Consider the following 72,089-nt stretch of genomic DNA (forward strand, 5'->3'; position numbering starts at 1 on the left):
GGTCCGTCGGGAAGTCGAGCCTCAGATTGAGGAGGAGCAGTGTGGTTTTCGTCCCGGCCGTGGAACAGTGGACCAGCTCTACACCCTTAGCAGGGTCCTTGAGGGTATGTGGGAATTCGCCCAACCAGTCTACATGTGTTTTGTGGACTTGGAGAAGGCGTTTGACCGTGTCCCTCGGGGAGTTCTGTGGGGGGTGCTTCGTGGGTATAGGGTACCAAACCCCCTGATACGGGCTGTTCGGTCACTGTACCACCGATGTCAGAGTTTGGTTCGCATTGCCGGCAGTAAGTCGGAATCGTTTCCAGTGGGGGTAGGACTCCGCCAAGGCTGCCCTTTGTCGCCGATTCTGTTCATAACCTTTATGGACAGAATTTCTAGGCACGGCCGAAGCGTTGAGGGGGTCCGTTTTGGGGGCCTCAGTATTACATCCCTGCTTTTTGCAGATGATGTGGTGCTGTTGGCTCCTTCAAACGGGGCTCTCCAACTCTCACTGGAGCGTTTCGCAGCCGAGTGTGAAGCGGTTGGGATGAAAATCAGCACCTCCAAATCTGAAACCATGGTCCTCAGTCGGAAAAGGGTGGAGTGCCCCCTCCGGGTCGGGGAGGAGATCTTGCCCCAAGTGGTGGAGTTTAAGTATCTTGGGGTCTTGTTCACGAGTGAGGGCAGGAGGGAGCGAGAGATTGACAGGCGGATCGGTGCAGCGTCTGCTGTGATTCGTTGTATCGGTCTGTCGTGGTGAAGAAGGAGCTGAGCCAAAGGGCGAAGCTCTCAATTTACCGGTCGATCTACGTCCCAACCCTCATCTATCTGTCACGAGCTATGGGTCGTGACCGAAAGAACGAGATCCCGGATACAAGCGGCTGAAATGAGTTTTCTCCGCAGGGTGTCCGGGCTCTCCCTTAGAGATAAGGTGAGAAGCTCAGTCATCCGGGAGGGGCTCAGAGTCGAGCCGCTTCTCCTCCACATCGAGAGGAGCCAGATGAGGTGGCTTGGGCATCTGATTCGGATGCCTCCTGAGCGCCTCCCCGGTGAGGTGTTCCGGTCATGTCCCACCGGGAGGAGACCCCGAGGAAGACCCAGGACACGCTGGAGAGACTATGTCACCCAGCTTGCCTGGGAACGACTCGGGATCCCCCGGGGAGAGATGGAAGAAGTAGCTAGGGAGAGGGAAGTCTGGGCTTCCCTGCTAAAGCTGTTGCCCCCGCGACCCGGCCCCGGATAAGCGGTAGATGATGGATGGATGGATGGATGGATGTTCATCCAGGAAATAGTCAGAGTTTGTTACCTCTTTTTTTTTGTTGAAGAAGTTATTGTCTGGGTCCAAATTGTTCTCGGGATCGAATGGCTTACAGTCAATATCTTCAAAGAGTTGGAAGTTCATGTTTTTGGGATGTGAATTTCCCGCTCCCACACGGTCGTCGATGGCTCCCTCACGGCCGTCGTTGGTTTCCTCGCTGTCGTCGCTCGCTCTCTCGCCGTCATCACTGGGTCCCTCGTGGTCACTGGCTCCCTTGCGGTCGTCGCCGACTCCCTCACGCTCGCCGGCTGGCTGCCTCCCGGCTCTCTCCCGCGCGCTGGCTGGTTGTCTCCCGGCTGCCTCAGGCTCGCCGTCTCCCGGCTCCCTCGCGGTCACTGGCTCCCCTGCAGTCGTCGCTGGTTTCCTCTCGGTCGTCTCTGGCTCCCTTGCGGTCGTCGTTGGCTCCCTCACGGTGGTCGCAGGCTGGTTATCTCTAGGCTTCCTCACGGTCGCTGGCTTCCCTGCAGTCGTCGCTGGCTTCCTCACGGTCATCACTGGCTCCCTCACGGTCGGTCGTCGCTGGCTGCCTCGCGGTCGGTCGGTCTTGAAAAAGTTATTGTCCGGGTCCAAGTTGTTCTCAGGGTCAAACGTCTTGTGGTCAGTAGGGTTGGAGGTCATCAAAGGGTTGGAAGGGTCATCAAAGGATTCGAAGTCCATGTTTTTTGGTATGTGAATTTCCTGCTTCAGAAGGGTCAGAGTTTTGATTGTCGGGTGGTGAAAAATTCTCAGTCTGCTGCTTGATGGTGTTGAACTCGAGCCTGTTGTGTTGGAGTACTGGTGCGGGGGTGGACAATAAGTTTGTTATGTCTTAAGTAGGCAGTTTCCCCTCTGTCACGTGCAGCTTTTAATTTTGGGAGGATACAAACCAAAAGTTGTGAAAATATCACGGTTAAGGGTAAAGTATGAGCCTTAATGGAGACTTCTTCTTACTTTTTCTTTTCTGATTGATATAAAAATGATTTAGTAGATATAAACAAATAACGGGGTAGGACTAGATAAGTTTTTTTTACTTCATCCTACTCCCTTGAACATAATAACTGTGTTGAATGAAGACTGATTTCTTTCTTTTACTTTTTTATCTACCTTATTTTCTGTCAAATTATTAATGTATATGTTTTATGTTCAATAAACAAACAAACCAACCAACCAACCAACCATATAAAAATGATTTATTAGATATAAACACATAACGGGGTAGGACTAGATACGTTTTTTACTTCTTCCTACTTCCTTGAACATAATAACTGTGTTGAATGAAGATTGATTTCTTTGTTTTTACTATTTTATCTACCTTATTTTCTGTCAAATTGTTACTGTATATGTTTTATGTTCAATAAACAAACAAACAAACAAACATACTTGCAGTGTTGTGTCCAAGGACCGGCAACCCGAGGCCAAGGACTTGACTACGAGGCCAAGGCCAAGGCCAGGGACTTGGAAAATTTTCCGGGGCAAGGCCAAGGCCAAGGACTAAGGACTTGCCTCCGAGGCCAAGGCCAAGGAGCAAGAACTGATTTTGAAACTGAGGCCTAGCCGAGGACATGTATAAAACAATGCTAGCATACCACTTGGCAGGTCTTCATGATTTGCAACACCCCTCCATTATAACCCTTTGTACTCCCTAATGCTTGAATGAAGTGTTTTTATTCAAAGAGTAGAACAGTCAGGGTACGTGTTATTTATGCTGAGAAAAAAAAATAAAATCATATGGTATACATTTATGAATTAATGTTTTAGTGCAGTAGTTTTTTAATATGCAGTAAGTCAATACTCAACAGGCATGACATGCCACAGAACACAAGTTGAGAAATGACTTTAAGATATCCTTTATATCCTTTATTTGTCCCGCAATGGGGAAATTACAATCAGAGTTCAGAAAGGAAAAACGCTGGGTAGGGAGAGGGAAAAAAAAACACGCTCGAACTATCCTCTTTCGAGGATAATTTAAATCCAGGATAAAAAAAAGACCCTAGCACATGAATAAGCATATGACAGTTACAAACAAGTCACAAGACCTAACATGTATAAGGGGGAAGATGAATGAGAAGGGAGAGGGGGGTAAGGAGGGGGGTGACCGCGATGCGGCCGCCTGACCAGCTGCACGGCCAGGTCAAGCCACGTCACGGGGGAAAAAGAACCGGAGCGATGAAGACGGTGATAACAAGGATGTGTATGCGCGTGTGCTTGTCCATTCGTGTATGTGTATGCATGTACAGGTCACAGCTGCTTCGTCGAGGTCTACTCATCATGAAGCCAGTCCGGGCTTATCAGTCCATGGCCGAGAAGGAGGGATGGTGGTGGTGGGGCCCTAGACTCCATGCGTATTTCCATCCAGGGGAAAGGCCTGATAGCGTTGTTTGTTTTGGAAAGACGGCCGCCAACAATTCCAGACAGCCTTGAGTCGTTGGTCTGTATCTCTCACTGGCGCCAATCATTCAGATCCGAAAAATTCTTTCGCAGCGTGAATTCCAACGTCTCCATGTTGTTTTCAATCGCGCGGATCGCTCCAAAAATGACAGAAATGACTTTGCATAGAAGTCAATCACTGACTGCAGAAAAAGCGGTAATCTTTCAGTGATAATTTTACAGTTTACCTGATCAGAAAAGTATGAGTGCCATTTTGGACGATTCATACGAAAAATCAGACAAGCATTTCCATTTTTTAAATATCATAATTAGTAGACCTTGGTGAGTTTTTTTCGCCGCCATCTCAAACGTTCATCCGCTTGATTCCTCAGTTTGCGGACTAAAATAACAACCCCCATCGCACATAACGTCATCTGTTGTGTCCCCCGCACCCAGCACTGAAAACAACAAAACAAAAGTAAATTAGAAGAAACAACTTGCACACCACATCACATCACAAACACACATACAGGCGCAGTGAAATCGCGTGGATCACACAGTCAATTCAAGTGCGGTGACTTTTATAATTAGTCTTTTTTTCGGTTCCGTGAAAATTACGTCACGGAAACGACACGCTACCGGTAACGATTGTTACGGTGAAATCCTCAGGCTTGCCGTAGTTTTTTTGTTTGTTTGTTTGTTTGTTTGTTTTGCCTGAGAAATTTCCTTGCGTCCCAAAAACGCACATTGCTTGGAACTGTGCGTCCCGTGGGAAAATTATGCGTCTAGAACGCGGAGCACAGAGGTAACGAGATGGCTGAATCTCTAACCATTCTCTGAGTACTTATTACCACTACCACTAACACTACATTAATTAATACCTTTAACGTCACAATAATAATAATAAATAAATAAATCAACCATGATTTTAAACTATGTATTATCAATATTCATTATTCCAAACACGAGAAAGCATTCAGCAAACATAACTGGAATCGAGCAAAAGGACTCCAAATCCCAACGGCCAAACCCGAAAGTGAAGTGCAGACATTATTGACTCTAGTGTCGCAAAGCTGAACGCAAGTGGAAAAAAGACAAATTTCATGTCTCTTATTAAATATGGAAAGACTGCTGGCGTAACTACCAGCTCACAGTAAAAGAGGCCTCCTTGCTGCCCATCTTTAAAGCCCTCCTCAAAACCCACTTGTATTCTTTGGCGTTCGACTCAGCATGATTTTACTGCTTGGTGCTTTCTACCGCCTTTATTACCATTTCGTCTTACTGTTTACTGTGTATGTTAAATCGCTCCATGTACAGCACTTTGTATGCAGCGATGGCTGTTTGAAAGTGCTCTATAAATACTGTTGACTTGACTTGACTTGACTTGACTAGCTGTAACGCAAATTACTTGGTTCAAACAAACATTCTAGTGCGACCGCACAAACGTGACGATTGTACAAAAATAACTCAATAAAAGACACCACTGTTACAGAAAGGCTTTACACGCTATTTAAACTGCCGATCGCGAACGCAACAAACCGTGATTGAAACTAACTGTGATGCTGCTCTTTACACGTAGCGCTAATTGTTACCTGTCAGTGGCAGACCCGCCCCTCTGAAAGCGACGGAGTTAATCCATCAATATGGGTTTCCTTCAATGGAATTTATTAGATTTCTTCGGGATTTTTGCGGTCCTTATGCAAAGGGATTCGAGGCTCTTCGAGGAGAGCATTGCCGTAATCAAGGTGGGATGTGACAAGACTGTGGACAAGAATAGCAGTGGTGCGGGGGATGAGGGAAGGGCGAAGTCTGGTAATATTGCGGAGGTGGAAATAAGCAGTGCGGGTGATGGTGTTGATTAGGGATGTGAATCTCAGCACTGAGGACGATTCGATACACATCACGATCCACTGCCAGCGATGCGATACTTAAACGATACATGGAATTTTCTGGCGATACGATGCGATACGTTTCACCGTCGTCACGATGCGATACGATTCGATACACATTAAGTTCAAATCAATGCGATCCGATACGGTACAATGCAATTTGTTGCAATATTGTGCAATTAAACATGATGCAAATAAGCAAAGAAAAAAAGCTTTTAAAAAGATGGAATTCAGTATGGTATTACAAAAAGGATACCACTTTATTCCTTATAAAGAGTAGAACTTGTAAAACAACTTATTTAAGCCCTTTCACAATTGGGTTTTGTGCAAAGAAAATGTAAACAATTTGGCACCTGAGACTCACAGCTGTTGCTATAGTGTAAACACAAACAGACTATTCTCACTGAGTGTCTTATATGAAATATAATTATATATATATATATATATATATATATATATATATATATGTATATGAATCTCTAGCGCAAGATGTCCACCCATCCACTGTAAGTGCAACTCTTTGCGCACTGTTCAGCGACACAGTAATCTCACTTCTCACTTTGTTGTACACATCGGGAATATGTTTGTAAGTGAACACAGACCTGTCTGGTATTTTATACATGGGTTCCAAAACGTGCACGAGCTGTCTGAAACCCTCGTTGTCCACCACGCTAAGGCTGGAGGTCTTTGCATATGAAATAAGCAGTGGCCTTAGTTATAGCCATTGCGCGGTCACAGTGAGTTGCAAGGGGACTCCCAAAATAAGAGGCGATTTTTTTCTGATCCTGACCTGGTTTACCAAGAGTTTCTCCGGTGTCCGACGAGGAACTGGGCGGGGAAGCGGAAGGGAAACTTGTCGGTGATCTGGTGCCATCGGTTTAAGTGGGTCTGCATATTTGTGGTGCTGCCGTTGTATGGCTTCTTAGTGCGACATTCCTTGCAAATTACGGAGGTTTTATCAAGCTTTCGTCTTTCTTTTCGAAGCCGTAGTATTTCCAAACATAAGATTTGAATGTTGCGGCTGCATTAAATATAGTAGTTTCCTTGCTGCTGCGTGCGCTAACTTCCATAATGTTTCGCTCGTTGTGTACTGGACTGTATGTGACGCACGGCTACCGTCCGTATTCAACACAAAACGCAAAGCAATGATGGTGCATTCATTGCGCCTAGGAAAGGGCAGATATGTGACGTTTAACATGAATAAAACGGCTATTGAATCGGATTTTACCGATACCCATCAATGCATCGTGATGAATCGCGATTTCACCGATACCCATCAATGCATCGTGATGAATCGCGATTTCACCCGTCAATCGCGTCGTACCCAGTGAATGAGCCGATGCACTCGGATCGCGGACGTGCGCATCGATGTATCGATTAATATCGATTATTTTCCACACCCTTAGTGTTGATATGTGAGTGGAAGGTGAGCATGCTATCCAGGATGACACCCAGACTCTTGGCCTGGGGGCAGGGGTACACTAAGGAGCTGTCAATGTTGAAGGAAAAACTGTTTACTTTAGATAAAGTGGATTTGGTGCCAAGAAGGAGGACTTCAGTTTTATTAGCATTTAATTTAAGAAAGTTTGTTGTGAACCATGTTTTGAGTTTGGAGAGGCAAGAGGTGAGGGAGGGGGGTGGGAGTATGGAGTTTGGCTTGCAGGAGAGGTAGAGCTGGGTGTCATCAGCAAAGTAGTGAAAGTGGATATGTCATGTTCCTGTCCTTGGCCTGGCCAGCAGGTGGCAGACTGAGCAGACTTTCTGGCTGTACCCCTGCTGCCAATCTTTCAATTAAGGAACTGTGTATTTAAGGACCAACAATCTGTCTGCTGGTTGTCGGAGTATTGTTTATGCCTTGATGCCTCCTTGCCCATAGACTATTATTGCTATAGATCTCGTCGTGTTTCGCTTTTGAACTCTCCATACCAATGGTTTTGGAAGTATTGGATTTTATTTTGTGAATTGGCTTTCTCTTGCGTGTATTTTGATACATTGTTTGTGTTTGTCTTCGCGATCCTTATTTTCCTCCCTTGCCTTTTGTGCAAGCGCTTTTTGTTGTTCTTTTTTTGTGCCCTCTGGTCCTTGTTTTGACCAGCGCTTTATGTTACTACTTTGTCGGTGCGAATTTTGTACAATAAATATTTCTTGCTTCGGAGACCTTGTCTGGCGTCTACACTTTTGGGTTCCAACACTTGATTCGGTTAGACCGAACCATGACAGGATATTAAATTTGCGGAGGATATGGCCAAGAGGCAGGAGGTAGATGATGAAGAGAAGGGGACCTAGGACAGATCCCTGTGGTACACCTGTGGTGACTGGGGAGGGCTTTGAGGTGAAGGATTTGAGCTGGACAAACTGAGTGCGGCCGGTGAGGTAGGAGTGGAACCAACTGAGAGGAATGTGGGACAGACCAATGGAGGAGAGTCTATTGAGGAGGATAGGGTGAGAGATTGTGTCAAAGGGGGCGCGCTCAAGTCTAAGAGGATGAGGATGGAGACTAAACCGGAATCAGATGCTATGAGGAGATCATTTACAAGACGGATTAGGGCAGTCTCTGTGCTGTGGTGGGGGCGAAAACTGGACTGAAAGGGTTCATAGAGAGAGTGAAAGGACAGGTGGGAGTGGAGTTGAGCAGCAACAGTTTTTTCTAGGATTTTCTGGATAAATGGAAGGTTGGAGATGGGGCGGAGGTTATCGAAGTTGTTAGGGTCGGAGCCATGTTTTTTCAGTGTGGGGGTGATAGCAGCAGTTTTGAAGAGTGATGGGACAATACCAGAAGAGAGTTAGGAGTGGATTATAGCAGATATGAGAGGAAGCAGGGAAGGAAGGCAGGATTTAACAAGGGATGAAGATCGAGCTGGCAAGTGGTGGGCTTGGATTTGAGTATGAGGTTGGATAATTCAGCAGTCTTGGGTGGAACAAAACTGGAGAAGGAATGACAAGGAGAGGAAGGTTCAGATGAGGGGGTGGGCAGGCAGGTTTTGATGGAGGTGGTGATGGATCTTGAGGATTTTCTGATTGAAGTGCTCCATTATGGAGTTGCAGGTTGCTGTGGAGTACAGGTGGAGGGGGAGAGAATTTGGTGGACGGAGGATTTTGTTCATGACGGAGAAGAGAGTTCTTTAATTTCCTTCTTTGGAGAGGATGAGGCCGGAGTAGTAGCTGGATTTGGTTTGTGCAATTTGGTCCTTGTATTTAGTGATATGGGTAGTGTACATGTCCTTATGGATGGTGAGACTGGTTTTCTTATAGAGTCGCTCAAGTTGGCGTTTTTTTTATTTCAATAACCTAAGAGCGGGTGTAAACCAGGTGGCAGTCCAGAGAATGAGGCAGTCCTGATCTTCAGGGGGGCAAGAGAATTTAGAATATTTGTGAGGCACGCATTGTAGTGAGCGGTGAGGTCATTGAAAGGGCGTCTGGGGGCGGGAAACTGTCATGTCCCGTGTTTGCCAGCAGGGGGCAGGCTTCCTGCTTGCCGCCTGCACACCTGCCACCCATTTGTGATTAATTACACATGCTTTATTTGGGCGCTCTGGCAGTCGACTCACTGCCGGAGTATTCCACGCCGTGCCAATACTCTCGCCCATTCCTTCTCGATTCATTCATTGCCTTAAAGCCTAGTAGTGGCTGTTAGTGCGTGCCTTTACATCCTCTTATGGGAGATTATAGCGTTCACCTTAATATTCTCCGAGCTAGTTTTTCCGCAAGCGTTTTCTGTTTGTCTACTTATTTATTTTTCCTGGTCCTTATTTTGACCAGCGTCTCCTGTTGTTCACTTTGACAGGTATTTTGTGTTTATATTAAATCACTTTTTTTTCTCTGACAAACATTTTTTCTGTGTCTGCTATTTCGGGGATCCACCTCCAGTTATTGTTGTGCACGAAGCGATCCTTCTGTCGCTTTGGGTGCAACGTGACAGAAACGGTTGATATTTTTGGTAGTACGAAAAGAAATGAGGCGGGAGGTTTTGATTGTAGAGAGACATGGTGTACGGTGTTAAAAGTGAGGAGGAAATTATCGCTTTCAGGAAAAACATCGGCAGTGGGTTTGGAGGGGGAGAGGCCAGAGCAACAAACCAAGTCCAATGTGTGGCCTTTGATGTGGGTGGGCAAGTCAATTAATCAGTGTATCGCGAGGCTCTCCAGGTAGGATGTAAAGTCTCTTGTGAGTGGCAGGTCGGGGTTGTCCATGTGGATATTGAAATCTCCCAGCAAAATTAAATTTGGCGAGAGAGTGGATAAGTATGTGATTAAGCTCGAAAATTCATTGACAAAATCGCTATGTGGCTTCGGGGGGCGATAAACTGTGGCAATGATGGTTGGCGAGGGTCCAGGGAGTTTAAACACAAGGCATTCAAAAGCGCTTGATGCAGGGACAGAGACAGGCAAGACTTTCCACTTCTCACGGTGGATTACCGCGAGGCATCATCCACGGCCGTTGCCACGGGGACGGCAGATGTAAACAAAGGAGGAGTGGAGTCATTCAGAGCAGCGAAGTCGTTTGTTTGTTGCCAGGTTTCTGTTAAAACGAGGAAGTCAAGTTTGCGTTCGGCGAGGACGTCTTGAATGAGGTGTCCCTTGTTCGTGAGTGAGCGGATGTTCAGCAGTCCAAAGTTGACGGTGGCAGTGCTGTTAGCCGACCTAGCCAGGCGGGCTACTGCATGGTAGTTGGTGTTGCGGCCGGGGTTTCTGGGAGGACGTCGAGAAGTGGACCAGGTCGAGTTGATTGAGCCAGGGTTTTTATGGTCAAGATGTCTACGCGACCCGCGGTGAATGTAGCGACGTCGAGGCAGGCGAGCGATGTCAGGATGATGGTGCAGCTCCTGCGGTGGAGGCTCCGGTGCAATCCTCCGGATTCGGAGAAGAGCCGAGACAGAATAGTGGAGCAGTCCTGTCACTGGATGATGGCAGAACGTCAGAAGTATCAGAAATAACCCAAAGGCGGCGAAGTTGTGGCGCCCCATGATGAGGGAGAAAGGCCAGTGCGGTGACAGCCGGTAAGTTTAAGCTACCGGCGTTAGCCCGTGGACTAAGTTATGAATTGGGGTTTGATTGGTCGGGTGAAGCTATGATTTGTTACATCAATCACAGTCCAAACAGTCCAAAACAGAAGGGTAAAAGAAAAATCAGAAGGAATATCTGAGCTTTGAAAAGTTTGGAGTGAGAAGCGGCGGCATACACGCCAGCGTCCTCTCACCCGGGAAGTGATGTGATATCCTGTGCAAATTTTTAGCATCATGTCTCTGATCCACTGGTCAAAGGACACTATTATTCTCTCCTCTTTCATCTCCAACTGCCTCAAACAAGAAGGCATCTGCTCGAATATGGTTATGATTGCATGACTATCCATGTCTTATCTTATTTGTTTTGTCATTTTACTGTATTCTGACATTTTTTGTCAACTGTTTTGGACAGCACTTTGTTACAGCTGCAGCTGTTGTGAAAGCGATATATCCATCCATCCATCTTCTACCGCTTATCCGGGGCCGGGTCGCGGGGGCAACAGCTTTAGCAGGGAAGCCCAGACTTCCCTCTCCCTAGCTACTTCTTCCAGCTCTCCCCGGGGGATCCCGAGGCGTTCCCAGGCCAGCTGGGTGACATAGTCTCTCCAGCGTGTCCTGGGTCTTCCTCGGGGTCTCCTCCCGGTGGGACATGCCCGGAACACCTCACCAGGGAGGCGTTCAGGAGGCATCCGAATCAGATGCCCAAGCCACCTCATCTGGCTCCTCTCGATGTGGAGGAGAAGCGGCTCGACTCGGAGCCCCTCCCGGATGACCGAGCTTCTCACCTTATCTCTAAGGGAGTGCCCGGACACCCTGCGGAGAAAACTCATTTCGGCCGCTTGTATCCGGGATCTCGTTCTTTCGGTCACGACCCATAGCTCGTGACCATAGATGAGGGTTGGAACGTAGATCGACCGGTAAATTGAGACCTTCGCCCTTTGGCTCAGCTCCTTCTTCACCACGACAGACCGATACAACGTCCGCATCACAGCAGACGCTGCACCGATCCGCCTGTCGATCTCTCGCTCCCTCCTGCCCTCACTCGTGAACAAGACCCCAAGATACTTAAACTCCTCCACTTGGGGCAAGATCTCCCCCCTGACCCGGAGGGGGCACTCCACCCTTTTCCGACTGAGGACCATGGTTTCAGATTTGGAGGTGCTGATTTTCATCCCAACCGCTTCACACTCGGCTGCGAAACGCTCCAGTGAGAGTTGGAGAGCCCTGTTTGAAGGAGCCAACAGCACCACATCATCTGCAAAAAGCAGGGATGGAATACTGAGGCCACCAAAACGGACCCCCTCAACGCTTCGGACTCGACTTGACAACCTAGACTACACAAGCTATTTTGTTACTGATTGATCTTAATGCAACATGACATTCTATCTCCAAACTTTAAACACAAACCAAATTTCAACGTAGGAAACCTTCCTCATGGGAACGTTTAAAGTGTTAATAGAGTGCAGTCTTTTGTTGTGAGGTTATAACCTGCCCCCATCACGTGAGTATTCGCCAGCCTCTACAGTTATAACACTATTATACTGTACATTCATAAAACACCCTTCTTAGCTTCCTAGATCAGATGAAATCCGTCACTTGAAGTGAGTAAGCGCTTTCAAACCATTAAAACATCTATGTAGTGATAACTTAAGGCAATGCAGTGATAAGTCTAAGCAGCCAATCACACAAGCATACTGTTTGCAGTGATGTCATCATGCATGCTCCTCACTTCTGGGTCGCGTAATAGATGTAGTAGATAGCACGTGATATGTTACTTTGAATATGGATGGAAGAGTTAGTGAACACTGTTGTGGTGGTGGGGGTGATGAACACTTTGTGGCAGTAGTGATCACTTGAGAGTTGACACAAGGGCTGTGATTTATTTGACAAAGTTGAATTATTTTACTAATTAAAAATTTGTCAATCTGTCACAAGTGGCTCTTTGGGTGACAGTATAGGAAATTAAGGCAGGAAATAATATAATGCAATGGCACATGTGCAAGGAATCAAATAATAAAAATAATGCTCTTGCGACGCGGGGGCCCAGTCTCATTCGGCTGGGTCGTCGCAGTGCGTAGAGCCGATCAGCTTCACCAGGGTACGCCAATGACCACGGTCAAGGGCCAGGTCCGCTGCATCCTCCAGGGTCAGGCCCTGGTGTTTGAGATCCTCTCTGATGACATCAAGCCATCTGGTGTGGGGTCTGCCGCGTGGCCTTTTCCAGCCGGCTGTCGCTGGATCAAATGAGAAGATGGCACGAGTTGGGTGTTCCGGGGGTAATCGGAGGAGATGACCAAGCCAACGGATGCGCCTCTGATGCAGGGGGCTGAAGGGTATGTTTTCGGAGGTCTGAGTTGGAAACATGGAGGTGCCAGCTGATGTTCAAGATGGTTCTTAGTGACCTGCTGTCAAAGCCGTCGATCCTCTTGGCCGGGGTCTTGTTTAATGGCCAGGATTCTGCACCATACAGGAGGATGGGAAGAACTGCTGCGTTATAAATGCGCATCTTGGTCTTTTGGGACACTGAGTGGTGGCGCCAGAGGGGCCGCCACAGTGACTGCATTGCCGCGGCCGCGAGGGCGCGTCTGCGTCAATCTCTGGCTTGAGATCGCCGCTGCTGGTAATAGTGGAGCCCAGGTAGATGATGGAGTTGACAAATTGCACTTCGTCTGTGCCAAAGATCAGGGGGGAGGTGTTGGGTCCGTCACCGATATACATAAGTTTGGTTTTCTGCCAGCTTACTTGGAGGCCCAGCTTTGCTGCTTCTGTTTGGTACAGTGCAACCTCAGAAATAAGACCACCTATGTTACTGCTCAAGGTGGTCTTATTTTCGGGGCGGTCTGATTTCTGAAGTGGCATGCAGTAATGATAATGCAGAAGTAATGTGGCTCACATGCAACAATATACTGTAGCGTCATGTACACACAATGAGTAATGAATGATGGAATGTACATGCAACTTTATTGTACACAAAAGAAATTTAAGCATTTGAATAGTCTATGTACAGTATGTATAAGGCGTTCTATTTGGGACTGTACAAAACCGGTCGTATTTTTAAGGTGGTCGTTTACATGAGGTGGTCGCATAGCGGGGTTTCACTGTATATGGAGAGGGCACTGCTGAGGTGTTGGAGGGAGTTGCTGAACAGGGTGGTGTCATCAGCGTTTTCAAGGTCGGTCAGGTGGAAGTTGCCGAGCGACACGCCTGAGACTTGCTCCCGGACCATAAGGTGGTCAATGACACAGTTAAATAGATCAGGAGCGGCCACGCAGCCCTGTCTGACCCCGCTGTTAATGGGGAACCACTCTGAGTCCTTCCCATTCACATGAACACAGCTCTCTGAGTTGTTGTAGAGTCGCTGGAACAATGGGGTTATTTTGGGTGGCACTCCAAGGTATTTCAGAATGTTCCAAAGGGAGAGGTGGTCGACTGTATCAAAGGCAGCTTTGACATCTATGAAGGCTATAAAAAGATGTTGGTCCTTCCAAAACTCTCTAACCTTCTCAACAATGAGTCTAACTGCTGAGATGTGATCTATGGTGGACTGGTTGGGCATGAAGCCAGCTTGTTGGGGGCAGCGATGGCTTCGAATGGCGGGAAGGGCGCGGGTGAGAAGGATCCGGGTGAACAGTTTTGCGGGTATGGAGAGCAGTGAGATGCCTCTGTAGTTGTTGCAGAGTTGCTTGTCGCCTTTCCGCTTCCAGAATGGCAGGATGATGCCTCGGGTCCAGTCTGTGGGGGGCTGTTCTGCCACCCACACATGGTTAATGATGTGGGTGAGCCACTGGGCCATGGAGTCACCACCTACTTTGAGCAGCTCTGCAGTGATGGCACAGATTCCAGGGGCCTTGTGATTTTTTAGTGATTTTATTGCTGCTCTGACTTTGTCGATTGTGACAGGGTCAGTTTTGCAGTTGGGGTTGGGGGTGGTAGAGTTGGCAGCAGTGACAAGACGGGGGTCGGTGGGAACTGGAGGGTGATGAAGGAGGTTGCTGAAGTGCTCTTTCCAGAGTTCAAGGCAGTCTATTTCAGTGGTGATGCGATTTCCCCTGGCATCCTTCATGAGGGCGGTCTTGATATGTGGTCCGATGCGGGCTTGGCGCAGCATTTGAAAGACCTGTCTAAGGTCGTTGCGCTGTGCTGCTGATTCCATGCGTTCGGCCTCTTCGTATCTCTCCCTGTCAGTTGCAATTGCCGCATTCCGTGCTGCATTGAGCCTTCGGTACTCTGTGATATCACCGCGCAGGCGAGCAGCACGGCGGCGGTCAATGATGTTGAGGGTCAGCTGTGAGATCCATGGTTGTTTGGGAAGAGATCTTGATCTTCCCAATACATCCTGGGCAGACTGGTTGACCTTTAATTTGAAAGGAATCAAATAGTTGAACAAAATATATGTGGTTGTATGTTTTGCACACTGTGTGTTATTTGGTGTGTAAAATTGTGGTACCTACTGATAAATGGCTGGCTCTTTCGTGAACTTATCTCTTTAAATGTTGTAGCGGTGAGGGATGACATTATTTATCCACAGGATAACTTGCTACCATGACGGCACCTCACAAACCTACCTATTTACCAGATGGCCTGATAGTGTCTCTGCATGGCCATGTATGCATACACACACACACACACATACATTAGGAGGCTATGTGGAGAAAACAGACCGTGGGCAGTTCCCACCACCATGCACAGCACTACACCGTGACTAGGGGGGGCTATAGCCCCATCAGAAATCGTGACATTTCCCCCCCCCCTCCCCCGCCCGATTTTTTCATCTAAATGTAAAAACATAAATAAAAGTTCAGAAGCAAGTGGCAATTATGTTTCAATACCCGTCTTTTCCCGTATCTGTGCTGCAGCTGTAACATGCCTGTTTGTGAAGACAGGGAGCGGCGGGGTGAGTCTTTCAGTTAATTGCGCATTAGCGGCACGCTCTGAAATAACCTCCAAGCGTGCATGCACTGGTTTACCGTGAACGCTCGAGAACAAAGAGTGTTGCCTAAATTTGTTGTTTGGCTATTGAGAGTAAACCAAAACTGCACTAAACACTAGACAGGAGTCACGGTGCGTCAGTGTTGGGTGGGTTCAGAAATTAATAGGAGCAGAGCGCACTCTTTCTATTCGAACACATTCACCCTCAAAGTAGTACACATGCATCAGAGTGAATTTCCAAACATGCCTTAGGTTAGGGTTGTTAAGTCTCGGTTAAACCGAGTTTGGGGGGATCCACAAAGCGTAGACAAAAACAAGGTCTCCGTAGGAAAAAAGACAATTTAATGTCTCAATTGCACCGAAATAAGGCGAGAACATAAAGCGCTGGTCCACAATAAGGACCAGCAGGCAAATCCAAACGAGTAACAAAAAGTGCTTGCACAAAATAGCAAGGAAGAAAAAATAAAGACCGCAAACTACAAACGAAAAACAATGTAACACAAGTACACGCACAAAAGCCAGATCACGACGTGCTAACCACTGGACTACCGGGCCACTAACAAAACAGTACTTACTCAAAAATGTGTACTGAGAACTATAACGCGAAATCACGATGAGGTCAAAAGCCAATAAGTCAAAGAACAGCAAAGAAAGCAATGCCATAGACAATACTCCCACAATAGGTGTAAGACGGCGGAGTCCTTAAATAGTGCTTCTATTGATTACCAATTGGCAGCAGGTGTGCTAGAAAGTCCACTCATGCCACCTGCTGGCCAGACTGCAAAACCGAAACGTGACAAGGGTTAGCTAGTTCGTAGTACATGTCAGCAATGGTTGCTGTTTAAAAAAAAATCTCCCTAATCTCCCATTCAATAACAAAGGTGAGGACTTCTTCTCCTACCCCTCCTCTTTCGACCAGCTCTCATCAACCCAGTCTGTCACCTGGTTCCTGCCTGTCCGTCAGCACAGAGCAGGTGAGGAACCAACTGAGGAAGATGAATGTGAGGAAGGCAGCAGATCCGGACAAGATCATTTCCCGGCTCCTCAGGACCTGCTCTGACCAGCTGTGTGACATTGTCCAGCACATGTTAAACCTGAGCCTGAAGCTGGGCAGAGATCCACAGCTGTGGAAACTTCGTGCCTGGTCCCAGTGCCCAAGACCCCTCTGCAGTTTGCCCATCAGCCTGGCATCAGCGTGGAAGACGCCATTATCTACCTCCTCCGCTCAGTGCTGTCACACTTGGAGAAGGCTGGGAGCACTGTGAGAATCATGTTCTTTGATTTCTCCAGTGCCTTCAAGACCATCCAGCCCAACTTACTGGGAGGCAAACTGCAGAACGCCGGAGTGGACCACCATCGCACAGCATGGATCATAGACTACCTCACAAATCGGCTGCAGTACATGAGGTTGCAGAGCTGTGTGTCGGACAGGCTTTTCTGCAGAACCGGAGCGCCGCATGGGACTGTTCTGGCTCCATTCCTGTTCATCCTCTACACCTCGGACTTCAGACACGCCACTCCAAACTGCCACCTTCAGAAGTTCTCCGATGACTCTGCGATTGTTGGCCTCATTACACAGGGGGACGATCGGGAGGACTTTGTGGACTGGTGCCAGCAGAATCTCCTCCAGATCAACCCTAGGAAAACTAAGGAGTTGGTTGTGGATTTCTGCAGGAAAAAGTCCTCACCAGCACCGATGAACATCCAGGGTATGAACATAGAGATGGTGACCTCCTACAAGTACCTAGGTGTTCTCCTGAACAACAAACTGGACTGGTCTACAAACACGGACACCCTGATTAGGAAAGGACAGAGCAGACTCTTCCTACTCAGGAAACTGAGGTCTTTAGGGGTTCAGGGGTCGCTCCTTAAGACTTTCTATAACTCGGTGGTGGCCTCGGCCATCCATTATGGCATTGTCTGCTGGTCAGGCAGCATCTCAGCCCGGGACAGAAAGAGACTGGAGCGACTGGTCAGGGAGGCCAGTTCTGTCCTGGGTTGCTCCCTTGACACCCTAGAGGAGGTGGGCAACAGAAGGATGCTAACTAAGCTAAAAGCTATGATGGCCATTCCCTCCCAAACCCTCCAGCCCGCCCTGACAGCACTTGGTAGCTCCTTCAGCCAGAGACTGTTACACCCGCGCTGCAAGAAGGAGAGATACCGACGCTCGTTCCTACCGACTGCTATCAGGCTGCTGAATAAAAATAACAACAATAATACTAATAATATTAATTAAATGATGTTAAAGACGATTGTAAATAGCACTGCGATTTATCCATTTTGTGTTTATATTGCACTTAATTGAACGGTGTTTGTTGATGGTTTTTTCTTCTTCTTTCTTCTTTCTACCTACATTCTTGCTGCTGGAGGCTGTAAATTTGTGTGGGACAAATAAAGGATATCTTATCTTACCTTAAAAATCAGCCCAGTCCAACTACTAAAGGAGAACCAGCCACAGATCGTGGGTGTATCATATTCGACAAGCATACTTTAATATTTAAAAAAAAAAAAGAAATGAGAGAACCTATCAAGTAAGTGAAGTAATGAAAATCTTTTTTTTTTTCTAAGCATATCTATCAAGTAAGTGAACCTGGAATTTCATGCCTCAGACAAGCCCACAAGTTACTTACTTACTTAATTGACGGGACTTTCCATCACTGGAGAGTTGGTGCGAAGTGGTAATGACCTTCGGGTCAGCAAAATCCCGCGGGACCGCGTCCGGCGGTATACAAATCCACCACAGTCCTGGCGTTAAGCGCCCAGCAAGGCGGCGGACCGGATCCCCAAGCCGACCATCCCCATGGGTTATGAAGGAATGCCCACCCTTCAAAATAAAACACAGGGCACGGTGCACCCACGGTCCAACCTCGGGTGCTGCAGACCCCCTGGACCACCACCGTCAGCCACCGCGCTGCCGTGGACCCTGGCCACGGGGTCGAAGTGCGGGGGCGGGGTTGCGACCCGTCCCCCTCCCTCACGCTACATAGCTCCCAGGATGGCGATTTCTCCCCCCTCCCCTCCTGCCCCCTCAACCCGTTTCCCCCTTCTCCTGATCCCCTTCACCTCAAGAAGTCCGGCGGCGATGGCGCGGGGCGTCGGTGACAGTCTCAGATGAGGGCCCACGTCCCTAGTTCCACAACCACACGTTGGCGGCCGTGGCACGATGGTCGCTCCCCTTGCGAACTGGTGATGGTGCAGGGGAGAGGCAGCGACCACGGTGGCGGAGCAGGACTCTTTAGTCGTAGCGCTGCTCCCCTCAATCCGAGGAAGGGCCAATAAAAGGTGGCCTAAACACGGCCATCACCGCCACCGATCGGCTGGAGACCCGCCTCCAGCAGATTCATCCTTCATGCGGGCAAAACAAATACAAATACAATAACCGGACTGCTTTCCTGGAAATTGGCGCTTGGAATGTACGAACCCTGATGGACAATGCAAGAGCAAATAGACCGGAGCGCAGGACTGCCCTCATCGCCCTTGAGATTCAGAAGCTCGGCCTGGACATTGTTGCCCTCTCCGAGACCCGTCTCCCTGGTGCCGGGCAGATCGAGGAGCCTCGGAACGGGTACACCTTCTTCTGGAGCGGACGAGCTGTGGAGGAGAGAAGAATTCATGGTGTAGGGTTCTGCGTTAAGTCATATCTGGTTAGGGATCACAACATCATCCCCGTAAGAACTTCTGAGAGACTCATGTCCATCACTCTACCTCTATGTCAATCCCAATCCCTTGTGATCATCAGCGCCTATGCACCTACCCTGGACACCTCAGAGGAGGCGAAGGAGTCCTTCTATGCCGCGCTGCGTGGCCTGATCCTCCGCGTCAACCCCCGGGATAAGCTCTTGGTTCTGGGTGGGTTTCACCAACGCGCGGGTGGGCCGGGACCATCAGCTTTGTGGACGGATTCTGGGGAAGGAAGGCGTTGGCAACTGCAACGAAAATGGAGAACTACTCCTTGGTCTCTGCGCAGAGACGGAAATGGTAATAACCAACACACTGTTTCGGATGGCCAACAAGCACAAGACCACCTGGCAACATCCAAGATCCGGCCACTGGCACCTGATCGATTACGTCCTTACCCGCATCTGCGACCGAGCGGACGTCATGGTCACGAGGGCAATCCGCTCCATGGATGACGGATGGTCCAATCACAGGCTGGTAGCCTCAAGACTTAGGCTGAAGATCGTGCCTGCGAAAAGAAGGAAGAAGATCCCCAAGAGGATACGTTTCAATGTTGAGCTGCTGAGGAATCCCGAAGTCTTCGAACAGTACCAGACGTCCCTCGTGGACAAACTGGACACTCAACCTCGGACCCTTCCTGCCACTGTCCACTCAGACTGGGAGGACTTGAAAACTGCGCTCACCAAATCCGCGGAAGAGGTCCTCGGTATCCAGAAGAGGAGAAATCCCGATTGGTTTGCCGAAAACCTGGAAGAAATTGAGCCACTGATTTCAAGAAAGAGAGAGGCTCGCATTGCATGGCAGAACTGTGTTTCCTCCAAGAGACTTGAAGAAGTCTACCGGGCGGCCAAGAATGAAGCACAGAGAGAGAGATCCGGAGGATCCAAAATCAATGGTGTGTCAACTTTGCCCACCAAATGCAGAGTTTCGCTGACCGTCACGATACCAGATCCTTCTTCGAAGCAACGAGGAAGATCATCGGTCCGGCTCACAGTCCTCCAATGGCTGTGAAGGCAAAGGACGGCACAATCCTGCAGGAAAAGGAGGATACTCACCAGCGATGGAAGGAGCATTTCATGGAGCTCCTGAACCGTCCGACATGCGCAGCAGACGGCTTCCTCGATCCTGTCCCCCAGCTCCCCGTGCAACACTGGATGACGGAGCTGCCGACTCTCTGGGAGATCTCCGGAGCCCTGAGGAGGATGAAGAAGAACAAAGCTGCTGGAGTTGACGACATCCCCGTAGAACTTTTACAAGCTGGGGGTGCACATCTCCTCACCCGCCTCCACCCCTTCATCCTTTAATGCTGGGTCGAGGAGACGGTGCCTGGGGAACTGAAGGACTCCGTCATCGTCACAATATTCCAGAAGGGCGACAAACTCGACTGTGGAAACTGTTGTGGAATTTCCCTACTGTCAACTGCTGGAAAACTCATCTGTCGTATACTGGCCGACCGACTCACCTGTCTCGCTGAGCGGGTTATTCCGGAGTCCCAGGCGGGCTTCCGTCCAGGCAGGGGAACTGCGGACATGGTGTTCTGCGCCAGGCAGCTCCTGGAGAAGTGCCGGGAGCAGCGGAGGGAGTCCCACGCCATCTTTTATGATCTGGCCAAAGCGTTTGATTCTGTGCCCCGAACAGCACTCTGGAAAGTGCTGGAACGTCAAGGCTGCCCCCCCCCCCAAATTTATATCCCTCATCCGGATGTTTCACGACGACATGAAGGGTTGCGTCCTGACTCGGGGCGAAATGACTCCCCCATTCCCGGTTCAGACCGGTGTCAAACAGGGCTGCACGGTGGCGCCGACGTTGTTCTGCCTCTACATCGCCACGCTCAAACACCACGTCACCCCTGTCCAGGAGCACGGAATCGGTCTACGCTACCAAACTGAAGGGTCGCTCTTCAACCTCAGCCGTTTGGGTATATTGGGTATTGGGTATATGGGTATATTGTCTGTCAGGACAATCTCTGTGTTATCAACTGCATCCGTCAGATTAGGTGTATATTGTCTTTCTATTTGGAGTATCCCCCTCCGTGAGTCGTCACCTTACCGTGTTGGAGGGGTTTGTGTGTCCCAATGATCCTAGAAGCTAAGTTGTCTGGGGCTTTATGCCCCTGGCAGGGTCACCCATGGCAAACAGGTTCTAGGTGAGGGGCCAGACAAAGCACGGCTCAAAGACCCCAATGATGATCGAAATAAATGGATCTAGGTTTCCCTTGCCCGGACGCGGGTCACCGGGGCCCCCCTCTGGAGCCAGGCCTGGAGGTGGGGCTCGTTGGCAGGCGCCTGGTGGCCGGGCTTACACCCATGGGGCCCGGCCGGGCACAGCCCGAAGCGGCAACGTGAGTCCCCCTTCCCATGGGCTCACCACCCATGAGAGGGGCCAAAGGGGTCGGGTGCAATGTGAGCTGGGCGGCAGCCAAAGGCGGGGACCCTGGCGGTCCGATCCTCGGCTACAGAAGCTAGCTCTTGGGACATGGAATGTCACCTCTCTGGCAGGGAAGGAGCCCGAGCTGGTGTGTGAGGCAGAGAATTTCCGACTGGATATAGTCGGACTTGCCTCCACACACAGCCTGGGTTCTGGTACCGGTTCTCTCGAGAGGGGTTGGACTCTCTTCCACTCTGGAGTTGCTCACGGTGAGAGGCGCAGAGCAGGTGTGGGCATACCCCAGGGGTGGATGAGATCCGCCCGGAGTTCCTCAAGGCTCTGGATGTTGTGGGGCTGGTTGACACGCCTCTGCAACATCGCGTGGTCAACAGGGAGAGTGCCTCTGGATTGGCAGACCGGGGGTGGTAGTCCCTCTTTTTAAAAAGGGGGACCGGAGGGTGTGCTCCAACTACAGAGGGATCACACTCCTCAGCCTCCCTGGTAAGGTCTATTCAGGGGTGCTGGAGAGGAGGGTCCGTCAGGAAGTCGAGCCTAAGATTGAGGAGGAGCAGTGTGGTTTTCGTCCCGGCCGTGGAACAGTGAACCAGCTCTACACCCTTAGCAGGGTCCTTGAGGGTATGTGGGAATTCGCCCAACCAGTCTATATGTGTTTTGTGGACTTGGAGAAGGCGTTTGACCGTGTCTCTCGGGGAGTTCTGTGGGGGGTGCTTCGTGGGTATAGGGTACCGAACCCCCTTATACGGGCTGTTCGGTCACTATACCACCGATGTCAGAGTTTGGTTCGCATTGCCGGCAGTAAGTCGGAATTGTTTCCAGTGGGGGTGGACTCCGCCAAGGCTGCCCTTTGTCGCCGATTCTGTTCATAACCTTATTGGACAGAATTTCTAGGCGAGCCGAAGCGTTGAGGGGGTCCGTTTTGGGGGCCTCAGTATTACATCCCTGCTTTTTGCAGATGATGTGGTGCTGTTGGCTCCTTCAAACGGGGCTCTCCAACTCTGACTGGAGCGTTTCGCACCCGAGTGTGAAGCGGTTGGGATGAAAATCAGCACCTCCAAATCTGAAACCATGGTCCTCAGTCGGAAAAGGGTGGAGTGCCCCCTCGGGGTCGGGGGGGAGATCTTGCCCCAAGTGGAGGAGTTTAAGTATCTTGGGGTCTTGTTCATGAGTGAGGGCAGGAGGGAACGAGAGATCGACAGGCGGATCGGTGCAGCGTCTGCTGTGATGCGGACGTTGTATCGGTCTGACGTGGTGAAGAAGGAGCTGAGCCAAAGGGCGAAGCTCTCAATTTACCGGTCGATCTACATCCCAACCCTCACCTATGGTCACGAGCTATGGGTCGTGACCGAAAGAACGAGATCCCGGATACAAGCGGCTGAAGTGAGTTTTCTCCGCAGGGTGTCCGGGCTCTCCCTTAGAGATAAGGTGAGAAGCTCAGACATCCGGGAGGGGCTCAGAGTCGAGCCGCTTCTCCTCCACATCGAGAGGAGCCAGATGAGGTGGCTTGGGCATCTGATTCGGATGCCTCCTGAGCGCCTCCCCGGTGAGGTGTTCCGTTCATGTCCCACCGGGAGGAGACCCCGAAGAAGACCCAGGACACGTTGGAGGGACTATGTCACCCAGCTTGCCTGGGAACGACTCGGGATCCCCCGGGGAGAGCTGGAAGAAGTAGCTAGCTAGAGGGAAATCTGGGCTTCCCTGCTAAAGCTGTTGCCCCCGCGACCCGGCCCCGGATAAGCGGTAGATAATGGATGGATGGATGGATATTTGGAGTATCCCTTTGATGTGTATATGCCACCTTTTGCTGTATGTAAACGGTCGTCCTGCTGTGGGGGCCCTTTGAAGTGTTGATTGTGACCTCCACTCCAGGGGTCTGACGTGGAACCCCCTTGCCCCCTCTCTTCCTCAACCACACCCAGCAGAGTCTCTCATTTACACTAAGCAACACATCATTATTTGCAGTTATAAATTCCAAACCTTCACCCAAATCATCTATAACCATAAAAGGCATCACTTTTACAAAGGCAAGTATTTTGTGACTGTATGAAAAACCACAATACAGCAATACGAAAGCCTATACTGCGAATGAAAGTCCCTTCAGTCCCCCTTTTGATCTCTCCCCAATAGAAAATTTGTTTCCTTCAGATGGGGGTGCCTCCAGGCCTTGAGGCGGGTTAGCATGGGTCCCAAAGCCAAATGTGCAGGCCCATGTGCTTCCTGTAGCAATGATTTTTTTGCGAGGGCCCATTGGAAGAGCCACCTTTCCAAAGGGTCCTGTCCACAGATCATCGCTCCCCTTCTTGGCATGAAATGCCTACCAAAATGAAAGTTCCTCAGCTGAGACTGATGCCTGTGCTTTGATGATGTCCACCAGGCTTATGGTCGGCAGCAAATCCTCCAAGGACCGCTTGGGTTGTATCACGTAGGCACCCACAGACACCACATACGCTTTCGGTGTCTATGCAGCTTTGTCAGCCTTGGCTTTGCCCTGTGCCCTGTCCACAATGTCATCGGTGTTGTGGCCTGGGCACTTTATAACAGCAAGCTGACGTGGGAACCCAATGGCCTCATTCAGCTGTTCCACGAGTTGGCAATGGGTGGCTGGCTGTCCCTGAGTTATGCGGAAGCCATTATGTCTCCAGGACGCCAAGTCCATCATGGTCAACCTGACCACATACCTCAAGTCCAAATAAATGGTTATATGGTCACCCACCCCCATAGCCACCAATTCAGCAACCTGTGCAGAAGTATTTTCAACCAGCGGTTCTTGCCCCCTGGCTTTCCAAGGAGGCGTCCAGGGTAGGTGCATAGGCGCTGATGATCACAAGGGATTGGGATTGACATAGTGATGGACACGAGTCTCTCAGAAGTTCTTACGGGGATGATGTTGTGATCCCTAACCAGATGTGACTTAATGCAGAACCCTACACCGTGAATTCTCTCCTCCACAGCTCGTCCGCTTCAGAAGAAGGTGTACCCGTGCCGAGGCTCCTCGATCTGCCCGGCACCAGGGAGACGGGTCTCGGAGAGGGCAACAATGTCCAGGCCGAGCTTCTGAATCTCAAGGGCGATGAGGGCAGTCCTGCGCTCCGGTCTATTTGCTCTTGCATTGTCCATCAGGGTTCGTACATTCCAAGCGCCAATTTCCAGGAAAGCAGTCCGGTTATTGTATTTGTATTTGTTTCGCCCGCATAAAGGATGAATCTGCTGGAGGCGGGTCTCCAGCCGATCGGTGGTGGTGATGGGCGTGTTTAGGCCGCCTTTTATTGGCCCTTCCTCGGATTGAGGGGAGCAGTGCTACGACTAGAGCAGGGGTGCCCATTAGGTAGATCCTGATCTACCGGTAGATCTAAGACAGGTCCCAAGTAGATCCGAGGAGTGTCGGGAAGAAAAACAAACAAACAACCGTTTGTGTGTCTTTGTACATGTTAGCAATATATGTTTTGTGTTAATATACACTGCACACTAATCTGTCTCATTTTCACAAAAAAAAATATTTTAAAAATAAAATCAAGCAGGTAAATCTAAAATTTGTGTGTGTGTGCGTGCGCGCGCCGGTAAGGGTAGATCCCATGAGGTTAGTTGATCAAAAAGTAGATCTTTGATCGAAAAAGTTTGGGCACCCCTGGACTAGAGAGTCCTGCTCCGCCACCATGGTCGCTGCCTCTCCCCTGCACCATCACCAGTTCGCAAGGGGAGCGACCATCGTGCCACGGCCGCCGACGTGTGGTTGTGGAGCTAGGGACGTGGGCCCTCATCTGAGCCTGTCCCCGACGCCCCGCGCCATCACCGCCGGACTTCTTGAGATGAGGGGATCGGGAGAGGGGGGAAACGGGTTGAGGAGGCAGGAGGTGGTGGGGGGGCCAGGGGGGGGAGAGAATCGCCATCCTAGGGGCTATGTAGCGTGAGGGAGGGGGACGGGTCGCAACCCCGCCCCCGCACTTCGACCCCGTGGCCAGGGTCCACGGCAGCGCGGTGGCCGACGGTTGTGGTCTAGGGGGTCTGCAGCACCCGAGGTTGGACCGGTGTTTTATTTTGAAGGGTGGGCATTCCTTCATAACCCATGGGGATGGTCGGCTTGGGGATCCGGTCCGCCGCCTTGCTAGGCGCTTAACGCCAGGACTGCGGTGGTTTTGTATACCGCCGGACGCGGTCCCGCGGGATTTTGCTGACTCGAAGGTCATTACCACTTTGCACCAATTCTCCAGTGATGGAAATTCGGCGTGGAGGTTCCCTTACGCACTTCACTGCGATCCACTAGGAATTGGTGACGGTTTGATTCGCAACTTTGAGTCTAGGGATCGCAGATCTTTTGCGAAGTATGGCACATGTTACATACTGAATGAAGGTTGGTAGGGAGAAAGAGAGGGACGTGGTTTAAGTCGACATAGATGATCAGTAGGGCGTTGGGGCTCTGTGTTTGCAGCCTGTTCTCTACAGACATCAGGGCATCACACGCTGCATCGCCATTAGCCGATGGGGGAATGTCACAGCTATAACGTGCAAAATTCCCTAAGAGGTAGTGCGGCCTGAGGCTAATGCCTAGCAGCTCAATGTCCCGGTGCAGAGTTGCTCCCTGATAGCGATGTACCCTGGGTTACACCATCTATTGTTCACAAAAACAGCCAGTGCCCATCCTTTCCTATTATCACTCCCTGCCGTCCTGTCCACTTGAACGAGTTGGAAGGCTTCCAACTCGGTGTGTGCGTCCGGAGTAACTGTTGTTGCCATGACTCCATCAATAGCAGCAGGCTACCCTTGCGGTGCTCCCTCTGATACCAAGTCAGTGCCGCTAGCCGTCTTGTTAGGGAATGATCTTACATTCCCCATGATGACGAATGGGTGGACGTGTCTATATCTTCTCCTCCTTCTGCAGCGCTTCTTCCTGGCCCAACACCCCCGTTTCCTCTTCTTCAGCTCACGGGGAATGTCTGGTTTGTCGCCGGCCAGTAGCCTGCTGTTAGTCTGCCAAGCAAACAGCTGTACTACTGTAAACAATGAGGGCACCTGTGTGAGCGGGGTCTCTGGACACTGTACATGTAAAAAATAAAAAAAATAATAATGGAGATGAGCAGAAATGAATATGCCCCCTACCCCATAGATCTGGGGTAAAAAAACACAAAACAAAGTTGGAAAAAGAAATAAAAAGGACAAATAGAAACTCAAACAGCTGCAGAGACAGCCACTCTTGCGGCACCATCTTGACAAGTCTGGGTCCTTGTGCTTCTGTCTGTTTTATTGATGTTTCAGTCCCAGCTGGAGTGGAAGGTCTTCCCTTCAGCTGCACACCTGTCATGCAAGATAATCATCAACTTCTATTCAAACTACTTCAGGACTGCCAACACATGAACTCTATGTTGGATTATTCACCTTGTACTTCATGTTTATACGTTGTAGTTTCTTATCAAGTGTTTGCCTTTTTCCATGTAAGACATTCCTGACTCCTTAAAGCAGGCATGTCCAGCTCCAGGCCTGGAGGGCCGCCGTCCTGCCTGTTTTCCAGCTTTCCAACACACAGCAGCTCATCAGCCAGCTCAGAAGCAGAATGAGAATCATCCCGATGATTTGAATCAGGTGTGTTGCCCCTGGAAGCGCTGGAAAACTGGCAGGACAGTGACCCTTGAGGACCGAGTTGGGACACCCCTGCCTTGAAGTTTGTTGTGTGTGTGTGTGTGTCTGTGTGTGTCCCAGCATCTCTGCTCTCTTTCCAAGCTTTCCCTCAGTCCATACAGCTTATGTGTTGTTTCCTCAGGCCTACTCCTCGTGTAACCAACTGTAGTTTCATGCGGTAGTCACGTGGTGAGTGGCAGCACCACAAGAAGTGGTGCCATCCAAATTCAGTACAACACAGTTTTAAATGCCTCAGTACCGCAGTATCTGATTAGAACCAGCATACCATACAACCCTAGTACCAGCTACACAATACAGCACCTTAGGTGTGTTCAAATATGGGAACACGGACTTGTTGTGTATCACTGGATTCACTGTACTATCATTCACAATGTGAACTCAAATTTGATACAAGACTTTACCCAAAGCAAAGGGCCATTTTAACAGCTGTATCTACATTCATACTGTATTCATACTTTCATACTTTAACAGCTGTATCTACATTCATACTGTAAACAGTATTTGGTCTGGTGGACTTTGATTTTTTTTTTTTAACCACATCGTAGAAAATCACAAGTAGCTGAGGTTTGAGGTTCTGTTGATAAAGGATGTTTATATTATGGGGTAAAAATCAACAAACAAAAAAAGTGTATGGGTGAATTTGTATGAATTCTGATGAATAGATATGTAAATAACGCAAATGAAACACATACTTATTTTACTGTGAAAAGAGTTTGGACTCATCAGATGCAATCTAAACATAATGTTTAGAAAGTAAAGCAGATTTAACACCCACCCCCCCAACATTTTACTATGTGTTCCTATTCCTAAAATGTGTACGTGCGTGAGGGTATAATATTATGTTGTGACAGGGACTAATGTCTAAATCAGCAGACTCCATCGGACTGTCGTCCTGCTCCACTACAAATGTCAGCTGTTCCCGGCCAGTGATTTGCATAATGCAAAGCCTCTGAGTTGAAACGGTCCGATTAACGTAAGGGAGTGACATAACCAATCTTGAGGCACCAAGCCATTAACAATTGCTTTTGCTGGGAACAACTGTGATTTGCTAAAATGAATAGGAGGTGGGACGGCTGACGAGCAGACACAATGCTGTGGTGGTTGATTGTTAAAGAATAGCTGTGCATGCAGGAGGATAAAATAAATTTTCTTTTGTACTTGTCTTGCATCACATCAGATAACCTGTTCTCATCAATAATGATAATAATAATAATAATAATAATAAAAATGATGGCAATAATGGTTAGCTCAGGGGTGGACAAACTTTTTGGCTCAGGGGCCACATTGACTTTTAAAATTTGATAGACAGGCCGGGTCAGCACAAGATAGATTTATTAACATATCAGAACATATTAAACATAAACAGAACAAAATCATTAAAGTATTAACATACTTTTTAACGTGACCAGTCTGGTTGGAATCATGTCGCAATTCTCAGAACAGATGTGAGGTGTCCACTCATCTGGGATCTGTGGGGTGCTTTGTTGGTGTTCATCACACTAAAAGTCTCTTCACACACATATGTCGAGCCAAACAACACCAGCATTCTCCATGCCATAGTCTGGATGTTTGGAAATTTGGCTGCACTTAATGAAGCATAAAACATATCCAGTTTCAGGAAGTGGAACTTGTGCTTTAACATCATGTCACATTAGAGATCTATCGGTTCCAACTGCAACTACTGTGGCACTGTTTCTGGGTCTTGTGAGAAGGGACATGACACCAGCAGAAGTGCCCTGTCAATTTTTCCAAAATCACAAAAGCGACGGCAGAATTCCTCATGCAGGTCATCCAGTGGTTTTCTGTATTTTTTCACATGTTGTGGGGCCTCCTTTAACGTAGCCAGTGTGGGGAAATGAGCAAATGACTTGGCTGACATTTGCTTCGAAAATAAAATCAGCTTGCTTTTGAAGGCTTTGACGTTTGCTTGCATTTCATTCACAAACTGGTTTTCCCTTGGAGCTTCATATTCAGTTAGTTCATATGTGTCAGTATGTCCACAGTAAAAGCAAAATCACAAAGCCAATCTGTGTCATTCAGCTCATGAAACTTGTCACGGTTATCAAATTGCTCTAAAAATGAAATGATCTCCCGTTTGAGCTCGCACACATGTTGACATACTTTCCCCAACTTAACCAGCGGATATTAGAATGGTACAATAAATCCGTGCGATCAGCGTCAGCTTCTTCAAGGAATTGAATAAATTGACGATGGTGAAGTCCCCTCGCTCGAATAAAATTGACAAGTTTCACGACTGGCTTCACTACGTGGTCAAGCTGCAGCACGGATTTACACAGTGCTTCCTGGTGAATTATGCAGTGTAGGAAAATTACCTCCTGCTCAGGGTTGTCCTCTTTCACCCTGTCCTGAACTCTCTTCAGCATCCCGATATTTTTTCCTGTCAGATTCGGTGATCCGTCTGTGGTAACGTTGGTGAGCGTTCTCCAAGGTAATTTGTGCCTCTGTATGACCGCTGACACGCTGTTAAATAAATCCTCTCCTCGTGTTTTTCCTTTCAGGGATTCCATATCCAAAAACTCCTCCATAATCCTGAAATTCTCATTAATCCCTCTGATAAAAATTAAGATTTTACCAGTGTCCTTAACATCGTTGCTTTCGTCCAGTGCCAAAGAATATAATGAAAATCTCTCCGCTTTTTTGTTTAGCTTGCTCGTTAAGTGTTCGTCAATTACTTCAATCCGGCGAGTCACTGACCTGAGAAAGGCTTGCTGGCTCTTGCTAGTTTGAATGCCAGTAAAAAACTTGTCATCGTGCTTGCTTCTTGGATGGAAGTTGATCGATTAAAAGTGTTTTGTTGAGCATGCAAACTTGCTAGCAACCTGTCAGCGGTGGCTGTACGTTCTTGTGTTGAAAGGTTGCTGGCGTAATTAGCATGTTTAGTGGAAAAGTGACGGCTGATGTTGTGTTCTGTTGTATTAAACTGCAACAGTTTCTTGGCATATATGACATACAGCCTTGGATCAGACTTCGGTAAGAAAGTATTTAGGCCTTCCTTCTTAAACACCCAGCACTCACTGTTGACTTCTCTTTTCTTTGACATTAGAAGTAGAGCGATTACTGAATTGTAAATTGCTCGCTCTCGAGAGTGCTCTCTCTCTCTCTCTCTCTCTCTCATTCTTTCGCGGTACAGCTTGAACAATTTAACGTGTGTGTGCGTGTGTGTGTGTGTGTTTTGTTTCAGCATCCGCAGAAGTGAGTGCATTTCTCTCCAGTAGGCGTCCCTGTTCCTGGTTTCAAATCAAGCCTTGCCATGTATTTAAGGACTGCCAAACTGCCTTTAAAAATCAGTCATAAATGGTAAAAATGTCATACTGTATCTCAGAGCCTCTTTTTCTTTAATGGGACGTCAGATCTGAATGACAGTCTTCTGGTTGGATACCTGGGGTGCTCTAGTATTGAGTAATAACTAAAATTCATTTATTTTAAAAAAATCATGTGAAAAGGTCAAAATGTCCCTTTATTTTGAATGAGAACATCAGATCTTAAAGAGCGTAGTCTGGTTGGATACCGAGCACGGCCCAGTATGCCTTAGACCGGGTGTCGTTGCGGGATAGCTACATTTGATCATTTAATGTTTTTTTTTTAAATAAGGTGAAAAGGTCACTATGTCAGATATCAGAGGCGTTTTTTATTGTTGTTTTTTTGGTACGTTGATAATTAATTTAATTCTTAAAAAAGGACATAGGGACCTTTACGTTGATACACCAAAATTAATGAATACATTATGGTATTAAATACATTTTTACTGTTAATAGTCCCAATTAATGGTGAGGGAAGAGTCAGCCATCATTCAGTGAGTAATGATCTGTAGAATTTTCTTAATGAACCTTGTCACATGGGTTGCAGATATTAATTCCCAAATATCTGAAATACCAGGGTGGCCCACTTAAAAGTAGCCCGGATTTTTTTTTTAATTAAAATATTTTTTAAATTTTTTTCAAAACATGTATTTAATTACGTGAATGTTACAAGTGACCCAAGTCTTTCCAAAACCTGTTTTTATTACTTACAGGTTACAAGAGATGCTGGAAGTGTTCCAAAACTGCTCCGGTTATACACGTTGGCGCTGAGCCAATTTTTGTTTGTTTTAGATTATACACGAACAGTAGTGCTCCTACCTTCTCCGGGTGCGTACCATACCTCAAGAAAATGGTGTTTTCCTTGCAGCAGAGAATAGTGATTGTGGAAGGCTATGTGCGAACCGGATCAATTAAGAAAACACAAGAGGCCTTCACTCGCGAGTACCCACAAACAAAACCACCGGCTAAACGTTGTGTTCAGAGCCTGGTTAAGAAATGGCGAGACACTGGCTCTCTCGCAAACGTGAAGAAGCAGAGACCTAAATTAGTCCGGACGCCCGAAGTTGTCAGTGATGTTCAGCAGCGAATTACAAATAGCCCTCACAAGTCAACTCGGAGACTATCCCAGCAAGTTGGTGTATCACGAACGACATGTCAGCGTGTACTGAATTCTCTGAAACTGAAACCATACCGAATTTGGTATGGTTTCAGCTGCAGTCAGTATCAGCCAACATCCTGTGCCGTGCTCAAAAATGTATAGATGTCAATGGGGGACACTTCCAGCATCTCTTGTAACCTGTAAGTAATAAAAACAGGTTTTGGAAAGACTTGGGTCACTTGTAACATTCACGTAATTAAATACATGTTTTGAAAAAAATTAAAAAAATATTTTAATTTTTAAAAAAATCCGGGCTACTTTTAAGTGGGCCACCCTGTACTTTGAGCACCATTTGACTGTCGCAATGTTTTCATCCATATTCTAATTCGCTTTTCTCACAAGGGTCGCGGGCATGCTGGAGCCTATCACAGATGTCATCGGGCAATAGGCAGGGTACACCTTGAACTACCTGATCGGCAAATTGGTGCCGTTGTTAAATCCAGCTTTTTTCGCCTTGAACATCTGGCCAAAATAAAATCTCTCCTCTCTCATGAACAATTTGAGACAGTAATTCATGCCTTTGTTACATCCCGGCTCGATTACTGCAATGCCCTTTACTTTGGCGTCAGCCAGTCCTCCATTAAACGCCTTCAGCTGGTCCAGAATGCCGCTGCTCACATCTTGACTGGTACTCATAAGAGGGAGCACATAACTCCTTCTGGCATCCCTTCACTGGCTCACCATACATTTTAGAGTTATTTTCAAGATTCTCTTATTTGTTTTCAAATCTCTGAATAATCTCGCGCCACCTTACCTCTCTGAGCTCATCCGCTCCTACACACCTGCCCGGCGCCTCAGGTCTGCGGACGAGACATTATTAGAAGTACCCAGAACTAAACTGAGGCTCAGAGGGGATCAAGCCTTTTCTGTTGCTGGTCCCTCTCTCTGGAATGACCTCCCACTGAACATGCCTCCTCGCTTCCCATCTTCAAAACCCTCCTCAAAACTCACTTGTGTTCTTTGGCACTCGACTCAGCATGACTTAGATTTGTTCTTGGTTTTACTGTTTGCTTTTCGTTATTTCCGATTTGTTTTACTGTTTATTGTATATGTTAAATTGCTCCATGTACAGCACTTTGTATGCAGCGATGGCTGTTTGAAAGTGCTCTACAAATACAGTTGAGTTGAGTTGAACTGGTTGCCAGCCAATGTATCCAATGTTTGAGAATGCTTCCTTTGAAAGAGTAATTAATTTTATAATGCAACACTGCACTGTATTGTATAAGATTAGTCAATCGTGAAGAAAGTGATGTCATAGGATGAGAGAGAATTATTTATCGGCCATCTGCATAGAACACGGGTTTATGTTAATCCGTCCCAATATTTATACCAGTTATGGATATGTATAAATATTCTCTAGTACGGACTTGTGTTTGTGCTGTCCAATTTGTCCTGATAACAGAAATTCCTCATTTTGGGAAATGAACCTGCAAGTATGTTGACAAAAAGCACGTGTAACAACACAATCAATAATAAAAACAAACAACTCCGAGACAGTCCAGTCACCTACAGGAAAGATGACGGAAGTACAACAGAGCACAAAAGCAACGCATTCTATCCATATGTAATCAACTCTTCTCACGGATAGCGAGTCTATCCCTGCCGCGTTCACACGTCCCATTTTATATCGGTGCTGCACTGCAAACTAGCATTTACTCCGGAGTCAATTTTTAAACCACCTCCTGAGCAGAGATAAATTTGCTCCAGTTCAAGCTGTTTCCAGGGGCTACACTGGCATTACTTTGTACGTGTGAATGCTCTACAGGTGGCAGCTCCGGTGCTACACCGGAGTAAAAGTTGCCGTGTGAACACCCCTATAGACACTATCCTTTTCAAGGGTCTGACCAATATCATACTGGAAAAGCAAAACCCTACTTCCACTAATTGATCCACTTCCATCTCCTTCGAGTCGGCCATTACTTTTACCAAACTTAACCTTTGCAGCATATTTCACTTAAGGGACAGAGATGAGTGAAAATTTACCTTAGATACATTGTTTGGTCATTTTGAATACCTTGTAATGCCATGAAGAATAACCTATGCTCCTATAGTACATCAGAGTCATAGAAATTATGTTCTTCATGATATGATCAACACATTTTTGTTTTAAATTATAGATATTGTAATTTGATTTTCAGAGAGGGGGTGGCGGGTTGCCTTATCTTTGTAAGTTAAAACAATTACTGTTCTGTTGAAAGACTTCAAAGGTAACCTACATATACAGTATTTCTATTTTCTCTGCTTGGACACACTCAGAATATCTCTAAGCACTGCACATGCTCAGTCATCTTTCTTTTCTTTAAAAAAAATCCTAACTTTTCATATACTGTATATTTGTTTTGGCCTGCAATTCCCATTCATGATGTTCAGGACATGGTGTTGAGTAAACAAACTTTGATCTGTCATTCTTTCAGTCACCTGACTCAGCCAGCAATGTTTGAAATCACAGGACTAGCAATGGGTAATTGCAGGATTTGTCCAGTTCACCCACATATACACCCTAGGGAATAGTAAAGCAGTCACAATATTTTCTACATGACTGGTGCTCGAACCTGAACTCTTTGCAACCAAGATAAAGGAGAGAGCAAAAGACTGGGGTCAGACAAGGACATGGGTGACTGGCTTCTTCATGGCTCTGTTGCCAGTGCACAGCTGCTCCAAGAAGAATGTGTAGCTTTTGAGACCCAGGCTGCAGGTTTACCTCTAAACTGTAATCGTCATACAAGGATGTCTGTAAAATAGTGGATGAAACAAATCTGCATTTGAACACAGGTGAATTTGTTTGTCTGACTACCGTAATTGTTTTATTTAGCTTCTTTGGGGACATATTTTAGTCTAAGGTCCCAGGTTATCATGTCACTTGTTGTGAATATTATTTAATAGTTATTTACAACATCAGCAAGGGTGGATAAGAGGAGACAGGAATGCATTTTGTGACAATATCCAATGCTAAGCCAAAAAACAAACAACAAACAAATTGGATTGACAAGCAAGCTACAAACACAGCATCTGCATGTGTACTCTTTGAAATATGTTATACAGTAACGCGTTAATATTTGCTTTTTTAAAAAGTAGATCTTAAATGGTTGGAAAGCTAAGTTAGTTTGCTAGCAAAAACTATCAATAATTTGCAACGCTGGCAACTGTGTCTGTTTGATAATGTGGTAATTGGTGTGGTTTACTATAGTCAAAATAAATTTCATTCATCTTCTTTCCAAGATCTGCTTGGCATCCATCACACTTTTCTTGCATGTGTACTAGAAGGGAGCTGTCATTCCTCCACTTATAAATTGAACTTGGTGGAAATAGAAACACAAACATCAACATTGATCACAACCAAATGACACCTACTGAAACCTGGCTTTTAAACCTTTTCTCACTCCATCCATACTCATTAGGTTGAATTCATTGCACAGACAGACAGACAGATGTGTCACTGTATTTATTTTTTGTAAATATTAATCAATCATTTGATTAAGCTTAAAGGTAGGCAGTAGTTATAAATATTGTCTTTGAAATTAAAGTGCTTTCCATCATTTTGAATTAGTCAGTTTCAAGTATGTGCCTCCTAGAATTGACACGTTTCAGGGTTCCACAATCCTTATATACATAAATTAAAATTGTTTTAAAAAGGCATGGGTAAGTAGAACATGTTTGGGGACAATTGTTCTAGTCTAATCAGAGAACATGCAATGTAGAGTACACCTGTGTCAGGCATGACATTCTAAGTAAAGCAGCAGCGACCGCTTAGGACACAAATTGAAGTTAAATCAAAGATGCAGCACTGTAGAATCAGCCTCTGGCACCCAAGCAGATCAGTGGCCCTAAAATAAGTGTGATGAATAATACACTGTCACAACCAACAATCAGGAGTCATACAAAAGAAAAAGATATACACTGTCACTAGTTTGTTGTGAAGGATGTTACAGTGAAAAATAGAAAGGTCCAGTAAAATCAGCAATTAGATACAGTAAAAGGTTGGTGTTCAAACTGTGTTAAATATGTAAATGTGAGTGCCTCTGTGTGTAAAATGTAGAAGGAAAACAAGCAGGAACAAACATTACAAACTAAAAGGCAGCTTTATGCTGAGTGAAAAGGGGGAGGGGGAGGCCCACTAAATCAGTGAGCTACATGTCAACACATTCCCTAGGGCCCTCTGAATCCACTGAGCTGAGAATAACAAATGGCAGTCACTGGCCAGGCAAAAAGCTGTGATTATAATTATCACATCCCACACTGACCTTGCATAAACCTTAATCCTTCTCCAATGGAGCATTTAAATAGGCTGCCAACAGCCAAAGCAATGGAGAGCAAAAGGAGGAGGGAGGGATATGATGAGAAATGGAGAACGGCAGAGAGAAGAGGAAGGAAGTCAGGACAAGGAGGCCCTTGCAGGACAGAAATAAAGAGGGCAACAGAAAAAAAGATGAAAATACAGATGTAATGTACTACTACTAAAAAAACTTATATTCTAAAAACTTTGTAAAAAAATGCTCATACAACACATAAGCAAATCTAGTGTTGTGTCATTGTACAGTATGACTTGTGGTTAAAAATGAATGAAGTTGTCATATTTTGAATGCTTGTAACATATTGTTATTATGGCAATAAATTCTGAAGGATAAGATATCCTTTATTTGTCCCACACCGGGGAAATTTACAGCCTCCAGAAGCAAGAATGTGGGTCCAAGAAAAAATAAAAACTTCACACAGGAAATCTCCAGGGAAATGCCGATGTATGCATTGCTTCATATCAGTAAAAACAAATGCTCGAAATGTAATATTCAATCATGAAGTGCGGCACTTTTTGCGCATCTCTTTTATTCAAACACATGCCCTCACATTAGTGCATGCATCTGGTTCTTTATGTGGTGTGTAACACAAAATATACTGCAGGGTACTTGGAATTTCCCCTCTAGTGCCTTTAATGAGTATTTTGAAGTAAAATATATGCCGCACACAATCTATGAAACAAATTATTCAAAGTTGTACAGAAAGGGACCAAAAAGCATTCATCATATCAGCATAAAGAAAAGAAAAATGTTTTCTCATCGAGTAGTGTTTATATTTTACTTTTAATTTAGTTATTTAAAACTTAGTTGCATCATATGCATGAGCTTCTTTAATAAATGTGTGTGTGTGTTTATAGTCTTTTCATAAAACATAAAAATGCAGGCAAAAAATGTCTTTAATGTAGCACAGTATCTCAACAATTAAGCTGCCATCATTTGTGTTTATTGCGCAAGAAGCTAACATTTTGCACCCAAACGCAGTTTCTGCAAGATTCTGGGCTGCCTTTTACCTTTTTTTTTTGGTTTGTCTTGTGCATACCCCCTTTCATATCCATCGCATTACTGAGTGGGAAATAAACCCGTACTGGCTTACCTGAATTCAGGCAAGTGGACCCCTTCACCATCAACAACTTCTACTAATAAAGCAATGAACATCTTATCAAGTGACAATTTTTTTATGGAATCAAAATATTTTGCTGTTATTGTTGAATTTTTTTATAGTTTTATAAAACCCATCCATCTTCCTAACCAATAGTCCTTGTGTGGTGTGCTGGAACCTATCCGAACTGATATGCCTGTGAATACTGAATCGATCACAAAAATATCTCGCAGCTCCTCCTCTGTACCAAGCAGAAGATCCACTCAAATACTGGCAGCTGCATAAAACTGTGTATCCGAACTTGTTTAATATTGTCCAAAAGTTATTTTGCAAACAAAGCCTCTTCTGTGCCCTGTGAAAGAATGTTTCCTAAGGCAGGAAAGTCGTTTCCCAAAAAAAAAAGAAATCGACTCAGCCGTTCTTCTGTGCAAAAATTGCTGTTCCTCAATAAGAACACCTAAGTTACACAAGCATTCAGTACACAAAGTACAATGTCAAGTATAAACACTGAGTACACAAAGCACAATACCTAAAAAGGAATGAATGACAAACAAAATTTCAAAAGTTTTATTTTTTAAATTGTATTTATATATAAAAATATTGTTGCTTCAAGGATATAATTTGTACGTTTGGGTACACATTTATCATCCTCCTAAATACAACAAAGACTTTTTAATTGACTTTTCAACCTTACTTGCGGAAATCAGGCTGAGATATGATCATATCCTCCTAATGGGGGATTTTAATATCCATGTGTGCTGTCCGGAAAAACCTCTAGCAAAAGACTTCTTAAGACTTATCGACTCTTTTAATTTTGTGCAGTATGTGACCAGCCCGACACATGAACAAGGACATATTTTAGACCTTGTCCTTGTTCATGGTCTACCGGTGTCGAATCTGGAAGTCCTTGAAAATAGGATTTCTGATCGGCAGTTTTATTTGAAGTAGTCTTATCACATGCTGCTGTGAAATCTGGCACTCCTAGCTGTAAACGCCAAATTTCTAACCCTCGCACTGCTAGTCGTTTCTCTGATGCCTTTAATAACCTTTGCGTACCCTCGTCTAACACAGAGGAACTCACCTCTTGGTTCGACTCGTCATGCCGTGCCATCCTGGATTTGGTGGCTCCTTCAAAAATTGTGCTCCCAAAGCCTAAACCCGAGCCATGTTTTAACGACATTACGCGCGCAGCTAGGCAGGAGTGTCGCAAAGCTGAACGCAAGTGGAAAAAAGACAAATTGCATGTCTCTTATCAAATTTGGAAAGACTGCCGGCGTAACTACCAGCTCACAGTAAAAGAGGCCAAAAGAGAATATCTGTCGGACCTTATTCTAGCTAACCGTCACAACCCACGCGCACTATTTAAAACGATTCTGTACTCAAACCCCCTCTGCCTACTTGCTCGGATTCTTCACCCGAGATGTGCAACAGATTCCTTCAGTTTTTCATTGATAAGTTCTCTACAGCTAGGACTCCGGTCTCAAATACCGCATCTGACCCCTCTGTCCAAGTTCCATGTTCAGCTGTACTTAATTCTTTTGATACTGTGTCCTTGGCGCTTTTGGAGGATGTAGTTTGCCAGACGAAGCCATCTGGCTCCCCTTGCGACTCTCTTCCCCCACGCTTCTTTCAGGAGGTTCTGCCGAGTGTTGGTGCATCGGTCTTGGATATCATCAACAGCAGCCTTTCTTCTGGTGTAGTTCCCCAACAGTTTAAACATGCTGTGGTCCAATTCTTGATCAAGAAACCTGGTCTTGATCCAGATGTGCTGTCAAGTTACAGGCCCATTTCAAAACTGCCTTTTATTTCCAAAATTCTGGAAAAGTGGTGCACAAGCAGTTGAAACTTTTCTTGGATGAACATAACATCTTGGAGGTCTTCCAGTCAGGTTTCAAGACGATGCATAGCACGGAGTCAGCCCTGTTACGCGTTTCTAATGACATCCTTCTGGCAAATGACTCTGGAGACCACGTGTGTCTGGTTTTATTGGACTTAATAAATGCACTTTGTGGGCATTGGTGTCAGTGCTCTTGAGTGGTTTAGGTCCTATCTAGCTGACAGGACCTTTTGTGTCAGCCTTGGCTGCTCTGAGTCACGCACTGCTCCCCTGTCATGTGGTGTTCCACAGGGCTCAATTCTGGGGCCTCTGCTATTCTCACTGTATCTTCTCCCATTGGGTTCCATCTTAAGGAAACATGGTATTCCCTTCCACTGCTATGCAGATGACTGCCAGATCTATGTCCCACTGAGCAAGAAAGACGCCTTCTCATTAAGGCCACTCCTATCCTGTCTGGAAGAAATCAAAACCTGGATGGCACAAAATTTCTTAAAATTCAACGAAAAGAAGAAGGTGATATTGTTTGGTCCCAGTGGCCCTTGTACATTCCATCCTGTAGACTTGGGCCCCCTGTCTCCTTATTTGAGATCAACGTCTCAAACTTGGGCCTTAAACTGGACAGTGATTTCAAACTCGATCGGCAAATTGGTGCCATTGTTAAATCCAGCTTCTTTCACCTTAGACAGCTGGCCAAAATAAAACCTTTCCTCTCACATGAACACTTTGAGACAGTAATCCATGCCTTTGTCACCTACCGGCTTGATTACTGTCATGCCCTGTACTTTGGAGTCAGCCAGTCCTCCATTAAGCACCTTCAGCTGGTCCAGAATGCCGCTGCTCGCCTCTTGACTGGTACTCGTAAGATGGAGCATATAACTCCTACTCTGGCATCCCTTCATTGGCTCCCCATTCATTTTAGAGTTATTTTCAAGATCCTCCTCTTTGTTTTCAAATCTCTAAATAATCTCGCGCCACCTTACCTCTCTGAGCTCATCCGCCCCTACACACCTGCCTGGCGCCTCTGGTCTGTGGACCATTCTTTGTTAGAAGTACCAAGAACTAAACTGAGGCTAAGAGGGGATCGAGCCTTTTCTGTTGCTGGTCCCTCTCTCTGGAATGACCTCCCACTGAACATTCGGCAAGCCTCCTCGCTGCCCATCTTCAAAGCCCTCCTCAAAACCTACTTGTATTCTTTAGCGTTCGACTCAGCATGATTTTACTGCTTGGTGCTTTCTACCGCCTTTATTACCATTTCGTCTTACTGTTTATTGTGTATGTTAAATCGCTCCATGTACAGCACTTTGTATGCAGCGATGGCTGTTTGAAAGTGCTCTATAAATACTGTTGACTTGACTTGACACATGATAAATTCATACATAAAACATCACTGCCATTGCCAAGTATTTTGACAAATGTCCACATTCAAAATTGCTACGTTCTCAACTCAACTGCATTTATAGCGCACTTTCAAACAGCCATTGCTGCATACAAGTGCTGTACATGGAGCAACTAACATAAACAACAGTAAAGCAAAAAAGCAGTAACAAAGATGGTGCAAAGCACCGAACAGCAAAACTAAGATCAAATCTGAGTCAAATGCCAAAGAATACAAGTGAATTTTGAGGCGGGTTTTAAAGATGGGCAGCGAGGAGGGTTGCTAACTGTTCAGTGGGAGGTCATTCCAGAGAGAGGGACCAGCAACAGAAAAAGTCTCGATCCCCTCTGAGCCTCAGTTTAGTTCTTGGTACTTCTAATGTCTGGTCCGCAGTTGAGTTATATTATACACAAGAAGCATGTCACATTTTTAGTGATTCTTTTAGATGAATCCAAATGCACAATTATCTCGACTGACACTAGAGGTCACCCAAGGGTACCGAATGAAACTTCTGGTAGTGAACAATTTTATGACACAGTGGTTCAAAAAGGTTCAGAGCTTCAGAAAGCCTCGTTTTGCAAACATTACTAGTCTCAAAAGAACAAGATTTCCCAAAACGCGTGTGAATAAAAATAAGAACCAAAACACTATTTACATGAACAGATACAAAAACGGGGCGGCCCGGTAGTCCAGTGGTTAGCACGTCGGCTTCACAGTGCAGAGGTACCGGGTTCGATTCCAGCTCCGGCCCCCCTGTGTGGAGTTTGCATGTTCTCCCCGGGCCTGCGTGGGCCTTGTCCGGGTGCTCCGGTTTCCTCCCACCTTCCAAAAACATGCATGGCAGGCTGATTGGACGCTCTAAATTGTCCCTAGGTGTGAGTGTGGGCGTGGATGGTTGTTCGTCTCTGTGTGCCCTGTGATTGGCTGGCAACTGATTCAGCCACAAAGTAAACGAAGGCTCTTAGGGTCCTGTTCACCTTATACAACTCCCGCCTACTGCCCCCTACTGGGATAGGCTCAAGCACACCCCGCGACCCTAGTGAGCATCAAGCGGTTAGGAAAATGGATGGATGGAGATACAAAAAGGAGGCAAGAAAACTACAGATCAATACAATGGAGCATCTAGAAAATTGCACTTGGAACAATGGCTTGAGCAAGACGAATTGGTCAACACCGATTGGTGAGCATGATTGCCCTTAAGTAGTGGCATAATCATGATGTGTGACAGGTGTGCTGCTGAAGGGAAACACCCACTGCTCCAGCTGCTCCATACACGGGGGATGTGGGAGAAATTGAGTCAGAATGGACCATGTTCCGCGCCTCTATTGTTGGGGCAGTCAATCTGAGTTGTGGTTGGTGCATGTCGTGGCGGCAACCCCCGCATTCGCTGGTGGACACCAGCAGTAAGGGATGCCGTCAAGCTGAAGAAGCAGGAGTATCAGGCCTTTATGGCCTGTGGGACCCCAGGTGCAGCTGATGGGTATCAACTGGCTAGGCGGAACGCAGCCTTGGGGGTCGCCGAAGCAAAAACTCGGGCGTGGGAAGGTTTCCATGAGGCCATGGAAGCCGACTTCCAGATGGCTTTGAGGAAAATCTGGTCCACCATCTGGGATCTGAGGAGGGGGCAGCAGTGCACCACTAACACTGTGTACAGTGGGTATGGGGCGCTGCTGACCTCAACTTGGGACATTGTGAGTCAGTGGGCAGATTACTTCGACGACCTCCTCAACTCCACCAACACGCCTTCCTTGGAGGAAGCAGACTCCTGCTTCCTCCGAGGGACTTCCTCTGGGGACTCTGAGGTGGGCTCTCCTATCTCTGTGGTTTATGTCACCGATGTGGTTAAAAAGCTCCTCGGTGGCAAGGCCAACTCTAACTACAAAGGGTCCGTCAGGAAGTCGAGCCTCGGATTGAGAAGGAGCAGTTTGGTTTTTGTCCTGGTCGTAGAACTGTGGACTAGTTCTACACCCTTAGCAGGATCCTCAAGGGTACGTGGGAACTTGCCCAACCTGTCTACGTGTGGTTTGTGGACTTGGAGAAGGCGTTTGACAGTGTCCCTCTGGGAGTTCTTTGGGGGTGCAGCGTCTGCTGTGATGCGGACTTTGTATCGGTCTGTTGTGGTAAAGAAGGAGCTGAGCCAAATGGCGAAGCTCTCAATTTACCGGTCAATCTACGTTCCACCCCTCATCTATGGTCACGAGCTATGGCTATATATATATATATATATATATATATATATATATATATATATATATATATATATATATATATATATATATATAAATATGTAATTAGAGCTGTCAGTTTAGCGCGTTTTTATTGGCATTAGGATGTGAGACGGCTCTCTCAGCAGGAGAAGATCAAGAAGACATTAGGGCCAAATGGAATGCTATCCTCCTGCCTGAAAGTCTGCGCTGAACAGCTGGCTCTGGTCTTCACAGAGATCTTCAACCGATCCCTGGAGCTGTGTGACATCTGATCCTGCTTGGTGCAGGGTCAAGTGGTCCGGGGAGGAAAAATGTGGAGCCTTGCTGGGGAGGGAGGCAGGCACTGGAACAAAACAAACAAGAACAATATGCACAAAAAATACAAAAATGGCAAGCGTGTGCACTAGTAATGGCCTAGATACCACTCATAATGCAAGAATCATCTGGCACCCGCTTGCAGATCTGCAGAGCTCTTATATGCAGGAGGTGATTGCTGATCAGCTGCAGGTCTGGGAGCACCTTCCCGCCCAGCCTGGTAATTAAAGGGAAAAAGACACAGAGGGTCATTGGAAGTGGACTCTCCAAAATAAAAGCGCAGAAGGTAGAGGGTCTGTGATGACGCATCACAGTATGCCCATTAACAAAGTCCCTACTGAAAGTATTTGTTGAGGCAAGGTTGATAATAGATCTTATTTATACGTGTCTTTCAAAATACTCAAGGACACTTTTACAACCATGAACAATACAACCACAAATAAAACTAGACACAGAAAAAAGAAGAGATGTAATTCAAATGGAGTATGCAATCTGGAATAAGTGAGTTTTAAGACGTGATCTGAATATTGGTTGCTTGATTGGGAGGAATGTCGGCGCCATTTGACTCTCGTTGCTGGACATCCCTGGGGCACTTGTGTCTTGCGCCTGAAGTAGGCAGCATTTTTTCGCTTTGTTAAGCGAAAAGGTCGGTGCTGATGGACAGTCTGCGCCTGGATGGATGCATGGATTGAGGAGCCGATGATGAGAAGAAAGGATGCGTATGTGGAACTGGGAGTCGCGGCTTGGAATTGAAGCGGACTTACATGGGGCAGGAGAAGAGAGCCAATCTCTCTTTTTCGTTAATGGATGCTACAGCTTCTTGTTGCTTTCAAGCTTAGCTTGTAGCAGACGTGTGCACATTACAGCATGACATCTTTGATCCACTGGTGAAAAGGACACTTTGATTTGCTCCTCTTTCATCTATAACAGACAACAAATTTTATGCAGGAAAGTGGTTAAGAGCGCACGGTTGGCTGTGTCTCATGTGTTGTTTTGTATTATTTTGTCATTTTTTTGTTAACTTTTCTTTTGATAGCGGCACAGGCACCCGCAGTGGCTCTTCTTGTTTTATGTTGAGAGGAATACAATACAATACATGCTGATTTATATAGCGCTTTCACAACAGCGGCAGCTGTAACAAAGCGCTTTACAAAACAGTTAACATAAAGTAAAATAATAAACACAACACATAACATAAAACACGGACAGTCGTGCAGTCCTAACCACTTTTCCGTCACACGCTTTGTTGTTTGAAGCGGTTTGAGATGAAAGAGGAGAGAATCAAAGTGTCCTTTAACCAGTGGATCAGAGACGTCATGCTCAAAATGTGCACACGTCGGCTACAAGCTAAGTTTCAAAGTCAACAAGAAGCTGTAGCATCCATTGACGAAAAAAGAGATTGGTTCACTTCTCCCGTCCCATGGAAATCCATTTCAATTCCAAGCGGCAACTCACGGTTCCAAATACGCATCGGCGCTCTTCGCCAACGCTCCTCTCTCCTCATCCTCAACTTCAGCGGCCATCCATCCAGCCGCACCAACGCCAACTGTCCAACAGCGCTGACATAGCCACTGAACAAATCGGGGTTGTGAAAAATGCTGCCCATTACTGGCGCAAAAAACACAAGCGCCCCAGGTCTATCCAGCACCGACAGTCAATGGCGCCGACATTCCTCCCAATCAAAATCTGTGCTGGTACAGGCATGCTGCCGAGAAGGCGCAACCACCAAGCACAGATACTGCTCCTTTGACGAATGTCGTGGCCAAAAAGCGCTGAAAACAGTCCATATCAGGTCCACACAATGAAACAACAAACAACATGTGACAAAACAAAAGACAAAAACAGCAAAAAAGAACAAAAAAGAACAAAAAAGCAAGGCTCTTGAAGAGCACTTGCCGAAGGCTGCCTACTCGGGCGCCATCTTGGAAAAAAAAAAAAGAAATTTCATCTGTATGTATGGTACACATACAGTACATTTGACAATAAAGTTTATCCAATCCAATATAGGAACAGAGTCAATATTACGGATGCCGGGTGGAAGTGAATTCCCCAGTTTGGAAGCAGAGCAGCTCGAATCTCTGCTTCCCATCGTGCTAAGATGGCCAGAAGATACAGAGAAGTGAAGCGAGGAGGAGAATCTGAGGCAGTGAGCGGGAACGAACATCCAGAGATCTGACAGATCGCATGGTGCAAGGTTATGCATGGCCTTAAACTTATACAGAAGGATCTTGAAGTTTATTCTGAGTTTGACAAGGTTATGGATGGCCTTAAACATATACAGTGTCACGTTACGCTCGAAACGACAAAGGAATTGCCTTGTGCATAACATCAAAACCGGAATAAGTGGATCACTGAAACAGCAGGCACAAAAATCACATTTATTATAACCAAAAAACCCTGTTTAATCGGAAAACAGAAAACGCTGGTTAATAATGAAAACCAGGAATTAATTATAACGAGACAACAAAAATGATTACAAAAAAACGGCAAGGGGTAAGATTAAGCAAATACTATCATTACACACGAGAGACGTCAAGAAATGCAACAATCATCAATAGTATTAAAGTAGTGTTTTTTTCAAGAAGGTGTGGGCAACAGCAGTTGCACGGCATGGAATACTCCGGTAATGAGTCGACCGCCGGAGCGCCTAGATATAGCTGGTGCAATCACCGACAAATGGGTAGCAGGTGTGCAGGTGGCAGAAATGAACGCCTGCTCCCTGCTGCCAAATATGTAACATGACATATGTAATATGTCATGTTACCGAAGGATCTTGAAGTTGATTCTGAGCTTGACAAGGAACCAATAGAGCTTTTGGATTACGGGGACGATATGGTGAAAGGCGGGGTTTCTGGTGAAACAATACTATACAACAGGGGTTCCCAAATGCCGGTCCGCGGACTGGTACCGGTCCCCGGCCCTTTAGGTACCGGGCCGCAGAGAATAAAATAAATAATTTATTAATGACCGCATTTTGGCCAAATAATGTTAATAATAATACATTTTATTTGTGGGTGCCTTTCTAAGAACTCAAGGACACCTTACAACAAGCAGTTAAAAACACAAATACAATGTTAAAAACAACATAAAATAAAATAAAACAAAATAGAGACTTCTTTAAATTCGCTTTTAACAGACAATACCAAGAATCCTACCTAAGATATGCGTTTGTCGCAGCAGGTGACTCTGGTGCCAAGTCCGCTCTACATTATATGTGGACAAAAGCTAGCGAATGAGACAATAAAGCCTTCAAAGTTGCTCCGGCATATAGAGACTAAGCACCCTGGATTAAAACAAATAAGACTTTGGATTTTTTTGCAAGAAAAAGGAGTGAGAACGAAGGACAGAAACAATTACTGAGGGCCACCACATCAACAAATGCGAACGTACTGAAAGCATCGTACCTTGTGGCTAACCACATTGCTAAAGCCAAGAAACCTTTCACGATTGAGGAAGAGCTTATTTTGGCTGAGACCAAGGATATTTGTCGTGAGGTTTTGGGAGAGGCTGCTGCTCAAAAGGTTGCACGGGTGCCTCTTTCTGCTACCACCGTCACAAGGTGCATTGATGATACGGCGGCCGACAGAGAGGAGCAGTTGCTGGACATAATTAAAAAGTCACCATGGTACGCGATTCAGGTAGATGAGAGTACTGATATTGAAAACAAGGCAACAGTGCTTACTTATGTGCGATAGACTGTATTTATCAGGAGGACGTGCATGAGAACATGTTATGTGCAGTGTTGTAACTAGCAAACAACGGCTGCAGAAATATTCAAGTCCCTGAATGATTATTTTACCGCAAGACTGAGCTGGTCATTCTGTGTCGGTGTGTGCACAGACGGAGCTGCTGCTATGACAGGACGGCTGTCTGGTTTAACCACTCGGAATAAGGAGGTTGCACCTGAATGTAAACCCACGCACTGTGTCATTCACCGAGAAATGCTGGCTAGTCGAAAAATATCAGCTGAGCTTCACAACGTATTGAATGATGTGAAAATTATTAACCTCATCAAAGCCCATTCGCTCAACTCCCGTCTGTTCAAGCAGCTTTGTGAGGAGATGGATGCCACGCACAAATGCCTTCTTTTGCACACAGAGGTAAAATGGCTATCCAAGGGGAGATCATTGGCCACAGTGTTTGAGTTACGAGAGTCACTGCAGAGTTTGAGCGCTACTTCCCAATCACGAAAGACCCACGGACTGCGTAGGAGTGGATTTGTGACCCGTTTGTGAATACACAGAGCGATTCGAGCATGTCTGTGCGACAGGAAGATCAGCTTGTAGAGATAGCAAATGACGGCGACCTCAAACGTACATTTGAGACAAACACTCCCCCACATTTTTGGATTAAAGGAATATCCTGACATCGCTACGAGAGCACTGAAAACCTTGCTACAATTTCAAGGGGGTTTGGGGGCATCTTCATTTCTGCTCATCTCCATCATTTTATTTTATTTTTTGACATTTCCTGTGAACGGGGACCTTGATCACACATGCGATCCCATTGTTTACAGTAGGTAACAGCTGTTAGCATGGCGGGCTAACAGCGGGCTACTGGCCGGCGACAAACCAGACATTCCACGCGAGTTGAAGAGGAGGAAATGGGGGTGTCGCGCTGGGTAGGAGCGCCGCAGAAGGAGGAGAAAATACAGACATGATGAAATAAGCTCAGGCTTCCCACTAATTCGGTGGGTGAGTTATATTTTCCCTTTATTTGTTTTTAGCCATGTCGCGTTTTTTATTTGCTGTATTTTTCTGCCACACATTGCCGGTCCGTGAAAAAAGACCCAACTCACACCGATCCGTGGTGCAAAAAATGTTGGGGAAACCCTGATCTACCTCCTTCACTCAGTGCTGTCACACTTGGAGAAGGCTGGGTTGCACTGTGAGAATCATGTTCTTTGATTTCTCCAGTGCCTTCAACACCATCCAGCCCAACCTACTGGGGTACAAGCTGCGGCACACCAGAGTGGACCACCACTTCACATTATTGATTACAGATTACCTCACAAACCGGCCGCAGTATGTGAGGGCACAGAGTTTTGAGTCGGACAGGCTTCTCTGTAGCACTGGGGCGCCGCAGGGGACTGTCCTGGCTCCATTCCTGTTCACCCTCTACACCTCGGACTTTAGCTACATCACTCAAACCTGCCACCTTCAGAAGTTGTCTGATGACTCCGCGATTGTCTGCCTCATTACAGAAGGAGATGATCGGGAGTACATGGGACTGACAGAGGACTTTGTGGACTGGTGCATGCAAAAATCACCTCCAGATCAACCCCGGAAAAACTGAGGAGTTGGTTGTGGATTTCTGCAGGAAAAAGTAATCACCTGCACCGATGAACATCCAGGGTACGGACATCAAGAGTATCACCTTCTTTAAGTAAATCGGTGTTCTTCTCAACAATAAACCTGACTGGTCTACCAACACGGACGCCCTGGAAGGGACAGAGCCTTCTCAAGAAACTAAGTTCTTTTGGGGTTCAGGGGTCACTCCTTAAGACCTTCTATGACTCTGTGGTGGCTTTGGCCATCCATTATGGCACTGTCTGTGGTCAGGCAGCATCTCATCCCGGAACAGAGAGAGACTGGCGCGACTGGTCAGGAGGGCCAGTTCTGTCCTGGGCTTCTCCTTGTACACACTGGAGGAGGTGGGCAACGGGAGGATGCTAGCAAAACTGAAAGCTTTTCCTTTTCCAAGACTTAAATTATCCTCAGCAGAGTAGATTTCAAGCATATTTTCCCCCCCTCTCCATCCGTAGTGTTTACTTTCTCAACTAAGATCTCGGGGCGCTGTACATACGGCGAGTACCGACAGGCCCTTTGCACTGTATCCCATGTTCTTCATCGTTTTTCATTTTTCTTGTGCAGAGCATGCCTGTTAAGTCCAAATTACCCCATGGGGATAAATAAAGTTTTCTGAATCTGAATCTTTGATCAATAGTCCCTCCCACCCACTCCAGCCCACCCTGACAGCACTGGGCAGCTCCTTCAGCCAGAGACTGTTACACCTGCGCTGCAAGAGGGAGAGATACCGCTGCTCGTTCCTACTGACTGCTGTCAGGCTGCTCAATAAAAACACATGAAAACCTGGACTCACCCCATCCACCCTTTGTAAACAGCACGGCCACCTTATGCAGCATATATGCAGTTTCATATATCCTTATATCTATATTTTTTATTTTATTCTGTACCGTGTACAGTTCATTTTTATGAAACATTTTGTGCGTGCAATACTTTTTCTTTTTCCACCTCCCCCTGACCCACCACCCCTTCATTTTTGCTGCTGTAGATTGCAAATTTTTGCATCGTGGGACAAATAAATGTTTTCCTTATCTTATCTTATCTTATTTTTATATAGCGCGTTCACAACAGCTGCAGCTGTTGTGAACGCGCTGTCGCATAGCCTTTAACAAAACAGTTAAAATAAAGTAAAATAATAAACACAACACAGAACATAAAATCCTAACTACTTTTCTCTCATACGCTTTGTTGTTGAAAGCAATTGGAGATGAAAGAGGAGAGAATCAGTGTCATTTCACCAGTGGATCAGAGACATCATGCCCAAAATGTGCACGTCGGCTACAAGCTAAGTTTCAAAGTCAACAAGAAGCATCCATTGATGAAAAAAGAGATTGGTTCACTTCTCCTGTCCCATGTAAATACATTTCAATTCCAAGCAGCGACTCTCAGTTCCAAATACGCATCTGCACTCCGCGCCAATGCTGCTCTCTCCTCATCCTCAACTTCAGCAGCCATCCATCCAGCTGCACCAAGGCAGACTGTCCAACAGCGCAGAGATCTCCACAAAACAGGGCTGTGGAAAATGCTGCCCTTGACAGGAGCATAAAACACAATCACCCTAGAGCTGTCCAGCACCAAGAGTCAAATGGCACCGACATTCCTCCTAATCAAAATCTGTGCTGGTGTAGACGTGCTGCCGAGAAGGGGCAACCACCAAGCATAGATTCTTCTCCTTTGACAAATGTCGTGTCCAAAATAAATGCGAAAACAGTCCACATCAGGCCCACACGATGAAACAACAAGCACCATGTGACAAAACCAAAGACAAAAACAACAAACAAGCAAGGCTCTTGAAGAGCACTTGCCAATGATAATCTGGGCTGCAGATCTATGGACCAGTTGAAGCTAATGGAGTAGTTTGTGATGGGCACCGAAAAGGATGGAGTTGCAATTTTCAATTCCAGAGGTGACGAGACTGTGGTCCAGGATAGCAGCGGTATGAGAGGTGAGAGAATGGCGGACACGGTTTATTTTACATCGGTGGAAATATGCGGACGGGATATTTAAGATATCCTTTATTTGTCCCACACTGGGATATGTTATTGATGTAAGCAGAGAAGCATAGTGAGCTACCAAGGATATGAGTAAACAACTTTTTTTCCAAGATTTTTGGAGGCAAAAGGAAGGTGAGAGCTGAGGCACATGTTATTGAAATCACTGGGGTCTGAACCAAGTTTTTCAGGACAGAACTGACAGCTGCACATTTAAAAAGGTCAGAAAAATGTCCAGTGGACAACGAATGGTGAATAATGACTCAGGAGCAGAGAGGGGAGATAGGATTTGACCACGGCTGTGGGAAAGGGGTGTAACTGACAGGAAGAATGCTTGGACTTGATAATGAAGTCTGAGCTTATTGAAGGATAAGAGAGTTCAAAGGATGACAATGGTTGACAATGGGAGGAGTCCAAGGAGGGTTGGGGTACAGAGGAGTCCAGGTGCTGGTGGATTTTATTAACTTTCTCACTGAAAAATCGGAGGAGAGCATTGCAGGTGAATAAAAGTGGATATGAGTAGGGGTCAGGGGTTGATATTGACAGACAGAAAAGAGAATCTTGGTATTTTCAGCATTACAGCAGATGAGTCGAGAGTAGTAATGTGATTTAACTTGAGAGATGGAGTCCTTCTAAAGGGATAGTTGTGCTTTGTAGATGATCTTATGAATGGTGAGACCAGTTTTCTTGTCGAGTCTTTCAAGCTGCCAAATTTTGGATTTAGTGGAGCGAATGTCATAGGTGAACCAGGGGGCAGACCAAATAAAGAAAACAGTCCAGAACTTGACAGGAATGAGTGAGTTGCGAATGTTCGTGAGACCAGAGTTGTATTGGAAAATCTAATAATTTGGATGGGAAGAAGAGTCAGAGTGGCAATGCATGAGGCGAGTGAGTCAATGTTAATGTCTTTAATATTGCAGTAAGACATGATACAGGGTGGTTTGGAGATGGAGAGCTGGGGGATAACATTAAATGAAATGAGTAAGTGGTCCGTGATAACAAGATCCTCAGCAGTACAGTTGGAGGGGTTAGACTAGAGCAACAAATTAAAACCAGGGTGTGACTTTTAATGTGTGTGGGGAAATCTGCAAACTGATGGACACCAAAACTGTCAAGCGAAGAAGAGAAGTCCATGGTAAGATGACGGGCATTGTTGTCCGTGTGTATCTTGAAATCCCCCATCAGAATTATACTATGTGAGAGAGAGGAGAGATGGGTGAGGAGATCTAACAATTAATTTAAAAAAGTCATAATGAGGGGGGGACCGTAGATTATGGCAATGCTCGTAGTAGTATGGCAATGCTCGTAGAAGTAAACAAAACCAGGGGAAGTACATTCATTAAGGTGGAAAAAGTTGCCAGGAATTTGCCAAGTCTCATTCAAACAAAGAAAGTCAAGTTTACAGTAATAGATGATATCCTGAATAGATTAACCTTTGCCCATAAGCGAACGGATGTTTGGCAGTCCAAAGTTGTATATTGTTGAGTATTTTTGTTGCAAGGAGCTTGAGCCGACCCAGACAGGCTGGCTACCACACTATGGTCCACAGACCAGCAGGTGGGTGGGCGCCAGGAGGATCACCAAAAAGAGGTGATACCTTTGGGGCCACAAAAATGTAAGCTGCGCCGAGACTCACAGTGGATGTATCTTCGGGGTAGCAGGAGAGCAATGTCTAGGTAGAGGTGTACAGCCGCTGGTGGAGATCCCGACCACTTGGAGCGTAGCCTGGGATATTTAGCCATTGAGTACTGCAGCAGTCTTTCCATAGGTCACTGGAGGAGTGACAGGATGGTCCATAATAATATGGCCTAGACCTAGGCCCTATTGATCCACATCATGGGGCACAGAGGAGAGGACATCACATGGAGCCCAGTTGGAGAGCCGAACTGGTAGGTTAGAGCTCGCCAAACGTCACGTACAGAACGCTGTGACTTTAAAATCACAATGGAATGCGATAGCAGTGTAAGGTTAGCAATTGGGGAACCGTAAAACCGTAAAAGTACTTAAAATTGTGGGTGGGCAGCAGCAGCCAGACACACCAGCGTTCACCCCACTCAACTGGGTCCACTTGTGGTGGGCTCCCTGTATTTACCAAGATTACATCAAGCATTTAGCATAGACCGCATACAGTAATCACCCCCTCATGGACCATATGGCTGTGCCATCAATTTACGACCTAATTCTCAATTTTCATCGTCATGTCAGGTATCACAGCTGGAATAAGCGGCGCTGAGGTAATTTGCCACCTTGAATAGGGGCTGGTTTCTTTTTTTTTAATTCAGAAGAAATCTAAATCTCTACATCAATGTGTAGACTATCGATGTTTCAACGAGATATAACCATTCAAAACAATTCCCATTGTTAGATTCCGCTTTTTTAAATCTGCATCCATATTTACTTAACTAGATCTCCGCAGTGCATATCACTTGTTCCATATTACAAAAGGGGATGAATGGAAAAAGGCACTCAAGACACCCTTAGGCCATTTCGAGTATTTTGTCATACTGTTCAGTTCAACCAATGCACCCGATGTGTATCAGAGTTTAATTAATGTTATTTTATGGGATTTGTTAAGGGTTTTTTTGTTTTGTTTATTTAAATGACATTTTCATTTTTCCCCATACTCTTAAAGAACACCAACATGTCAGAATCATTTTGCAACGTCTCTTCGATAACTGGTTATTTGTCAAGGCAGAAAGGTGTGAATTTCACATGGACTCTGTCCTGTAAGGAGCGATGGCCCGGCGAAGTGAAGTGAAGTACTCGAAGAGCGGTGGTACACTGTTTTTTTTCAGCAAACGTACGATCATTTATATACCAGCAAAGCGGACGTTAGTGTAAACAAACGTCCAGCCCACCCGGGGGCTGTGATTGGTTGGTAGCGAGCGGCAGCCGGGGCCGCCGATTGGCTGATCAGTCTCGCGGCGCGAAATTCAAATGTCGGAGTTCTCAGAGGGCATTTGTGGTTGCTACAAATACTCCCCTGTTAGAAAGTCCTTGGCAGGCTGAGTCCGAATTAGGATAGTGATGAAAGTTCATGGTTGGGCGTGCAGGCGGTCGGGCGGGCGGACGGCGCGTCCGGCTCGAGTGATGGTCAGCGGCGCGGGTTCGTCGTCGTCGTGGTAGGCCGGTTTCAGGCGGTCGATTGAGACCCAATCCTGTCGACCATGGATGTTGAGGCGGTAGGCCTTGTCGTTACGTTGCTCCACGGCGTACGGGCCGCGGTATGGTCGAGTTAGAGGCGGGCGGTGGGCGTTGTTCCTTACGAAAACGTGAGTACAGGTTAACAGCGACTTCAGTACTCGTCTGCTGCGCTGGTCTTGGTAGGTCTGGAGTACGGGTCGGTACTTTCCGACGGTGCGTCGGAGATCGGCGAGATAGGCCGTGGAGTCGGCGGCGTCTTGGCTGGACGGGAAGAACTCCCCGGGAACGGCGATGGTTTCACCGAATACCATCTCGGCTGAGGAGACACCGAGACCTTCTTTGGGAGTCGTCCGCATTCCGAAAAGTACCCAGGGCAATTGGGCACTCCAGTCTGGTCCAGTGCAGCGGGCCATGAGCGCTGCCTTCAACGTGCGGTGAGTGCGCTCGGCCATTCCGTTGGCGGCGGGGTTGAAAGCAGTCGTATGATGCACAGTCGTTCCCATGAGCTGACCAAGGGCGGTCCAGAGCTGTGACGTGAATGAAGAACCTCGGTCGGAGGTGATATCGTCAGGGACTCCGAATCTGCTGACCCAGCCTTGGAGAAGGGCGGCGGCGCAGTCTTGTGCAGTGGCTCCTTTCATTGGGATCGCCTCAGGCCATCGAGTCGACCGCTCGGTGGATGTGAAGAGATACTGGTAGCCGTCTGAAGGTGGCAGCGGTCCAACTATGTCGACGTGAAGATGGCCGAAGCGACGTCGGGGTTGTGGAAACTGGCCGATACCGGATTCTGTATGTTGGCCGATCTTACTGTCTTGGCATTGGAGGCAGTTGCGAGCCCAGGCTCGTACGTCTTTGTTGATTCCATGCCATACAAACTTCTCGGTCATCAGTTTGGCGGTTGATCTTCCAGATGGGTGTGATAAACCATGGATGATATCAAACATTTGACGTCGGAGCGTTTTCGGGATGAGTGGCCGAGGGCGTTGCCTGCTCACATCGCAGAGTAAGGTGCGTCCGTCGTCGCCAAACGGTACGTCTTCCCATCTCAGGCCTGTGACGGACTGACGATAGTCAGCGGTGCCCTTCTGATCAGCCACTTGGGCGTCGGCGATGGCTCCGTAGTCGACGCCAAGATGGACGGCGCTGATTTCCACTCGTGACAGGGCGTCGGCTACTGGATTCTTTTCACCAGGGACGTACTCTATCTCGCATCCGAATTCTGCGATGGCAGAGAGATGACGCTGCTGACGGGCGGACCACGGATCCCCAGCTTTGGTGAAGGCGTGTACGAGGGGGCGGTGGTCGGTACGGATCTTGAACGGCGTTCCTTCCAGCAGGTGGCGGAAATGTCGCACAGCCAGGTATACGGCGAGAAGTTCGCGGTCGAACGTACTGTATCGGGTTTCAGGTTGGCGTAACTTCTGACTGAAGAATCCCAGAGGCTGCGGGATACCGTTGATGACCTGCTCCACCACACCTCCTACAGCAACGTTACTTGCGTCGGTCGTCAGTTGAAGCGGAGCCGCCGGCTTCGGGAATGTCAATGTCGTGGCATTGGCGAGGGCGGCTTTCGTAGCTTCGAACGATTTGCTCTGGGCGGGGGTCCATTTCAGGTGTTGCGGGTTGCCGCTGAGCGCATCGTATAGCGGGGCCATGACGTGGGCGAGGCGAGGCAGGAAACGATGGTAATAGTTCACCATCCCAGTGAACCCTTGGAGAGTCTTGATCGTTTTCGGCGTAGGGAAATTGTGGATGGCGTTGACTTTAGCGGGCAGGGGGCGGACTCCGGAAACGTCGATCTCGTAACCGAGGAACTCTACTTTCGACGCGCCGAAAACGCACTTGTCTCGTCGTACTACCAAGCCGTTGTCGCGGAGCAGTTGGAGGACGTTTCGGACGTGGTCGTGATGTTCTGCCTTCGTCTTTGAATGGATGAGGATGTCGTCGACGTAACATACACAGTACGACAGTTCGCCGAGGATGCTGTCCATGAGGCGTTGAAAGGTGGCGCCGGAGTTGCGAAGACCGAACGTTGAGTAGTAGAAGACGTAGGAGCCGAACGGCATGATGATCGCTGATTTGGGGACGTCGGGCTCGTGGACGGCAACTTGAAAATAACCTTTCAAGAGGTCCAGTTTCGTGAAGTATCTGGTGCCGTCCAACTCGTTGGTGATGTCCGCGATGTTGGGTAGGGGATAGTGATCCGGTTCCGTCTTCACATTCAGCAGGCGGTAGTCTCCACACGGCCGCCATGAACCGTCAGTCTTTTTTACCATGTGCAGCGGTGATGCCCATGGACTGGATGCTTTCTTGCAGAGTCCCATCCTTTCCATTTCGGCGAAAGGTTGTTTGGCGGCCTTGAGTTTGTCGGGCGAGAGGCGTCGGAACTTGGAATAGACGGGTGGTCCTTTTGTCTCGATATGGTGGAAGATTCCGTGTTTCGCTGCTTTCCCCGGCGTCTGGTGAAGTTCGGGTTTGAAGACGTCGGCGTACTCGGTTAGTAGGTGCTCGTATGGGTCGTTGGTTGTGATTGCACAGGCGTTGACGTTTTCTTGGACCCGGGCGACGAGGTCGGTGGACTGGAACGATTGGAGATTCAGCATTCTTCGTTTGCCGACATCGACCAGTAGGTTATGGTGCACGAGGAAATCGGCTCCGAGCAGTGGTGTCCTCACGTCAGCGATAATGAAGTCCCAGGCGTATCGGCGGTTGGCGATCTTGATGTGGATGCGGCGGCATCCATACGTGGCGATGGGCGTACCATTGGCGGCCACGAGTTTGACTTGGCATGGCTGGTTGTGACGTCGGTTTTGGTCGGTGGCGGGGTAGATGGAGCGGCATGCTCCGGTGTCGACCAGGAATTCGCGATTGGAGATGGCATCGGTGACGTAGAACCCCTGGTTCGGGTCGCCGATCGTGCAAACGTAACTGTGATGAGGGCGCCACGCCGCCGGCGTTACTGTCGGCGGGTGGCCGTCGCGTTTTTTGAGAACTTGCAGTTCGGGAGGCAGTTTCTCGCGTCTCTGCCGAACTTGTCATGGTAGCTGCAAATACCAGACGGTAGCATGTAGCCGCGGGACCACTGGTTCTGGGGCGGAGCTTGACAGCGATCATGCGGTGGGCCTGAACGGTGGCGCACGGCATTGATGTCTGCGTCCACAATGGGCGGGGCTAGTGCGCTGCAGGCGGCGGCGACCGGCGTCGATTTCTCGGCGGCTCTGGTTGCGGTAATCAGGTCATCGGCTTTGGCGACTAGTGCGGACATTGACAGTGTATTGGCGTCATGGAGGGCGGCGCGAACTGAGGACGGGATGGACTGTCGCCATAGTTCGCGCATGAGGTCGACTTTGCGAGGCTGGCCAGTAGACGGATCGGCGCCGGGTAGTCGGGCGAGTGACTGCATCTCGTTCCACAAACTGAGAGCTGTGCGGTCGCCTAGATCCTGACTGGGCATGGTGAGCAGTCGTTTGGCGCGGGCGCTGACGGTAAGCGTATACTCTTTCAGCAGGTGATCTTTCAACGAGTCGTATGTGATTTCGTTGTCTTGTTGGTCCAACCATGCCGAAACGTGCTGGAAAACGCCGTCGGCGACGGCTTCTAAGACGTAGTCCGCTTTTGTTCTCGGATCTGTGACTTTCCGGAGGTGGAATTGTACTTCGGCCCGGCGAAACCAGGAAAAGTGTTCCTGAGTGCTGAAAGGCGGCAGTTTCACCGAGACGGCGTGGATTGTGAGGTTGTTGTCGACATCTTGAGTCTCGAAGGTTGCGTGTTGAGAACGGCGAAGGGTCACCAGTTGTAAGGAGCGACGGCCCGGCGAAGTGAAGTGAAGTACTCGAAGAGCGGTGGTACACTGTTTTTTTTCAGCAAACGTACGATCATTTATATACCAGCAAACCGGACATTAGTGTAAACAAACGTCCAGCCCACCCGGGGGCTGTGATTGGTTGGTAGCGAGCGGCAGCGGGGGCCGCCGATTGGCTGATCAGTCTCGCGGCGCGAAATTCAAATGTCGGAGTTCTCAGAGGGCATTTGTGGTTGCTACAGTCCAATTCTTAGTCTCTATCATTGAGAATGGCCAGCTTAGAGATGACCCATCAGAGTTTCAAACAGTGGTGCAATGGCCTATGTCCACCACCAGAAAATATGGGAGTGCTTTCTGGGATTTGCTAACTGTCATTTTATCAAAAATTATAGCTAGAAAGCACAAATCTCACTTAGGTTAACATCAAATTTACAAGATGAAGCGGTGGTGCAACATTCACAAACCCGCTGGTCTTAAGTCACCCTAAATACGATAAAACATTATCACAATAACGACCAAGTTGTTGACCATCCTGTGCCAAATTTCTAGGCACAGGGGCACAGGGGCAGGGGTACCAGTACTTGGACAACGTGCTCACTATTAAACTCTTTTGCTCAAATTCCGAGTCCACAATTTGACAGTCTGAATCTATTCGGATCGTTCTGGAATTCTGACAGAGACCAGATAAAATTGACATAGGGGTGGCTTTGGCAGAGAGCAATGTTGGTGTGACAATGATTATGTTCTAAATTGTCTTTAGGTATGAGTGTGAGTGCGGATGCTGTTCGTTTCTGTGTGCCCTGCAATTTGCTGGCAACCAGTTCAGGGTGTCCCTTGCCTACTACGCGAAGACAGCTGGGATAGGCTCCAGCACCCCCTGTGACCCTTGAGAGGATCAAGCGGATTGGAAAATGGTAGGACATTTTACTCCCGCACCATCAACCAGAAGAGCCAAAAAAGCAATTTATTCATATGAGGAGAATATAAATATACAAAATGTAAATACAGCTCAGTTTGTATTTTTTTTTAATGTGCTGTGCATTGAGATAGAGTAGTGCGCAATTGCTCATGTGGCATCTTAGAGGAAACATTGCTTGCTAACATTCCCTGTTTCATTGGTTCTGTACTGCCTTAGTTTACATTGGTTGGTTAAAATAGAAGCACACAGTTAATTTTGGCCACGAAAAACAATTTTTACATTCATTGACCATCCGAATCAGAATCAGAATGATCTTTATTGGCCAAGTATGTAGAACACACAAGGAATTTGCCTCCGGTAGTACAGGCTACCCTAGTCTCATCAATAACAACCAAATACAATAAACAAGGACATGACAAATAAGTATGGAAAGACTTTCCAAAGTGTAAGGGTACCATTGTGCAGTTGTCCCACTCAATGACAGCTGTGAGACAATGTGCAAAGTATCAAGCAGCGCTAAAGTGATCAGTGGTAAAACACAATACTATAACAGTTGTGCAGTTGGTGCTGATAATCATTGCACCATTTTGACTTCTTGCTTGGCTCTCGACGAAAGCGGACGATTTTGCTTTCTGCGCTGTCCCCCACCCCACCCCCTCCCTGCCCTGCTCGCCACTCAGTCCTTGTGCTGTCTTTTGTCTGACTTTTCCTAGCCTCCTGTCGTATTTTCATCCTAAAAAACCAACATGGAATTGGTTGGCTGGTCTCTCGATGCCATCGACAACATTTTCTCGATGAGAAGAGCAGGCAGTGGGGAGCCTACTTGCCCCTCTGGGACTTTTGCTGCTGGGTACACCCTAGATCCTTGGAGGAAGCGGAGAATGGTGTGCCTGTCAACATTGTCCGTTGAGGATTTGGACGACATCTACACTTTCGGCCTTCCGATAACCGGTATGCTGCTGTTTGGTGTGAGCAGTTTCCTGATCTATCGAAAATTCAACCGGCGGGAGCGGCTCTATTGGACGAGGCTGCCGGTCTAAGGATGGCATAACACGGATGTCCAACACTCAGACTCAGACTGTGCTCAACCACAAACTGTTGCGGGTTTGGAGCGTCACAGCAGGATGGACAACAACTTGGAGAAAACTGTAATCCGTGTTCAATTACTGACTGAAATCATGGATTTGGCTGATCGACGCCACTTAAGAGACATAAGCCACGGACTCAAGGCTGTCTTAAATTCTTGGGCAGCCTGCTACCAAAACAACATCTGCTATCTCGACATTCCCCTGATGAAAATATGTACGGAAGCTAGTCCCTCACCATTACCCCCTCCCTCTTACATTCCCTTGATTCACCGTCTTCATTGTTTATGTCTTGTGACCTGTTGTAACTGTCATATGCTTGTGCAGGAGTTTTTTTACCTCACTCAAATTATCTTCAAAATGAGGGTCGTTCGAGCGTGGGGGTTTTTTCTCCCTCTCTACCTCCCCTGTGGTTTCTTTCTGAACTTGGGATGAGTGAACGCTGGCGCGTTTTTGCTGCCGCTGCTCAACCCGTATTGTTTTGTGTTTTTTGTTATTGTAAAGTGTCCTTGGGTGTCTTGAAAGGCGCTTAAAAATAAAATGTATTATTATTATTATTATTATTATTATTTTAAAGTGATCAGTAGCAGTATTTTTAAAGTGTCTGGTGCTGTGGAATATAGATCAGTGACAATAGTTCAAGTAAGTACAGAGCTGAAGCAACAAGAAGCCATTTGAATTTCTGCTGGATTTTGTGCGCATGGATCGGTAGCGCTTGCCTGAGGGGAGTATCTGGAAAAGGTGGTGGGCAGGGTGTGGGAGTCCAGTAGGATTTTCGGTGCCCTTGTCTTCTTGAGGTGGGCAAGCCCTCAAGAGTGGGTCGGGTGGTGCCAGTGATTTTTTCCACCGTCCTAACTGTCCGTTGCATGTCCGTGACATGAACATTGTCTAACTTCAACATAGCCGACCACAAATGAAAGCACAAACCAACAACAATTTTTTTTTAATATTCATAGAAAGTGGGCAAACAGGGGTTCCTTTTTTGGCCATCAGCAGCGCTTCATAAGATATTCACACCCTGGGCTTAGTCCAGTTGGATGCCTCAGGCATCTGAACATAATGCAATAGTGTAATTTGCACACAAAGTGGTCTGATTGATCCAAAATAAACCACTCAACTTTAAATGTGAGGGCGAAGACCGACGGTGTGTAATTGCATCATTTAGTGAATTGATTTGGTCACAGTCAATGAAAAGGAATCAGGAAATAGCAGATAAACGGTGACAGCAGTGCCATTTAGAGTAGGTACTGATCAACCTCATAGAATCACTCACATTTTCGAGAAAAGGCTAAGGCTTGCAGCAAAGAGACACAGACACAAAAAAGAAAATGGATGGTTATGCAAATACACGCACAGACTCACATTATATTGCAGAGGAGAACTCAGGTCTTCATCACACTCAGGGACTTGCAGGACAGGACAATGGAAGAAAAAAAGAGGCAACAATAGATTTCATTAAGCCAAACTACACTTAACTTGGCAGTCGATATGTCATAATTAAACAAGGTGACTGAAAGTGATGTCGACGATAAATTATGATTGTTCATTTTAAATGGAGCGAATGGTGTTTGCCCCATTGCAATATATTTAATGGTCTTCCACAATTGGCCTTTGTGTTTACACCAGTCGTTCACCAAAGAGACAGGCACTGTAAAATGTGAGTTTGGACAATCCCACCCAAAAAAATGCAGGATTTTTGTCATACATTCATTCATTCATTTTCCGAACCGCTTAATCTCACTTGGGTGGCGGGGGGGTGCTGGAGCCTATCCCAGCCGTCTTCGGGCAGTAGGCGGGGGACACCATGAACCGGTTGCCAACCAATCACAGGGCACACAGAGACAAACAACCATGCGCACTCACACTCACACCTAGGGACAATTTATCATGTTCAATCAGCCTGCCATGCATGTTTTTGGAACGTGGGAAGAAACCGGAGTACCCGGAGAAAACCCACGCAGGCACGGGGAGAACATGCAGGCTGGAATTGAACCCGGTACCTCTGCACTGTGAAGTCGACGTGCTAACCTCTGGACTACCGGGCCGCCCGATTTTTGTCATCACACTGCAAATTGACTAGTCAATTGCTCTCATCAAATTCCCAACTTAACCTCAGTTAATTTTTGGGACAACCAACTCAATGTTTGAACAAGCGAGCATATGCATATGCACACACACACACACACACACACACACACATACACACACAAACACACAGATCCATCCTCGAGCCTCTCCCAGCTGTCTTTGGGCAGTCGGCGGGGTACACCCTGAGCCGGTTGCCAGACACAGAGACAAACAACCATTCACGCTCACAATCACATCTCAGGACAATTTAGATTCTTCAGTTAACCTGCCCTGCAAATTTTTGGAATATGGGAGTAAACTTGAGGACCCGGCGAAAACCCACGCAGGCATGGGAAGAATATGCAAGCTCCACACAGGAAGGCCGTAGCTAGAGTCGAACCCATTACCTCTGCACCACTGTGAGGTCAACGCGCTTTATATACATACAGTATATATATATATTTCTTCTTATTTAAAAGTTTGACATCGCTTGCCCTCCATTTGTCCTTTTTGGTTTTAAATGGAAAAAGTCTCTACTCTTCATAAGTTATATTGGCATTGACGATGACATTACATTGCTTAGAAATACAGTTCAAGATAGTGTTCGTGTTTTTTTTAAAGAAAACAAATAAATATTGATTTTTTTAACATGGATTTTCGAAGTAACCTCAAACTTTTGAACGGTAGTACAGTGTAACCTCAGAAATAAGACCACCTATGTTACTGCTCAAGGTGGTCTTATTTTCGGGGTGGTCTGATTTCTGAAGTGGCATGCAGTAATGATAATGCAGAAGTAATGTGGCTCACATGCAACAATATACTGTAGCGTCATGTACACACAATGAGTAATAAATGATGGAATGTACATGCAACTTTATTGTACACAAAAGAAATTTAAGCATTTGAATAGTCTATGTACACTATGTATAAGGCAAGAGAAAAAAAACACAGCTACAAACTATGGTTCTTAGAAGAAGTAACTATCCAAAGTAGATTGTCGTTTCTTGCTATTGTGTTTCAAAGCAGCCTCTTGCAGTCCAGACTCTACAGACATAATGTTGCAAAGGATGGAGTCTAGACTGTTGGCAATAGCAAACTGCTTCAATTCCCCGGCCCATTTCATTGCTTCCGTGTAGCTTTTGATCAACGGTTCTGCTGGACATGGCTCATCTGGCTCCTCATCGTCTGCACGGTTTCTCCTCTGGTGGCTGAAGTTTTGGTTGTTTTATAAATCGACGACGTGGTGATTTATCCTCTACTAAGTCTTTCTCCCATCCCTGTTGGAGATCTTCAATAGCTGGTGCCTCTTCATCTACTGTGGTGTACTCGTTGAGGGATAAGGAGCTCTCCAGATGCAGATGCAGATGGTCCACTTTGTCTTGCAAGAGCTCACCAAGCTGTGTGAGACTGTCACCTTCGTCGGGAGTGTCACTGCAGATGCTGCCCTCTTCTGAAATAACACCAGCTTTTTCAAAGCAACGCTTTATGGTGTGTGCCTTCACATTCTGGACTGCAGTGTGAATCCAATGGCATGCATCTAAAACGTTGATGCCCGTTGAAATTTCTGATGCAGAGCCCTTTTTCATTTGGCACAGTACAGCACGAAGGAGAGACGTACGATAGTGGCACTTCATGTTCTGGATGATAACCAGATCTAGTGGTTGCAACACTGATGTAGTGTTCGCTGGTAAAAACTGCAGCGTGACATTAGAGAATTCCAAAGCAGCTGGGTGACAGGGTGCATTGTCCAGCAACAACAACACGCGTCTCTTCTTTTTCTGCATCTTTGCATTGAACGCTGTCAGCCATTCGTGAAAAATTTCACTCGTCATCCATGCTTTACGATTTGCTGTCCACAACACAGGCAGATTTTTGATGTCGACATTTCTGAAACAGCGAGGCTTCAGGCTCTTGCCAATAACTAACGGCTTCTCAATCTCTCCTGTGGCACTGACACACATAACTACGGTTAAACGTTCTTTAGCTTTCTTTTCCACCAGCACACCCTTGATAACAAGTGATTTATCAGGTAGAGCTCGATAGAAAAGGCCTGTTTCATCCATATTATAGATGTCACAGGGATCATACCCTCTTGTGAGTTGAGGTAGCCGCTGTTTCCAAGCATGGACTGTCTCAGGATCTACGCTGGCTCGCTCTCCCGACAGCTTAGCGCCTCCAATGTTGTGCATTCGTTTGAAACGATCCAGCCAACCATTGGACGTTTTAAAGACTTCGTCCTTTTTAAGCTCCTTCGCGTATTCTCGTGCCTGTTCCTGGATCATCTGTCCGCTGATAGGGATATTCTGGCTGCGCGCTTTCTGAAACCATCACCAAGTTAGCTCGTCCACGTCGTCGTAGTCACTTCGGTAGCACAGGCGTTTTCTAGAAGAGCTAGCTTTTGCTTGGTATGCGTCTAGGAGCTACCGTTTCTTCTTCAAAATGGTTTGGATTTGAGTTTTTCCAACTCCAAACCGCTCAGCCAATGTTCGCTGGCTCGCTCTGGCTGCTCACTGGCTCGAATAACTTCAATTTTCTGTTGTAGGGTAAAATCAATTCTCTTCTTGCTTGCTGCCATTTTCACACCTGGTCGTAATTATGAGGCGATAGCTTCCTGGGACCGGATATCGCGGTCGCAATTCTAAATTCCGGGTTGGTCTCATTTCTGGGGTTTCAATACAATACAATACATAGGCGTTCTATTTGGGACTGTACAAAACCGGTCGTATTTTTAAGGTGGTCGTTTAAATGAGGTGGTCGCATAGCGGGGTTTCACTGTATGTGCATATCTATCCATCTATCTATACACGCATTCCTCGTATTTAATATTTTTTTAAACTACAATCCAGTGACCTCACACCAAACCTAACCCACATAAATCAGACTCACACACTGACCGAAGAAACTTGAGGCTCCGCACAGATCATCCAGGTGACCAATACACCATCTCACGGAGCCATCGACGCCAGGACAGTGCCATAAGCCCCATCTGTAGGCAATCACCAAGTTCCCGATGCAACATCGCTGCAAGAACCTGCACCTTTGGGACATGGCCATGGCCACGGCCCACTCCCCCTGCAGAGCGCTCCTCTGAGGAAAGACTGAGGAAATCAAACTATTAAAATTGAACTAGAAATGTTAAAACATATATAATCATCATCAAATGTGAATGCTAAAATAGTTACACATAAAAGCAGATAGCAGAATATAATTACATCATGTGAATAAGATTTTAATACATTAAGACATACAGCAAAATAAGTTAATGTATAAAAAAGTTCTATTTTTGTAATTCGGGAGAATAGGCAAACATTCAGTTTTTCGGTGCATGGCCTTGTGCTTCGATGTAGCAACACTCTGTGGAGCACCGAAATGATGCGACAGCAGAGCGATACAGTCTATGAATGTCTGTGCAGCTGTGAGAGTCTTTGTGGACTATCATAGCAATTAGCCGTGCATTGCTTGCCTAGTTTCATCCAATCGCTGCCAGACATGTTGTAAAAGATTCATGCCACCATGACCGCAGGATTGGCAACTCATCAAGGGAGGTTGAGGAACAATGGGTGCAGTGCAAAGTGGAAGTCAATCTTCCTCACCAAATGGTATGTTTAATAAAACGAGTATAACAGCTGTGTACCAACAGCACTTTATTCCAACTACGTAACAGGTGTCTGATGCACTTAATAGATACTTTGTGACACTGCCATAACATCATGGAGCAGTACAGCATTCAGCCATATAAAACACACTCACTCTCTCATCACAAAAGAAAGTCGGAGGTATGTCTTCATTGTCAGCTGATTCTGGTGCAGCCTAAGACCTCATCTTAAAGAGGAACATTCTGCTTTGCAGCAACATTGTGCAGGCCAGTACAAGCAAGTCCAATGTTGCACACTCCTTGGGGATTCACTTGCAAGTATTTTAGGCATGCAATCCATTTAAATGCTCAACAGCACACATCAATGTATTAAAAATTGGCTTTTTGTTGTTCCAATAAATACACTTTGTGTGGCTCCTTGCAGACAATTCAGCTACTTATTTATCTATTTATTTTGTGATTTTAAGTATAGGTGTCAAATTTTTGCGTTAATTGCGGTTAATTACGGTCATGTTGAGCGTGTGCCTGTACATTGGGGTTCACACCGGTAGACGAGAGGGTTGCCTCCCTCCGCCTTCGGGTGGGTGGACGGGTCCTGACTGTTGTTTGTGCATATGCACCAAACAGCAGCTCAGCATACCCACCCTTTTTGGAGTCCTTGGAGGGTGTGCTGGAGAGTACTCCTGCTGGGGACTCCATTGTTCTGCTGGGGGACTTCAATGCTCACGTGGGCAATGACAGTGATAACTGGAGGGGTGTGATTGGGAGGAACGGCCCCCCCGAACAGAACCCGAGTGGTGTTTTGTTATTAGACTTCTGTGCTCGTCACAGATTGTCCATAACGAACACCTTGTTCAAACATAAGGGTGTCCATATGTGCACTTGGCACCAGGACACCCTAGGCCGCAATTCGATGATCGACTTTGTAGTTGTATCATCGGATTTGCGGCCGCATGTTCTGGGCACTCGGGTGAAGAGAGGGGCGGAGCTGTCAACTGATCACCACCCGGTGGTGAGTAGGCTCCGATGGTGGGGGAAGATGCCGGTCCGTCCTGGCAGACCCAAACGTATAGTGAGGGTTTGTTGGGAGCGTCTGGCGGAATCCCCTGTCAGAAGGAGTTTCAACTCCGACAGAGCTTTTCCCATGTTCCGGGGGAGGCGGGGGACATTGAGCCCGAGTGGACCATGTTCCGTGCCTCTATTGTTGAGGCGGCCAATCTGAGTTGTGGCCGTAAGGTGGTTGGTGCCTGTCGTGGCGGCAATCCCCGTACTCGCTGGTGGACACCAGCAGTAAGGGATGCCGTCAAGCTGAAGAAGGAGTCCGATCGAGCCTTTATGGCCTGTGGGACCCCAGAGGCAGCTGACGGGTATCGACTGGCCAAGCGGACCGCGGCTTCGGTGGTTGCCGAGGCAAAAACCCGAGCGTGGGAAGAGTTCGGTGAGGCCATAGAAGCAGACTTCCGGACGGCTTCGAGGAAATTCTGGTCCACCATCCGACGTCTCAGGAGGGGGAAGCAGTGCACCACTAACACTGTGTACAGTGGGGATGGGGCGCTGCTGACTATGACTCGGGACGTTGTGAACCGGTGGGCAGAGTACTTCGAAGACCTCCTCAACTCCACCAACACGTCTTCCTTGGAAGAAGCAGAGCCCGGGGACTCTGAGGTGGGCTCTCCTATCTCTGTGGTTGAAGTCACCGATGTGGTTAAAAAGCTCCTCGGTGGCAAGGCCCCAGGGGTGGATGAGATCCGCCCGGAGTTCCTCAAGGCTCTGGATGTTGTGGGGCTGTCCTGGTTGACACGCCTCTGCAACATCGCGTGGTCAACAGGGAGAGTGCCTCTGGATTGGCAGACAGGGGTGGTAGTCCCTCTTTTTAAAAGGGGGGACCGGAGGGTGTGTTCCAACTACAGAGGGATCACACTCCTCAGCCTCCCTGGTAAGGTCTATTCAGGGGTGCTGGAGAGGAGGGTCCGTCACGAAGTCGAGCCTCAGATTGAGGAGGAGCAGTGTGGTTTTCGTCCCGGCCGTGGAACAGTGGACAGGCTCTACACCCTTAGCAGGGTCCTTGAGGGTATGTGGGAATTCGCCCAACCAGTCTACATGTGTTTTGTGGACTTGGAGAAGGCGTTTTACCGTGTCCTTCGGGGAGTTCTGTGGGGGGTGCTTCGTGGGTATGGGGTACCGAACCCCCTGATACGGGCTGTTCGGTCACTATACCACCGATGTCAGAGTTTGGTTCGCATTGCCGGCAGTAAGTCGGAATCGTTTCCAGTGGGGGTAGGACTCCGCCAAGGCTGCCCTTTGTTGCCGATTCTGTTCATAACCTTTATGGACAGAATTTCTAGGCGCAGCCGAAGCGTTGAGGGGGTCCGTTTTGGGGGCCTCAGTATTGCATCCCTGCTTTTTGCAGATGATGCGGTGCTGTTGGCTCCTTCAAACGGGGCTCTCCAACTCTCACTGAAGCGTTTCGCAGCCGAGTGCGAAGCGGTTGGGATGAAAATCAGCACCTCCAAATCTGAAACCATGGTCCTCAGTCGGAAAAGGGTGGAGTGCCCCCTCCGGGTCGGGGAGGAGATCTTACCCCAAGTGGAGGAGTTCAAGTATCTTGGGGTCTTGTTCACGAGTGGGGGTAGGAGGGAGCGGGAGATCGACAGGCGGATCGGTGCAGCGTCTGCTGTGATGCGGACGTTGCATCGGTCTGTCGTGGTGAAGAAGGAGCTGAGCCAAAGGGCGAAGCTCTCAATTTACCGGTCGATCTACGTCCCAACCCTCACCTATGGTCACGAGCTATGGGTCGTGACCGAAAGAACGAGATCCCGGATACAAGCGGCTGAAATGAGTTTTCTCCGCAGGGTGTCCGGGCTCTCCCTTAGAGATAAGGTGAGAAGCTCAGTCATCCGGGAGGGGCTCAGAGTCGAGCCGCTTCTCCTCCACATCGAGAGGAGCCAGATGAGGTGGCTTGAGCATCTAATTCGGATGCCTCCTGAGCGCCTCCCTGGTGAGGTGTTCCGGTCATGTTCCACCAGGAGGAGACCCCAAGGAAGACCCAGGACACGCTGGAGAGACTATGTCACCCAGCTTGCCTGGGAACGACTCGGGATCCCCCGGGGAGAGCTGGAAGAAGTAGGTAGGGACAGGGAAGTCTGGGCTTCTCTGCTAAAGCTGTTGCCCCCGCGACCCGGCCCCGGATAAGCGGTAGATGATGGATGGATGGATGGATGGATGGATGGATGTTGAGCGTGTTATGTTTTTTAATCGCATTAACCACATTTTAATCTCTGCCTTTATTGTTTCTGTAGGTGGGTTGCCTTTTTCTAATCTCCTTTATGTGTTGACTTCCTGTGTTCGAGTTATTGAGGGTGGGGAAACAACTGTCAGTCACAGCCTGAAGCGGACATTGATTGGCTGCCATTAAGTTGGGGCTTGTTTAGCCGAAGCTGATAGGTTCCCATTGGATTTTGGGCGGGCGTAATAAGCAGCGGTGAGGAGTGGCGAGGTGAAAATGGAGGAGCATGTGGGAGTTCTTGGCACAATGAAAGTAAAATTTACATTCCAAAAACTCCATGACGACACAATTGATAAACATAGTGTTGTGCCTAATTTGTAAAAAGGAGTTTGCTTACCACCGAAGCAGCTCAATTTTAGCCTCCCAAATCAATGGAAAGCACCGAGTCGCGAGTACAGCCACAGCTAACATTAGCACCGAAAGTGTCAGCAATATAGCGAGCGAGCCATACATAGCAGAGCTCTTTGCAAACTAAACTCGAGAACACCCCACGTATGAGGCATAGTTGATGTGTCCTCTGTCGAGTACTAGAAGTGATTGATGCTTTTTTCAGTGCTTTTCGTTTGTCATGATGAAAAGTGTTATTTCTGTTCTCTTTTATTGTTTATTATCTGAAGCAAGTTCAGTGTTGAGTACCTGCATTGCTCAGAAAATTGTTCTTACTGTTTTTGATATGTTAACCTCAGCACTTTTTAAGGAACTGATGTTCTATTTTATTTTTTATCATGTAATTCTTTGGAGATTTGGACAAAAACAAAGAAAACAGTGATATTCCCCCATGTGGTCAAAACTAAAGGTTGCAGGTAGGACTTTGACTAGTCTCAAATATAGCAGAAAGTAAATGGCTAGGACTGCATCTGTCCAAGTTTGCTGAAAAACAATCAAATACTTTATAATGCCACTTTTTCTTTTATCTTTCGACTTGCCTCAATAATGAAATGAATTTAAAATGAATATAGGGTTTTCCTCGGTAATCTTTAGATGAGATTAAAATAAATTAATTAGATCAATTAATTACAGACCCTAATTAATTAATATTTTTATAATATATAATATATATAATAAAATAAATAAATAATAAAATATATAATTAACATTTTTAATCGCTTGACAGCACTAATTTTAAGTTTAATTTAGAGCACTCATTTTCTGAATTTGGGCACCCCAAACGATTGGCTCCGGATCAGAGTGATCCAATCCAACGTTGCTTTGAGTAACTGGGATAATGGTAAGGAGAGCAAAAACAGGGACTTAAAAATCCAGATAATTCTGATCCAGATGACACATTTTGAACAACTGGGCCAATGTTTCTGCTGTGAACGGCTCTTCAAATGCAGTAACATCCTGCTTTTTTTTCCTGAATCCTGTGAGGAAATGTTCTGCTCATTTTCTTGTTTTGATGTAACATTTTAAAAATAATATATTTAAAAAAATGTGTATTAAACCGACACAATTGACTCACTGAGGACCCTTCCAGCCACAAGGTCATTGTCTCTTCCTGATAGACAGACTGCCCCCCACCCTGTTACCATCACACAAAAGCGTGCACACACACACACACACACACACACACACACACACACACCCGCACACACACACACACACACACACACACACTAACACCGCCACCACTACCACCCTCGACCAAAATGATGAACGAGTGCACCTTGAGAAAAGGGCCCTCTCCAATAAACAAGCTTATCTCACCTCTCTCCTGCCGTTGCATGTGAAAAATGAGCTCTGGGTGTCACTGTTAATCACTGTAATTGTTAATGTTAAGAGGGGGGCAGTTGCTCGTTGCCCTATACCTTTATTGATTTCATTTTTCTTCTACATTAAAATTCTGTGTGCTTTTGTGGATCCTCCCCTCGTCTCTTCAAACCAAAGCAGTAGCTAATTAGTTATATACTGGGCCCTGTGTGTGACGTGAGATATCAGGCGTAAGCCTTCTATTACTAGCCAGATAAAGTGGCTTTGGCTGTCCAAAATTAACTGTGAGAGGATATGGCTGATAGTATTGTCACGATTACTTTGATTAGACATGCTCATGTATCATATAATACAATGTAACTGGATTTCGTGCCAACACAGTGATGCTCCTAATAAATGATTTTATGTGATAAGGTATATACGTATATACGTATATACAGTATACGTTTATCCAGTTTCTTCAGCAGTTATCCTGTTCAGAAGAGCTTGAGCCTTAATTATCGGGGCTACCATACAATGAAAGGGGGACAGTAACTTCGACTCATGATAAAGATCACAACAACTTTATCTTGGGAGAAGTGGCTGACTCAGTCTTTACATTGCACACACTGAATGATACCCACACACGGCTCAGCGAACTAATGTACCACCATTCAGCCCCAACACTGCAACTTCGTTTTCATTAATTGTAAAGTTAACAGTGTAAGTCATTGAACGACTCAAATAAACAGCTACAAACTGCATTAATGGCTTCAAGTTTCCATCTTGTATTCAGCGTGTCACACAAAGTTTAGAAATAGTCGTAACATTGTCAACAGAGATACTGTTCCATATCCAATGCGCAGAAGCATTGGATATGGAACATATCTAATGAAGCTCAGCATAAACCCATGGTATGTTGAACTTAGTTTATTTATCTGGGATGTTAATACTTGCTTGGGCACAGGTGATGGTGACGACACCTACATAACGAATGCAAGATGGTTGCTGTGGCTGTTTGATTTGATTTGACTTTATATTAGGTCTCTCATAGGAGAAACTTGTCTCGGAGGACAGTCCCTCTGTGCTGCTACATTTGATGATAGTCTTGACATCTACTGATTTAAAATGACTTATCCTGTGGGAAAAGTAGATGGCTTGTTTGTAAACATTAAATGAGTGATGTTGGATTTATTGCTGATGCTGTAACCTGAATCACACTGTGGATGATGTACTTGAAGACAAGATTGGACTGTTTAGATTTGGGCCAAAATAAAATTGGCTGTTGAGTGATGGACCGTCACTTCTGGGGTCCATTTTACAAAGAGTGATCAACAAACGCTGTATCTAATGCTGAACTCTGAGTTGATCTGCTGTGAAATAGGAAACTTTTCCACAACAATGGATTTGAATCAGTTTATTCAACTCAGAGTGTCTTCACCCGGAGTTAAGTGCGTGCACCAAAACTATGAAAAGCAAGCATCAATGGATCCCCGATTTGACAAGTCACCATGACAACGTGGAAGAGGTGGATTGTATTTTTCACCCCACTAGAACTAGTAATATTAATGTGCTCATACAGGGACTTTCAACACAATTTTAGCAAGACATGAAACACCCCTGCAGCTGCTAAAGAGAGGCTTACGGTGTGAGAAAACATTGCTGCTTGGGTCAATGCATAACTTTGAACATCAGTGATCCACATACATGGATCGCTGAATGCTTGGAGTTGTATAAGGTGAACAGGACCCTAAGAGCCTTCGTTGCGAACTCGATGAGGATGTGGAAAACCACACTTGAAGCCAATGGCAAGCCACTTACCCAAGTGTCCATCAAATGTGGCATATACCAAGGTGATGCACTCTCCCCACTGCTGTTCTGCATAAGACTGAACCCCCTAAGCCAAGTAATCACCAAGACAGGCTATGGATACCGCTTCAGAAATGGAGTTACAATCAGTCACCTCCTCTACCTGGATGACATTAAGCTGTATGCTAAGAGCGAAATGGACATAGACTCCCTGATCCACACAACCAGGATCTACAGCAGCGACATTGGGATGTCATTTGGGCTTGAGAAATGTAGTCGGATGGTAACTAAGAGAGGAAAGGTAGTCCGCACTGAAGGGGTCTCACTCCGTGAAGGATCAATAGCAGACATTGAGGACAGCTACAAGTACCTCGATATACCACAAGCCAATGTCAACCTCGAACTGGCAACAAAGAAAGCGGCTACGGCCAAATACCTCCAGCGAGTGAGGCAAGTCTTAAGAAGCCAGCTCAATGGCAAGAATAAGACCCGGGCAATAAACAGCTATGCCCTGCCAGTGATCAGATACCCTGCAGGAATAATAAGGTGGCCAAAGGAAGAGATTCAGACCACGGACGTTAAGACCCGAAAGCTCCTAACCATGCATGTAGGGTGCCATCCTAAATCCAGCACCC

This window comes from Hippocampus zosterae, chromosome 1 (assembly GCF_025434085.1).
Source record: "Hippocampus zosterae strain Florida chromosome 1, ASM2543408v3, whole genome shotgun sequence".
In the NCBI taxonomy this organism is placed as follows: domain Eukaryota; kingdom Metazoa; phylum Chordata; class Actinopteri; order Syngnathiformes; family Syngnathidae; genus Hippocampus; species Hippocampus zosterae.